At 52.6% G+C, this 68,496-nt stretch overlaps 3 protein-coding genes, 1 non-coding gene and 1 pseudogene across 11 annotated transcripts; 4 read left to right on the top strand and 1 right to left on the bottom strand.

Moving 5' to 3' along the window:
* Window positions 1-9,382: 9,382 nt before the first annotated feature.
* On the top strand, window positions 9,383-9,489 carry LOC118659557. The gene has a single exon (XR_004968642.1). It is a non-coding gene; the product is annotated as a U6 spliceosomal RNA (small nuclear RNA).
* A 2,036-nt stretch (window positions 9,490-11,525) lies between these two features.
* On the top strand, window positions 11,526-27,168 carry ATP13A1 (ATPase 13A1). The gene is made up of 26 exons (XM_036312748.1): window positions 11,526-12,183; window positions 14,571-14,660; window positions 14,763-14,953; window positions 16,878-16,950; window positions 17,133-17,288; window positions 17,371-17,440; window positions 17,517-17,623; window positions 18,059-18,188; window positions 18,312-18,367; window positions 18,856-18,982; window positions 19,058-19,195; window positions 19,273-19,393; window positions 19,756-19,913; window positions 20,216-20,391; window positions 20,471-20,581; window positions 21,913-22,038; window positions 22,691-22,799; window positions 24,165-24,364; window positions 24,438-24,534; window positions 25,011-25,171; window positions 25,242-25,356; window positions 25,459-25,655; window positions 26,076-26,218; window positions 26,411-26,522; window positions 26,609-26,752; window positions 26,838-27,168. The coding sequence occupies exons 1-26, from the start codon at window positions 11,794-11,796 to the stop codon at window positions 26,946-26,948; spliced, it is 3,609 nt and encodes a 1,202-aa protein (XP_036168641.1). The 5' UTR covers window positions 11,526-11,793; the 3' UTR covers window positions 26,949-27,168.
* A 1,534-nt stretch (window positions 27,169-28,702) lies between these two features.
* On the top strand, window positions 28,703-38,529 carry LOC118657970 (GEM interacting protein). 6 transcript variants are annotated; one of them, XR_004968152.1, is made up of 21 exons: window positions 28,703-28,871; window positions 29,803-29,887; window positions 30,269-30,344; window positions 30,453-30,510; window positions 31,127-31,252; window positions 31,333-31,397; window positions 31,502-31,609; window positions 32,161-32,241; window positions 32,318-32,488; window positions 32,579-32,716; window positions 33,083-33,279; window positions 33,600-33,865; window positions 34,156-34,233; window positions 34,307-34,461; window positions 34,754-34,942; window positions 35,045-35,182; window positions 35,285-35,481; window positions 35,776-36,163; window positions 36,404-36,513; window positions 37,488-37,554; window positions 37,683-37,754. XR_004968152.1 is itself a non-coding variant. In XM_036312750.1 (21 exons), the coding sequence occupies exons 1-21, from the start codon at window positions 28,853-28,855 to the stop codon at window positions 38,057-38,059; spliced, it is 2,910 nt and encodes a 969-aa protein (XP_036168643.1). In that variant the 5' UTR covers window positions 28,708-28,852; the 3' UTR covers window positions 38,060-38,529. The 6 variants fall into 6 exon arrangements, 5 of the variants coding, with proteins under 5 accessions (XP_036168645.1, XP_036168642.1, XP_036168643.1 ...); XM_036312750.1 differs by lacking the exon at window positions 36,404-36,513 and having other exon boundaries at window positions 28,708-28,871; window positions 33,600-33,706; window positions 33,776-33,865; window positions 37,683-38,529; XM_036312749.1 differs by lacking the exon at window positions 36,404-36,513 and having other exon boundaries at window positions 28,707-28,871; window positions 37,683-38,529.
* A 94-nt stretch (window positions 38,530-38,623) lies between these two features.
* On the top strand, window positions 38,624-42,772 carry LPAR2 (lysophosphatidic acid receptor 2). Of its 3 annotated transcripts, none has more exons than XM_036312754.1 (3): window positions 38,624-38,865; window positions 40,492-41,233; window positions 41,928-42,772. In XM_036312754.1, the coding sequence occupies exons 1-3, from the start codon at window positions 38,659-38,661 to the stop codon at window positions 42,239-42,241; spliced, it is 1,263 nt and encodes a 420-aa protein (XP_036168647.1). In that variant the 5' UTR covers window positions 38,624-38,658; the 3' UTR covers window positions 42,242-42,772. The 3 variants fall into 3 exon arrangements, with proteins under 3 accessions (XP_036168647.1, XP_036168650.1, XP_036168648.1); XM_036312757.1 differs by having other exon boundaries at window positions 41,693-42,067; XM_036312755.1 differs by lacking the exon at window positions 38,624-38,865 and adding an exon at window positions 39,309-39,458.
* A 16,024-nt stretch (window positions 42,773-58,796) lies between these two features.
* LOC118658149 lies at window positions 58,797-59,218 on the bottom strand (annotated as a pseudogene).
* Window positions 59,219-68,496: the final 9,278 nt, after the last annotated feature.

Genomic DNA, 68,496 nt, shown 5'->3' with positions numbered 1-68,496 from the left:
AAGTGGTTAACATGATTCTCTTTTCATGCTCTTCTTCTGTAGCAATGCCTGCTCAGGGTGTTGGTAACAAGGGTTTCCCTCCAGAGGCCCTCAGACTGGGAACAGCAACTGGCTTCTGTCTCCTCAAGAAGCAAGCCTGCACTCATCCTCTAGTGTGAGACCTCCACGGGCCCCATTATGTGGTTGGGCTTTGCAGATGGTAGATGGCCACTGACTGCCTGTTACATGCATAGCCCCAGTGTTTAATGGTGTGGCCATTGTCTGGCTAAATGTAAACTGTGGGATGTTGAGCTGCTGCCTGCCTAGGGTTGCTGGCCATGTGCATGGCCTATGGATTTTGGATCTCTTGGCTGAATCTTCAGTTTTCCCAGGTCTTCCATGTATACATTGATCTCCCTCTGCCCGCCGTCCTCCCCTCACTCCCCACCTCCCCACCGCTCCCCCACCCACACCCCTCCACTCCCCCACCCCCCCACCCCCGGCTCCCCCGAGCGTGAAGTTCCCATATCAAGCCAGAGGTCTGAACCTGAGCGTGGCCCCAGCCTTGGACAAGACACCTTCTGCCAGGGCAAACCTGACAGGCTCTACCCCAACCCTCAGGACAGGTCCAGCTACTACAGCTCTGCACAGTGGCTGTTCCAGCAAAGCTGCCCAAGGAGCCTGTTGTTCAGCTCCTCCTGTAAATACTGCATCTGGAGTTGAATCCCCAAGGCCCCTTCAACCCTAGCCCCCATGCCAGAGCCTGGGAGCCCTCCACAGCCTGTCTCCCAGCCCTCCTTAGGGCCTGCAGTCTGGATCCTACAGGCCTCTCTGTGGTCTGTGCATATCCAAGCTCTCTGCTCTCAGACCTGAGTTCCTTTCTGTCTGTTGCGCCTGGGTTGCCTCTTCCACGCAAAATGAATCTTTGGTTTGCACTCAACTGCTCCCAGATGTGATGATTTACAGAGGCTTCCTAAGAACATTGTTAGTTCAAGAACTGTCCTTGCCCTAGCCTTAACCCTAATTCTAAACCTAATCCTAAGCCCCTAATCCTAACCCTAAAACCCTAGCCCAAACCATAGCCCAAACCCCTAACCCTAACCCTCTCACCCTTACCCTTATCCATTAACCCTTACCCTAAACCAGAACCCAGACCCAGGACCCAAACCCTAACTTCCAACCTTAACCCTAACACCCTATCCCCAAACCCTAAACCTCAAACCATTAAGCCCCTAAGCTTCTAACATCCTAAACATAAAACAATGTTACCATTTATAACATCATGATATTAAATGAAGTACAAGAGAAACTGATGCAATCAAGAGACAGTAAACACAGGATATATGAGGTGTAACACAGCATACTGGGGTATTTTTGTTGTTTTCTGTTTTGAATTTCCTCTTTATTACAACACTACTTAAAAAAATCAGCATATTACAAATTTAAATGCACTTATGTGTATTTCCCTTTACCCTAAATTACAGCTGAGGTAAAAAAAAAAAAAAAAATTACTCTAGAAATATCTTTATTTCCTTTTTTTAAAAATATATTTCATTGATTTTTTATAGAGCAGAAGGGACAGGGATAGAGAGTTAGAAACATCAATGAGAGAGAAACATCGATCAGCTGCCTCCTGCACACCCCCCACTGGGGATGTGCCCACAACCAAGGTACATGCCCTTGACCAGAATCGAACCTGAGACCCTTGAGTCTGCAGGCCGACGCTCTATCCACTGAGCCAAACTGGTTAGGGCTCTTTATTTCCTTTTTAAATTTATCTTTATTGTTGAGAGTATTACAGATGTCCCCTATTTTCCCCCATTGCCCCCTCCATCCCAGGCCTTCACCATACTATTGTCTGTGTCCATGGGGTGTATATATGCATATGTTATTTGGTTAATCTCTTCCCATCCCTCCACCCCTCTTCCCTCTGAGATATGTCAGCCTGTGCCCTGCTTCCATGCCTCTGGATCTATTTTGTTCATTAGATTCCACATATAAGTGAGAACCTGTGATACTTGTATTTCTCTGACTTGCTTATTTCGCTTAGCATAATAGTCTCCAGGTTTACAGGATGTAAAACACAGCATACTGTTTCACAGCAAACATTTTTCTTCATAAGTAGAAAGAGCACGATCTATGATAAAATGATAGTATAGTAAATACATGAACCAGTAACATGATCATTTATTATTATCAAGAATTTTGTATTGTACATAATGTATCTGCTATGCTTTTATACAATATGTTTACACCAATATTACCACGAAAACGTAATGCATTGTGCTACAACCAAGATGTTACTAGGTTTTCACTAGACAGCCATAATGTCACTAGGCAACAGAAATTGTTCAGTTCCATTATAATCTTATGGGACCACCATATACGTGGTCTGTCATTGATCAAAATATCATTATGTACTACATGACTATACATATAGGTGAATGGAACTGAACTGAGAGCCCAGAAGTAAACACCCATTTATAGTCATTTAATGTTGGACAAAGGCAGAAAACATTAAATTGGGTAAAGAAGGGTCTTTTCAATAAATGGTGCTAGGCAACTGTCTTTTCACATACAAAGGAGTGAAATTGGACCCTTACCTCACACCACATATAAAAATTAACTCAAAATAGATAAAAGGCTTAAATGTAGGAGGTTAAATTATAAACTATCAAAGAAAACATGGGGATGAATCTTCATGATCTTGGATTTAGCTATGGTTTCTTAGAACTGACACTGAAGCACAAGCAATGAAAGAAAAAATACATACATGCGATTTCCTCTAGATTAAAAACTTTCATGCATCAAAAGACTATACAGAAAATGAAAAGACAGCCCACAGAATGGAAAAAAACTATTTGTACATTATTTATCTGATAAGTCTATTCTCTAGAATACAGAAAGAACTTTTACAACTCATCAACAAAAAGACAACTAAACTTTTTTAATGGACTTTAAGAGACCCTTCTCCAAAGACATACAAATAGTCAATAGCACACAAAAAATATTAAACAGCATTTTTCATGATGCAAATACAAATTAAAACCACACTCACTAGCCCTAACCAGTGTTTCTCAATGGTTAGAGTGTAGGCCCTTGCACCAAAGGATTGTAGGTTCGATCCCTGGCCCCTGTTGGGGCATGTGCAGAAGGCAACCAGTCAGTGTATCTCTCTCATATCAATGTTTCTCTTTCTCTCTCTCCCTCCCCCCCTTCCACTCTCTCTAAAAATCAATGGAAAGGGGAGGATTAACCAAACAAACAAAAAAAACGCACACACACTGGAATGGTTATAATGGAGAAAACCCAGACTTCTGCTGAGATCTTCTGCCCATCCCCTTCATCAAGTCTCTCAGTGTTTCAATGACATTTCCAAGGTCTTAAGAGCAGAATACTACCCAAAGATTCATATCACAAAGCAGCAGCAATGTGATTTGCAAATATCTCTAATACATTACATTTAAGGTCAAAAGATATTTTACAAATAAAGATGTTTATAGATGGATGGATGGAGGGGGAAGGGATGGAGGTGGACACAGATGGGTGTCGGACACAATTTTACGTCTGTGTCACAAGGAACATCTTCCTGTCAGTGGATCATCTTATATTTGGTACTTGCACTGAATTTTCATTATCTTCCAAATGTAATCAAAGTAGAAAAGCAAATAAATATCCTCTAAAGAAATTCTCTAAGGTTATAAAACATATTCCGAAAGTTAGTACTAAAAGAAACTAGTGTCATTGTCATGAGCAGCCACACACTGCCCTCCTATGGCCAAATGAGAAATGGTACCAGCGCTACAGTTCTCATGTTCTATCCCTAATAAAAGTCAACACCAAACTGAGACATCTCCCCCAGACTTGCTGTTAGACCAAAATAAATTTCGTTAAGATTTAATCTCTGGGTGGGGAGGGGGGGGGTGATGTGTGTGTGTGAATTCCAGTAGAAGTCATTATCTTGGCATTTCTCACTGTGAGAAAAAGTAGTCTAGCTCCCAAGTACAATATTTTTAGGGAGTATTTATGGAGCACCTGAGTCAGGCCCTGTGTTCCAGGACAGAAAATAGGAAAAGTATGGAAATAACTTGTCTACATCACAGCTCTGTGTGTCTTATTTTTTTAAAAAAATAATTATATAGCCCTAGCTAGTTTGGTTCAGTGGATAGAGTGTCAGTCTGTGGACTGAAGGGTCCCGAGTTCGATCCTGGTCAAGGGCACATGCCCAGGTTGCGGGCTCATCCTCCAGTAGGGCACGTGCAGGAGACAGCCAATCAATGATTCTCCCTCATCATTGATGTTTCTATTTCTCTCTCACTCTCCCTTCCTCTCTGAAATCATAAAAATATTTTTTAAAATCATAATTATAATTACTGCTTCAATTTCATTAGTTGTTGTTGGTTTATTCAGATTTTCTGATTCTTCCTGATTCCGTTTTGGAAGATTGTATGTTTCTAGGAATTTGTCCATTTTACCCAGGTTGTCCTATTTGTTGGCATATAGTTGTCTGTAATGTTTTCTTACAATTCTTTGTATTGCCGTGGTGTCAGTTGTTACTTTACCTCTTTTGTTTCCTATTTTATTTATTTGGTCCTCTCTCTTTGTTTCTTGATGAGGCTGGCTAGCAGTTCATCAATCTTATTTATCTTTTCAAAGAACCAGTTCTTGGTTTCATTGATCTTTTGTATTTTTTTAGTCTCTATGTCATTTATTTCCACTCTGATCTTTATTATTTCCTTCCTTCTACTTACTCTGGGCTTTTCCTGTTGTTCTCTTTCTAATTCTTTTAGATGTAGGGTTAGTTTATTAGAGATTTTTCTTGTTTCTTGGGGTAGGCCTATAGTGCTATGGACTTCCCTCTCAGGACTGCTCTTCAGTAGATGAGTAGATCCCGGGAGCCGGTCCATCCTTGCTGTTTGAAGGGACCTGGCATATATGGCATACTGTTCTTAATATGTTTGCTCACCTTCTTGGCATTATGTGTTTTAACCAAGGTCACCTCTCTGAGAAAGGTTGTTTCCCCAGATAGGGATTTTCCCCTGAAGTTAGGGAGGGAATAAAACCCCTTAACTAAGTGCCAGGCGGGTAATTAATCACTTTAACTACGGAGACAGAACTTAGAACACAGAACCTAGACACAGAACCTAGACACAGAACCTAGAGACAGAAGAACTTCGCTGGAGAGAACATGGCAGAAACTGGCCACAGAACCTAGAGACAGAACCTAGTGAGAGAACTGAACCATAACTTGGCTACACATCCTAACCAGAACTTGGCTAGAGATCCTGGCTAGGCTGCTGATCAACTGAACGCTGTCTCCATGTCATTCCTTCTTCGCCGACTCCGTCCACACCTTTGGGGACCCCTGGACCTGCTGGGGTTGGACCCCAGCAAGTAGATAAAAAAGATGCTATGCAGTTGTAAAAAAAGAAGAATCTCTTACTCCTTGAAACAGCATAGAGGGACCTGAAGAGTATTATGCTAAGCGAAAAAAGCCAGTCAGAGAAAGACAAGTATCACATGATCTCACTTATATGTGGAATCTAATGAACAAAATAAACTGACAAACAAAATAGATGCAGAGATATGGAAGCATACACCAAACTGACAAATCTTGGGGGCAGGGGGAGATAAGAAGAGGTTAACCAGAGAACTTATATGCATATCTGCATAACCCATGGACACAATAGTTCAGTGAAGGTCTGGGGAGGAAGCGGGAATGGGGTGGAGGGGGTCAATGAGGGGGAAAAGGGGACATCTGTAATACTTTCAACAATAAAGATAAATTTTTAAAAAATTATTATATAAAACCAAAGGATATTTGTGATCTCTTTCTGGTTATATGAATAAAACATTCTAGAAAATTAAAAAATAATAACATATCTGTATAATTTCATCTAAGTTAATATAGATTTTTTAAAATATGTTTTTATTGATTTTAGAGAGAGGAAGGGAGAGAGAAAGATACATCAATGATGAGAGCGAAACATCAGCTGGCTGCCCCCTGCACACCCTACTAGGGATCAAGCCCACAACCCAGGTATGTTCCCTGATTGTGAATCGAACTGTGACCTCCTGGTTTATAGGTCGATGCTCAACCACTGAGCCACACAGGCTGGGCTTATATAGATTTTTTGTTGTTGTAGTTCGGTCTAGTTTTACCCATGTCACTGCTTTTAGCCTGGAGTATGTGCCAGAGCTGAGTGTATCTCAGGAGATAGTGTCAGAGCTGGTTCTGGAAATGGCTCTAGCTCTATCTTGGCTCTCAATCGGGGACAGGAGCTAAAGTCAGAGCTGGTGCTGGAGCTTGCTCTAGCTCAGGAGGTGGTGCTAAGGCTCATTCTGGTGTTGGCTCTAGCTCTGGAGATTGTTGCAGTTTCATAACCAATCTCTATCCTACCTCTATTGCCAGCTCCAAGGCTAGAACCTTATCCAAATCAACTCCAGGTTAAAGACAGCAGCAGGTTTAGAGGAATAGCCAGCGCTGGCAACAGATTCACCTTTTAAAATATTTTGTACAATTTAGGACATTAACTACATTCGCTATGCTGTGCACCATCACCACTATATAGTTTCGAAATATTTTTATTACCTCAAATGGGACCTCATACCCATTAAGCACTTCCTCCCCAATCCCTACTCATCTTAGATTCTGGCAACCACTAATTTATTCTAAGACAGAGAAAAACAAATATGATCTCATTTATATGTGGAATCGAAAAACATGGAACTCAAAAAAAAGTAGAATGGTGGTTGCCAGGGACTGAGGGGTAAAGAAAATAGAGAGAAATTGGTTAAAGTATATGAACTTCCATTTATAAGAGGAGTAAGTTCTGTGGATTTAATGTTCATCATGGTTACTATAGTTAACAATATTGGATTGTATACTTGAAAGTTGCTGAGAGTGAAACTTTAATGTTCTCATCATAATGACAATAACAAAATTGTAATTAGGTGAGGTGATGGATGTGTTAACTAACCTTATTGTGGTAAACATTTCACAATATAGGTACATATGTATCATATATCACATTATACACATTAAACTTACACAATAGATATGTCAGTTGTATCAGTAAAGCTAGGAATAAGTAAATAAATATCATGAATTGCCATTAAAATAAGTGAACATGGATGTTTATAGCAGCCTTATTCATAATTGTCAAAACTTGGAAGTAACTCCATTAGGTAAGTGGATAAACGGTGGTTCATCCAGATAATGGAATATTATTCAGTGGCAAAAATAAAGGAGCTATTTGGACATGAAAAGACATGGAGGAACCTTAAATACATATTATTAAATGAATAAGACACTTTGAAAAGGTTCTATATTGTATGATTCCAGCTATATAATATTCTGGAAAAGGCAATACTATAGAGACAGTAAAAAGATTGATGGTTATCAGGGGTTGGTGGGAGGAGGGATGAATAGGGAGAACAGAGGATTTTTTAGGGCAGTAACACTACTCTGTATGACACTAGACTAGAGAATGATGGACGCATTTCATCATATATTTGTTTAAGTCCACAGAATGTACACCATCAAGAGTGAACCCCAGTAAAAATCTAAGCCATCTCACATAGCAATATGTTTACGGATACATCTCCTAGCAGTGGTTCTCAACCTTCCTATACCGCGACCCTTTAATACAGCTCCTCATGTTGTGGTGACCCCCAACCATAACATTATTTTCGTTGCTACTTCATAACTGTAATTTTGCTACTGTTATGAATCGTAATGTAAATATCTGATATGCAGGATGTATTTTCATTGTTTGTGACCCACAGGTTGAGAACCGCTGTAGGGCAAAGGAAACTAAGGAGAAAATAAACAAATGGGACTACATCAAAATAAAAAGCTTCTGCACAGCAAAAGAAACCACAATCAGATTGAAAAGGGAACCCACTGGATGGGAGAACATATTTGCCAATGTTATATCTGATAAGGAGTGAATATCCAAAATATATAAAGTACTCATACAACTCAACAAAAAGAAGACAAACAATCCAATTTAAAAATGGGCAGAAGGCCCTGACCAGTTTGGCTCAGTGGCTAGAGTGTCAGCCTGTGGACTGAAGAGTCCCAGGGCTCAGTGGCTAGAGTGTCGGCCTTTGGGCTGAAGAGTCCCAGGTTCGATTCCCGTCAAAGGCATGTACTTTGGTTGCGGGCACATCCCCAGTAGGGGGTGTGCAGGAGGCGGCTGATGGATGTTTCTCTCTCATGGATGTTTCTAACTCTCTATCCCTCTCCCTTCCTCTCTGTAAAAAATCAATAAAATATATTCAATAAATAAATAAATAAATAAATAAATAAATAAATAAATAAAATATAAATGGGCAGAAGACCTGAATAGACATTTCTCCAAAAGGACAAACAAATAAATGGCCAAGAGATAGATGAAAAAAAATGCTCAAAGTCACTAATCATTAGAGAAATGCAAATTAAAACCACAATGGATATCACTTCACACCTGTCAGAATGGCTATCATCAAAAAATCAACTGACAAGTGCTGGCAAGGATGTGGAGAAAAGGGAACACTATTTCACTGCTGGTGGGATGCAGACTAGTACAGCCACTATGGAAAACAGTATAGAGTTTCCTCAAAAAATTAAAAATGGAAATTCTATTTGACCCAGCAATCCCACTTCTGGGAATATATCCTAAAAACCCCAAAACTCCAATCAGAAAGAATATATGCACCCTATGTTCATAACAGTGTTATTTACAATAGCTAAGATTTGTAAACAACCCAAGTGCCCATCAGGAGATGAATGGATAAAAAAAATCTATGGGACTTTTATACTATGGAATACTATGTAACTGTAAAAAAAAAAAATGGATCTCTTACCCTTTGGGACAGCATGAATGGACCTGGAAAATATTATGCTAAGTGAAATAATCCAAACTGAGAAAAACCAGTATTACATGATCTCACTTATTTGTGGAATCTAATGAACAAAAGGAACAGACAAACAAAATAAGACCCAAAGCAGGGTGGCATGGCACAGATCAAGATACCTCAATGTGGGGTTCAAGAAGAGATAAACCAAATAACTATGTACTTACATGCATAGCCCATGGATACACGCAGTAGGGTGGTGAAGACTGGGGGGGGGTGTAGGGTCTTGGAGGAGGGGGGGAAGAGGAAGAAAATGGGAGATATCTGTAATACTATCAACAATAAAAAATATTTTTTTAAAAAAGAGTGAACCCTAAATCGGTGGGGGGTGTAGAAAAAAGTCAAGGAGTGTAAGAGGTGATAGAAGGAGACTTGACTTTGGGTGGTGAACACACAATACAGATTATGTATTATAGAATTGTACATTTGAAACCTATATAAATTCTATTAACCAATGTCACCCCAATAAATTCAAAAAAAAACTTTTAAAGTGTGACATTGAGTGCTCGCTTTGGCAGCACATACACTAAAATTGGAATGATACAGAGAAGATTAGCATGGCCCCTGGGCAAGGATGACACACAAATTCGTGAAGCATTCCATATTTTTAAAAAAAATAAATTAAAATAAAATAAAGTGTGACGTTGGGTGATTATGATGCATTGATCAATTGTAACAATGTACCACTCCAGTAGGGAATGTGATAATATGGAAGGCTATAAATGTGATATTATAGGAAACTAGAGGCCAGGTGCACAAAACTCAATTCATACGCTTGGGGGGAGGGGGGGTCCCTCAGCCGGGCCTGTGCCCTCTCGCAGTCCAGGAGCCCTCAGGTGATGTCGGGCTGACGGCTTAGGCCCCCTAAGCTGTCAGTTGGACATCCATAGCACTGCTATGGAGGCAGGAGAGGCTCCTGCCACCGCCATTGTGCTCACCAGCGGTGAGCCCAGCTTCTGGCTGAACAGAGCTCCCCCTGTGGGAGTGGACTGATCACCAGGAGACAGCTCCTAGGTTAGCATCTGCCCCCTGGTGGTCAGTGCATGTCATAGCAACTGGTCGTTCTGTTTGGTCGATTTGCATATTAGCCTTTTATTATATAAAATAATTGTACCTTTCTCTCAATCTTCTTTGGAACTAAAATTGCTCTAATAAAATGAAGGGTTTTTAATTTTTTTCCAGTTTTATTGAGATAAATTGACATACATCACTATATAAGTTTAAGGCATATAGCATAATGGTTTAACTTACATAGACTACAAAATGATTACTACATGTTTTTAGCCTCCATCATCTCATATAGATACAACAAAAAAGTGAAAGCAAAAAAGAAAATGTCCTTGTGATGAGAACTCAGAATTTACTGTCTTAATAAGTGTCATATATATCATACAGCAATGTTAACTATAATCATGCTATTAGATGCCTAGTACTTATTAACCTTGTAACTGGTTTTTGTACCTCTTGACCACCTTTCTCCAATCCCCCTACCCCCATCATCGCCAAAGATTTTATGACAGCTCAACTTTGTTAAGTTGAGCTGCCATAAAATCATATTTTCAAAGTCTGAGAGAAGAAAAATGTGCTTCTGTAATTTGGAATTGCATTGAAGATTAGAATAGAGAAAACAATTACAGTCATGCAGAAATTTACAAGTCGTTTCTCCAAAATTCTTTGATGATCTCTGAAGAGGCCATAAGGAGCCCAGACAAGGAAGAACTGACTGAGGCTAAGTTGTTCAATGTTTGACAAAAATTCAAACAGAAAAAGAAGAAAAGAAAGGACTCATTTTTAAAATAAGACTGCTTCAGAATTCAAAATGTCATCAGAAAAGGACAGTCGAATTAAATAGGACATTCTCAATTTCTCTCTTAACTATTTGGATGCCAACTTTGATTACACAACTTCAAATTACCTCTATGCTTTAAAACGGTTCTCCCCGAGGTTTCCTTTATACTGTGTAATGGGACAGAAATAACGTCATCTTTATTTTATTAAATATATAATAGTAACTGTCTTGCTGCATTTAAGTTCTCCTTTTACACAATCTTACATTTATGTAACTTAAGAATATGCCACCAGATTTAAATATCCAACAAAAAGTTTAAAAAGTAGGTCAAATAAATTGCTGTATCAGAGGACACAAAGAAACACTATAAAAATAATTCCACTTTTTTCTCCCATGTATTGTTTAATCAATCGTACTATAACTACTACTACTTGTCACTGTTAAGTAGTTCTATTGCGGTTTTGTTCAAATGATAGCGAGAAAGTAAATAAACACCAATTTTTCATATTTGGACATTAAAGCAGTAACTTGGTGTATTATCTTTTACATGACGGCTCCTGCCCAGCGTGGCGGTGTCCTGAGCTAGCTCCCCAACCCGCCCCACAGCCCTGCCCAGCACCCCACTAGAGAAACCCCGGGCCCCAGGCGACCTCCCTGGGCCCCGCCCCGCCAGCCCCGCCCCCATAACAAACCCCGCCTCCCCAGCGCGTCCAGGGCCGGGAGTTCCGGGCTGGCCCCGCCCCCGCGGTGTCAGGCTCCTCCCCGGCTGGCTACCCGGCGGCCCGCTCTCCGCGCAGCTCCGAGGCGCGCCGGCCGCTTCCGCTCCAGGGGGCCCCGCCGGAGCCAGCCCTCAGGGGCTCGTCTTTTCCGGTCGCAGGCAGGCGTGGCGGGCCGGCCGGCGCCCCAGCCCCTCCATATCCTCTCTGTCATGGCGGCGCCCTGCCTCTCCTTCCGGCCAAACCTGTCATGGCGGCACCCCGAATCGCCCCTTCTGGACCTAGCCCCTGACGACGGTCTGGCTCTTAGTACTTCCGGCTGCCATGGCGGCGCCCAGGGTTCACCGGAAGTGAAACTTCGAAAGTGAGGCGGGCCTCTGCCCGGAAGCGAGCGCGGCGCTAGGAAAGATGGCGGCGGCGGCGGGCAACGCGCTGCCTAGTGGGGCCCGGTCTGGTGCGGCTCGGCCCGGCGGACAGCCCAGGCCCATGCCGCAGCCGCGCACGCTCCTTGCCGCCGGGCCGGCGCTCATCGCGAGCGGGGACGAGCTGGTCGCCGCCGTGTGGCCGTACCGGCGCCTGGCGCTCCCGCGGCGCCTCACGGTGCTGCCCTTCGCCGGGCTGCTGTACCCGGCCTGGCTGGGCGCCGCGGCCGCCGGCTGCTGGGGCTGGGGCAGCAGCTGGGCGCAGGTCCCCGAGGCCGCGCTGCTCGTCCTCGCGACCATCTGCCTCGCGCACGCGCTCACCGTGCTCTCGGGGCACTGGTCCGTGCACGCTCACTGCGCGCTCACCTGCACCCCGGTAAGTGCGCGGCCGGAGCCCGACCTCCACCGCGTCGGGTCTCGGGGCGGGTCGCAGCCGGCGATCACGTCCATCCCCATCCGGCCCGGGCCTCCCAGCGGCTGGGCCCGGGTCCCCAGCGGCGCCCTGGACTCTGTAGCACCGGCATAATTTGGGGGGGCCGCTGCTGACTTGCTGTGCGACCCCAGCACAGGTACTTCCTTCCTTTGGGGTTCCTCCCCGGTGTTGTCATTTAGATCCCGTTCCGTAATACCCGTGAGAAGCATAGCGCAGGGCCCACCATATGTCGCTGTTGGATCGTTCCCATCCTAGCGGACACTCGGCTGTTTCTCCCGGAAACAGTCCTGCCTTCCTCCCACCGTGGTTTTCAGTGAGGCGAGACCTGCGGGGGGCGTTTTCCTGTGTGTGAAGCCTGGTTTGGAAACTGCACATCAGTCCTGCCGTCCAGTGCCCGGAGGCCGCCGGTGCGGCCACCAGAACGAGCTTGAAATACAGTTCATAGCCGCGCTTAAAAGAGCTATTGGTGACCAAGTGACTTCCCTGTTTGGGGTCCCGTTCCGCCTGTCTGCAAGGTGGGGGTGATGATGGTGTGGACGTCCGTCAGGATGCGACCCGTAGCCCCAACATGGGGATGAGGGAGAGCTGCCCTGGGTCAGCAGTCCATGTCCCCGGACCTGCGGCAGATGACCCCGCGGGTTTGGAGCAGTGGGTGGAGAGGTCAGCCTCCGGCCAGCCTCCACCTGACCCCAGGTGTGTGTCTGCTGAAAGAAGGGGAAAGGCAGCAGCACCGAGGGCTGCAGAAAGAGGCAGGAGCCCCACCTTTGGCCGGACTGTGGGCTGAATCCTCTTTCTCCTCTGAGCATGTCATCTCCCTCATCCCACAAGCCTTATACCAGGAAGGGGCTCAAGCTTCGGGGCCTGGTAGAGCCGAGTCAGTACCGTGGAAGACCCCAGCGAGGGACAGAAGAATGGAGGGGGGTTACGGGGAGTGGGACACACACATCCGAACTTCCAGCTGCCTTTGGGCCTGTAGCTTCAAAGCGCGACAGCCTCCTTTGGAGAACAGGGAGGAGCTAAGCAGCCATGGGATGAGGGCGGTCAGATCTGGGTTCGCATCAGAGATCGCAGACACCAGTGCTTCTGCTCTCTGGGTTTCAGTTTCCCCTTCTGTAAAGTGAGAGCTGTGACACCTGCCTCGGGAGCCACGGTGAGAAGCATGGTGTCTGCAGAGCCCCTGGTATGGGGCCTGCGCGGGCGGCCTCACCAGGGTTCAGAGATAATGTGTTGTTTTCTGCCTGCTTCCACTGCCCAGGAGCTCTCTGAGGGGCAGGGCCTTGTTTGTCATAGTCACTGCGGTGACACCCCTCCCTCCCTCACACACGGCAGAGCGGCAGTGGGGTGGATGCAGCTTGTGCTGAAGGAGTGCTGCTAATTGAGCTCCATTGGCTGCTTCTGTGTCCTAAGTGCTGAGGAAACAGCAGTGAACAAAACCCATTGCCTTCATAGGGTTCGTGGGGGAGACGTGTACTCAGCAGTCAGTGCCAAAGAGGGAAAATAGAAATGAGATAGGAGCATAGTGATGGAACTCCACGTGGGCATCCAGGTGTGGCCTTCTGAGAAGGTAACGTGTGAGCAAAGGCCTGGAAGCTGTGTGACACGTGTCCTGGACAGAGAACAGCACATGCCAGCAAGCTCCTTGGCTGAATCAAGGACGAGCCTCCAACCTCATTGCTCCTCCTTGCTGGAGGACACAGCAAGGATCGTAATGGGGCCCTAGCCGGTTTGGCTCAGTGAATAGAGCGTCAGCCTGTGGACCGGGTTGGATTCCAATCAAGGGCACATACATAGGTTGCAGGCTCCTCTCCAGCCCGGTCCCTGGTTGGGGTGTGTGTAGGAGGCAACCAATCAATGTGTTTCTCTCACATCGACATTTCTCTCTGTCTTTCCCTTTCTCTTCCACTCTCTAAAAATTAATGGGAAAATACCCTCCGGTGAGGATTTTAAAAAAGAATAGTAATGGAGCCTGGCCAGTGTTGCTCAGCGGTTGAGCGTCAACCTATGAACCAGGAGTTCATGGTTCGATTCGTGGTCAGGACACATGCCCAGGTTGCGGGCTCGATCCCCAGTGGGGTGCGTGCAGGAGGCAGCCACATCAATGATTCTCTCTCATCACTGATGTTTCTGTCTCTCCCTCTCCATTCCTTTCTGAAATCAATTTAAAGTTGTTTTTAAAGAATATTAATGGGGTTGGGACGGAAGCCAAGCAACATTAGAACGGTGAGCTGTGACGGCTTGGTTCACATGGATCGAGAGTGCACCCCTTGCCAGACAGTAGTCTTCCTACGGTGGCCGAAAAGGACTCAGCAGCATCCCTTTGCCTCTCACAGGAGTACGATCCCAGCAAAGCAACCTTCGTGAAGGTGGTCCCGACCCCCAACAATGGCTCCACTGAGCTCGTGGCCCTGCACCGAGATGAGGTAGGGACCACCTGCCAACCTGCTCAGTGCAGGTCTTGGGTGAGATGCCCAGGCACTGGCATCCCAGTGAGTGGCTCTGCCACAGACAGCCTTCTCCCACAGGGTGAAGACGGGCAGGAGGTGCTGTCCTTCGAATTCCAGAAGATCAAGTATTCCTATGACGCCCAGGAGAAGAAGCGCTTCCTGCCCGTGGCCTTTCCTGTGGGAAACCCCTTCTCTTACTACCAGAGCAGCAGAGGGTTTCAGGAGGACTCGGAGATCCGCGCAGCAGAGAAGAAGTTTGGGAGTAACAAGTGAGTCCTGACATCCCACGTGCCCCTCCTGCTGACAGGACTGGGCCCTGCCTGGGTCATGGGCCTTTCTCTGCTCCGGCTGGTGGCCTGTTTCTGCCCCTTTGAACTCCTAGGTTGGGGTGCAAGTCTCCCCTGAACTTGTTTGCTGACAGGAACCTCCTGGGGGTTCTTGGGGAGGACCCCTCCTGGGGAGCCTGGTCACGGGATACAAGAGTTGGTTCTTCATCCTTGTCTTGTTTTTTGTTTTGTTTGTTTTTAATATATTTTATTGATTTTTTACAGAGAAGAAGGGAGAGAGATAGAGAGTTAGAAACATCGATGAGAGAGAAGCATTGATCAGCTGCCTCCTGCACATCTACTGGGGATGTACCCGCAACCCAGGTACATGCCCTTGACCGGAATCGAACCCTCTATCCACTGAGCCAAACTGGTTTTGGCCTTGTCTTGTTTTTATAATTCCCCAATTCATTTTAAATTCTTTCTTTTAAAAAAAAAATATATATATATATATATATATATATATATATATATATATTTTTTTTTTTTTTTTTTTTTTATTGATTTCCGAGAGGATGGGAGGAAGAAATATAAACATCGATGGCCGAAACCGGTTTGGCTCAGTGGCTAGAGCGTCGGCCTGCGGACTGAAAGGTCCCAGATTCGATTCCGGTCAAGGGCATGTACCTGGGTTGCGGGCACATCCCCAGTAGGAGATGTGCAGGAGGCAGCTGATCGATGTTTCTCTCTCATCGATGTTTCTAACTCTCTATCTCTCTCCCTTCCTCTCTGTAAAAAATCAATAAAATATATTTAATAAACATCGATGATGAGAGAGAATCCTTGATTGGCTGCCTCCTATACACCACCTACTGGGGATCAAGCCTGCTATCTGGGCATGTGCCCTGACCAGGAATTGAACCATGACTTCCTGGTTCATAGGTTGATGCGCAATCACTGAGCCACACCTACTGGGCTTAAATTCTTTCCTTAAATATAGTTTCTTGCCTGTCTCCTCATATCCTGGCACTTAAAGAATGGTGGTAAAAAAGAAGTCAGTGATCAGGATAGCTCTTACTTGTACCAGGTAGAATAGCAGGTGCTCTGTACACACTTCAATCTTCACCAAAACTGCCAGGGCTCACCCGTGCCTGGGAGGGGGCAAAGCTGAACTTCAGAGCCCCTCAGAACCTGGGGAATTCTTTCTGGGCTTAACTGTGTACCACAACTACCAGTCTCACAGGAAGGTTCATCATAAATGTTTACTGGTCCTCACTCCCCACCCCCACCCCCCCAGGCCCAGGCTCCCTTAAAGGCAGCAGACACAATACAGAGTGGTTTTTAGTTTATTTTTATCACTGTGGGGCCACTGTGGTCTCTTTATCATATTCCACCTCCAGGAGCCCACTACATACCGTGCTGCACACCCTTAGAGCCCGCTTTTGTCACATTTCTGAGGCTTTTATTCAGGGAGTTTTGGAGAAATCCTGGCCCCAGACCTCTCTCCACAGTGGGATGAGCTCAGGCCCCAGGGGCTCAAAGGCATCTGGCTGCCAGGCCTCCTCTGTGCACCTTTAGCTTCAGGGCTCCTGTTCCAATCAGAGGTTCCTTCTCCACTTGCTTTGTCTGCTGCCCAGATGATGGGTTTTCATCTCACCGGCCCCCACTCGGATGGGGGTGCTGCATGAAGAGCTTGTTGCCAATTCAGAAGCTTCCTCGGGGTTCTGCAGAGCAGAGGGCGGGGGGTTGTCAGCATGCTGCCCCAGTGAGGGTGGAGAGCCACCCTTGAATGGAGAGTCCTATCGTCTAGAAGTTTGCCAGGGCTTCTCATTTCCTGAGGAGGCTGCAGTGCCTCCAGGTAGAGGTGTCAGGGAGGGGCCTCCGAGGCCTGCCACTGTGAACAGGGTCTGGGTCTGGTTTCTTGCAGGGCTGAGATGGTGGTGCCTGACTTCTCAGAGCTGTTCAAGGAGAGAGCCACAGCACCTTTCTTTGTGTTCCAGGTAAAACAGCAGCTCCAGCACATCGTACCACCCCATCCTTTAGGGCTTACACAGCCAGCATGACCTGTGTCCAGTTCCAAACCCGAAAACTTCCCTGTCCTAATGGGTCAGAGTCCAGGGGTGGAATGCCCTCGGTGTAGGTCCAGTGCTCAGCAGGCATCCTCATTACGTTTCCGGGGCAGGTGTTCTGCGTGGGGCTCTGGTGCCTGGATGAGTACTGGTACTACAGCGTCTTCACACTCTCCATGCTGGTGGCCTTCGAGGCCTCCCTGGTACAGCAGCAGATGCGCAACATGTCGGAGATCCGGAAGATGGGCAACAAGCCCCACACTATCCAGGTGAGGCCAGCAGGGTCCCAGAGGTCTTGGCAGGCCTAGTGCAGGTGTGTTCCCAGAGCTGACCATGCCCCACCCCACTCAGGTCTACCGAAGCCGCAAGTGGAGGCCCATCGCCAGCGACGACATTGTTCCCGGGGACATTGTCTCCATTGGTGAGGCCCAGTTCTGCTCTTTCCCGGTGGCATCTTAGCCTTGGCTTCTGCCTGACCCTCTGTTGCTACCCCACAGGTCGCTCGCCACAGGATAACCTGGTGCCGTGCGATGTGCTGCTGCTTCGGGGCCGCTGCATCGTGGACGAGGCCATGCTCACGGGAGAGTCAGTGCCACAGATGAAGGTGTGGGGAGGGGGAGACCTCAGTCCACTCAGGTGTATTGTGGACCATTCTTGAAGGAGCCACCATCCAGGAAAGTGCCAGGATCCTGGCCAGGAGGCTGGAGGAGGCAGAGCTGCTGATCTCAGTGCCCTGGACAAAGGGAAATTGGGTGGTGGAGAGAGGAGAGGAGAGTCCCGGAGTGTTGGGACATCTGGGTGCCCTGAGATAGCAGATCGAGGTGGACTGAGAAATGGGGAGGGTGTGATTTCTGGGAGAGGCCAGGTGCAGGGTCACAGGGAGTCGACAAACGTGCAACTGGAGAAAAGATGAGATTTGCTGGGCCAGACAAAGAGCAGGTGGGCTCCACCAGCCCCAGGGTCAGCTCCCCAGAGACGGGGTGGGGAAGGAGGCTGAGGTGGGACTGACCATTGGCTTCATGTCGTCCCTTCTCCCCAGGAGCCCATTGAAGACCTCAGCCCCGACCGGGTGCTGGACCTGCAGGCCGACTCCCGGCTCCACGTCATCTTCGGGGGCACCAAGGTGGTGCAGCACATCCCTCCACAGAAGGCCACAACAGGCCTGAAGCGTAGGTGCCTTGGGAGTTTTGGGGTGTCCTGGCCCCACCTCCTTACCCCCTCCATGTCTGCTTGGCTATGAGGGAGTCCAGACAAAGAGAGACAAATGGCACTGCCTCTGCTTGTTTCCACAGCGGTTGACAGTGGGTGTGTGGCCTACGTCCTAAGGACTGGATTCAACACATCTCAGGTGGGGATCTTGCCTGACTGGGGAGGGTGGGCTCCATGGCAGATGAACAGTCAAGATGGCAGTCCTTTTAGACCCCAGGACATCCACCCACAGGCTCGCTCTGACAGCGGGTACTAGGCCAGAGGCCGTGCGGAGGAGCCCAAGATCAGACTCACTCTCCCCTGCTGAGGGCCTGGTGGGAAATCAGAAGACTGCCTGATAGAGACAATGGCCAGACCTCCTTCCAGTAACGCCTGCGCTATCTTGACCACTTTCTTCCCCCACCTCCAGGCCTTGGCCACTGGTCTCCTTAGCTTAGTCAAGTTGCAGCTGCCGAGGTAGCCATATGGTCCCTGGACCATCTGTGTGGTGGGTTGCAGGACTCACTGATGGGCCTGGGGCTGCTGCTCTCTGTCAGCTAAGGGAGGATCTGACCCTGATGCCCTCAAGCAGGGAGGCCACCACCCCATCCCCACACACCCTCCAGAAAGGCCTCTGACTCCTTCCAGGGCAAGCTGCTGCGCACGATCCTCTTTGGGGTCAAGAGAGTGACTGCAAACAACCTGGAGACCTTCGTCTTCATCCTCTTTCTCCTTGTCTTTGCCATCGCGGCAGCCGCCTACGTATGGATTGAAGGTAAGCACCACGTTCCCCACCTGTCTGCTGGGTCCCATGCCCACCACCACAGGCTGACAGGCCCTGTCTCCATAGGCACCAAGGATCCCAGCCGGAACCGCTACAAGCTGTTTCTGGAATGCACATTGATCCTCACATCAGTAGTGCCCCCTGAGTTGCCCATTGAGCTGTCTCTGGCTGTCAACACCTCCCTCATCGCCCTGGCCAAGCTCTGTGAGTACCTGAAGCAGGGCTGGGGTGCCAAGGGGCTGGGGCCTGGCAGGACCCCTGACCCTGGCTCCACCTTTCAGACATGTACTGTACGGAGCCCTTCCGCATTCCCTTTGCTGGCAAGGTGGAGGTGTGCTGCTTCGACAAGACAGGAACCTTGACCAGCGACAGCCTGGTAGTGCGCGGTGTGGCTGGGCTCAGGTGAGCGTGGAGACCTGGGCCAAGAGGTACCCAGCCAGCAGCAGAGGGCTTTCTGAGGGCTCATGGCCTGAGTGCTGCCCACCCAAGCCCCCAAAGTAGGGCCTGTCAGAGGTCTGTTCCAGGGGGCTTCCTGTGCAGTCTCAGTATGAGTGACAGCGGCACAGGAATCATCTTAGGCTCCAAGCAGCCATGTGACCTGTGGCAGCATCCGTGATACAAGTACAGATGTCACAAGGACCAAACAGACACCCCTGCTGCCCCTGAAGTGACTGGCACAGATATGGGGGCCCATCCCTCTTCCTGGCTGGCAATTCCTAGAGGGGTCCCTTCACCCTGTAACCAACTATTTTCCTTCCTTGCAGAGATGGAAAAGAGGTGACCCCCGTGTCCAACATCCCTGTAGAAACACACCGAGCCCTGGCCTCATGCCACTCCCTAATGCAGCTGGATGATGGAACCTTGGTGGGTGACCCCCTGGAGAAGGCCATGCTGACAGCCGTGGACTGGACACTGACCAAAGGTGAGGGGCTGGAGTCTCAGGCCCAATGCAGACTCACCACCCGCTCTCACGCTCCCGGGAAGGCAAGCCAGACCCCTCAGGCTGGCGGGTGGGCATGCACACACTTGGTTGTCCTCCTGGGTTGGAACCCACCCCACCCAAAGCTGCGGGGCAGGGTCCTCCACGCCCAGGTCTCCCAGCTCTTATCCCCAGGAGCCCGAAGGCCCTGGATCTGGGGATGGGGGGAGGGAGGAGGGGCAGGCGGGGGCCTGGCTGCCTCTTTGGAGCTAAGGCCCTCAGGACTCGCACTTATTTGTTTCCAGATGAGAAAGTATTCCCCCGAAGTATTAAAACTCAGGGGCTGAAAATTCACCAGCGCTTTCATTTTGCCAGTGCCCTAAAGCGAATGTCCGTGCTCGCCTCCTACGAGAAGCTGGGCTCCACCGACCTCTGCTACATCGCGGCTGTGAAGGGAGCCCCTGAAACCCTGCATTCCATGGTGAGTGGAGCACAGCCCTGGGGTTCAGCGGGTAGGTCAGTGTGAGGTAGTTGGTGACATTCCTCTGCATTTCCTACAGTTCTCCCAGTGCCCACCCAACTATCACCACATCCACACGGAGATTTCCCGGGAAGGAGCCCGCGTCCTGGCTCTGGGGTACAAGGAGCTGGGGCACCTCACCCACCAGCAGGTAATGGCCCAGGCCTCTCACCCATGTTCCCACACCTTGTGTCCTCACGGTGCCCCTGTGAGCAGGCACGATCTCATCTTCCTCCTCCCCAGACTCTACCTTTGGAGACTCCAGGTGGCACTCAGTCCTCAGTCCCTTCTCCATAGTGCCCTGCCTCCATGGGACCCAGGCCCATCCTGGAACCTAGGGCTACCTCCACCCAGCTTCCTACCCCCACACCCATGGGTCCTCATGCACCCTCAGTAAGCATCAGAAGACATCTTTTTATTCAGAGAGGAAGGGAAGGGGAGAGAGAGAGAGAGACATCAGTGATAAGGTAGAGTCATTGATAGCTGCCTCCTGCACGCCCCCTATTGGGGATCCAGCCTGCAACCCGGGCATGCTCCCTAACCAGGAATTGAACCATGACCTCCTGGTTCATAGGTCAGTACTCAACCACTGAGCATACTGACTGGCCCAGGAGACAATTTAGATTACCATCTCTAGTCTAGTTCTGACCCAGCCCAGTTCAGTCACCTGGTTACTGCATGGTTTGGGGACATCCCCAGCTCTCAGTCATACCCCCATGTCCCATCAGCTCTTCTCCCACTTCCACTGCCAACACTCCTTAACCTCCTTCCACCTTGGCCTTCATCCAGACTGTTTGCACCCAGTGGCCAAGAGATCCTTCCAGAATGCATGCCTGATCACACCCCTCCAGAGCCACTCCTGCTTAATGCCACCCCTCTCACAATCCGGGACCCCTCAGGGGATGTCGGAGGCCCAGTGCACAGATTCAGCCCAATTCCCACAGGTCAGGCCGAGGGATCCCACCAGTGCACGAATCCATGCACCAGGTCTTTAGTGTGCATATAAGATCTTTGATTAATCTCTTTCCTTCCCTCCCCTTCCCTCCAAGATTCATCAGTCCGTTCCATGTTTCCATGCCTATACATTGAACACCTGCCCCTGGTGGTCAGTGTGCATCTTAGCTACTGGTCAAACAGTCGCCTGGGCTTTTATAGATATAGATGCCTTCCCCAGTAGAAGACACGCTTAATGGGGGTGGGCATTTTTGGTGTCTGGGATGAGGTAGAGGGTGAGCACATGCTGGGTTGTTAACAAGGAACAGTTGACAGAAGCCAAGACACAAGGTCTCTGTGAGGACATGGCATGCCCACACCAGGGAGTAGAAGCACTGGGGCGGGGACCACCCAGCCATTGCCAAGCTGCTGTGCCACAGGGAGGACAAGCCCTTCTCTGACCTCTCCACTCAGCACATCGTTGGGGCTTGGGGAATTGCAGGGCTGGGGGACGTTATGATCGTAAGAGCGCCCCATGTTTGTCCACAGGCCCGGGAGGTCAAGCGGGAGGCGTTGGAGTGTAACCTCAAATTCGTCGGCTTCATTGTGGTCTCCTGCCCGCTCAAGGCTGATTCCAAGGCTGTCATCCGGGAGATCCAGAATGCCTCCCACCGGGTATGGCTCCTGGACCCTCCACACCAGGCCCCTCAGACAGGTGGGCGGGTGGTCCTTGGCTCCTTACCGAGAGGAGGATGTGACAGCAGAGGACACTTCCACCCCCAGTGGGGCAAGTGGGTGCTTCCTGGGGTCCACAGCATCCCTGAGAGGCTGAGGCTGGGTAGAGGGTGTGGGAGCAATACCCAGATGGGTCATGCCTGTCTCAGTGGCTTTAGTCTGTTCATCCTGGTGTTTGTGTTGTTTAATTTGGGACTCGGGATGCAGTTTAACGTGGGAGCTAAGTGAGCAGTCTCAGAGGATGGTGGCAGGATCAGTCCCCGCCTGGCGCTCAGCAGGCCTCCCAGCTCTAAGCTGGGAGGCTGGAACATGTTCCCACCCACCCCACACACAGCTTCCTGGGAAGCTACCAAGCCAAAAAGGTCCACGAAAAAACTGCTTCATAATTTAACATGAAAGGTATGGGTGTTCTCAGAAAGACATACATGTATTATTTTTAAAAACATCACCGGGGTGGACAGATTGTGGCCTTGGAAGCCCAGTCCTCAGGAGGGGGCCCAGACTTCTCTCTGTAGCCTTCCTTAGCGGGGACTCAGGCACTAGGTCTCCAGGCTGGAGTTCTGCCCCTCTGAGCCTTCGCCCCTCTCCCCAGGTGGTCATGATCACTGGTGACAACCCACTCACTGCCTGCCACGTGGCCCAGGAACTACACTTCATTGAAAAGGCACACACGCTGATCCTGCAGCCTCCCACCGAGAAAGGTGAGACCCTGAATGAGCACGCCCAGTGTTAGTGAGTGCCTGTGATGGTGGCAGCAGTGCGACATGGGCCTGTGGGTCACAGCCCTGCTCCTCCGGCCATCTGGCTAGAGTTCCACCCGTGTTTAGCAGCATGAGGGCAGTCACTGGCTCCAGGATCAGTGATGACATAGTCTCAGGCAATCGATTATAGTCACACCATCTCATGTTTCGTATCATCACACCCACCTTGGGCCTGACGGCTGCCTGTGCACTGCATGTATACCCCGTTCCCAAGTTCAGGGACTGCTGGTGCTGGTGCTCGGCCTGGCCAGACCCTGGGCAGCGGGCTTGGTATGTGTTATCACATTGTCCCTTCACCCTACACAGGAGGGCTTGCCGTCCCCATGCCACGTGGGAGGAAGCCATCTGGGTCAGCTGTTGTCACCCAGCTTTATAGGCAATGAAATAGAAGTGAACCCACCCACCCAGGTTTCTTGGTGTCATTGTGACTAACCATTTGAACCTGGATGGCCTGGCTTCAGCAGCTGGCCACTCGGTTGGCTGCAAGTGGTCCCCCAGAGTCAGACCATTCGAGGAGCCGTTCCAGCCCCAGCACTTTCTGCCTGGTAGGGCGGGGCCCGTCAGATGCTGAAGGACGGCGCCCAGTGCAGCACCCAGCCCGGGGGTGCTCGCCAGGCTACAGGCCAGGGGAGGGTGTTGGCAAGGCCCGGCCAGGTCAGCTCCTGGCGCTTCCTGGCCTGTCTCCCAGTCTGCACTGCTGGTCCCAGAGCTCCGTCCGGCTCCAGACACTGGGCTCCTGAGAGGCCCGGGATTATGGGCAGGCAGCCTAGAGAGGTGGCTGTCAGGGCTGTTGATTGGCAAGTGAAGCTGCTGTAATAAAAGGGCAACAACAAAAACCAGGTGGAGGTTAGTTTCCTGCCCAGCCGAGTCTGTCCAGCTGAGCCATCAGTGCCAGGAGGGCTAGTAGGCCAGCCAGCTGGAAAGAGGAAGTGGATAGCAAGTGTCTGGCCAGCGGAAGTGACTCCAGTGCCCCAGCCCCGGGAAAATGGGGTTTCAGGCAGGCCACAAGGGTGGGGCTAATTAAGTAATAAGTTTAGGGTATGCCTGGGTTGGAATTTGGCCACTTCACGTGGTCTCAGGCGCTGGGTTCTGGGACTCCTCATTTGTATTGGAGGGTTCTGAACAATCTCTATTGGACGGTCACTAGTCCAAGGCACAAATAGGTGTGGATGCGGCTTGAAGGAAGGGTGAGGGTCAGAATGGTGCTCCAGAGAGGAGAGACTAGGACCAGGCATGTTGAGTCCAAGTCAGGGGTCTTCCTGGGTGACTAAGCCCTGTCCCTGACTCTGGGCACTGGTCCTGCAGGTCGATCCTGCGAGTGGTGCTCCATCGATGGCAGTGTCGTGCTACCCCTGGCCCAAGGCTCCCCAAAGGCGCTGGCCCGGGAGCATGCCCTGTGCCTCACGGGCGATGGCTTGGCTCACCTGCAGGCCGAGGACCCCCAGCTGCTGCTGCGCCTCATCCCCCATGTGCAAGTGTTTGCCCGTGTGGCCCCCAAACAGAAGGTGAGTGTAGAGGTGGTAGGCGGGCGAGGCCCTAAAGTGGCACACAGCCTTCACTTGTTCTTTGCCCATGTAGGAGTTTGTTATCACCAGCCTGAAGGAGCTGGGCTACGTGACCCTCATGTGTGGCGACGGCACCAATGACGTGGGTGCCCTGAAGCACGCCGACGTGGGTGAGCTCCCCCACCCCCCGGCTTACTGTTCTGCCAGCCAGGGCTCAGCATAAAGGACACCTCCCCGAGCGTGGGGAGGCAGTGAGGGGTAGGGCGGGGCCAATAGGGTCAGGGATCCACGGGCAGAAGGACACAGTGTCTAAGGAACAATGTGGCTGAAGCCACCAGAGCCACGGAGAAAGTTTGGGGAGCCAGGGAAGCTCTGTGAGAGAACCCGGGGACCCTTTGGTCCGCAGGCTGACACTCTGTCCATTGAGCCAAACTGGCTAGGGCTTGTTTTTATTTTTTAAGTCGTTATAGAAAGTAAGATAAAATGCTCTCTGAGGGTACTCCTTGGGGGGGTCCAGTGAAATGGGAGGTTTGGCTCTGCGGCCCATGGCTCCATCTAGGCACTGAGCTGACACTCACTCTGGCTTGGGGCCAGTGGGCTCCCCTGGATCTGACACACACATATCCTTCCCTTTCCCCCACCCCAGGTGTGGCACTCCTGGCCAATGCCCCAGAGCGGGTTGTCGAGCGGAAGCGGCGGCCCCGTGACAGCCCTGTCCTGAGCAACAGCGGTGTCAGGGTCACCTCCAGGGCATCCAAGCAGAGGTTGGGGCTCCCACCCCCAGAGGAGCAGTCCACCTCCCAGAGGGTGAGTCTTGGGAGGGGGGCGCCGGCACCCCCTTGTGTCCAGGTCTCACCCACCGCCACCCACCCCACAGGACCGCCTGAGCCAGGTGCTGCGGGACCTCGAGGATGAGAGCACGCCCATCGTGAAGCTGGGGGATGCCAGCATCGCGGCGCCCTTCACCTCCAAGCTCTCATCCATTCAGTGCAGTGAGTCCTGCCACCTGCCCCGTCCCCTACCAGCCCTGCCTGGCGCCCATGCCCATGCCTGCATGCACCCATGCTCACACCTACCTCCCCCAATCCATGCAGTCTGCCACGTGATCAAGCAGGGCCGATGCACACTCGTGACCACGCTGCAGATGTTCAAGATCCTGGCACTCAATGCCCTCATCCTGGCCTACAGTCAGAGTGTCCTCTACCTGGAGGGCGTCAAGTTCAGCGACTTCCAGGCCACACTACAGGGGCTGCTGCTGGCTGGCTGCTTCCTCTTCATCTCCCGCTCCAAGGTGGGCTGAGACCCCAGGCAAAGCAATGGCTCCCGCCGTACCCACAGGCACCTCCGCCCTGGAGGTGCTGAGAGGCTTCCGTGATGCACGGCAAGGAACACTTGGGCCTGTCAGAGGTGCTTCCGGACGGATGTCATCTTTTCTTCCTCACAGCAGCCCTCAAGGGGAAGCTGTCATCCCCGTGTTACAGATGGGGAGTGGGAGAAGGGGGCGAGCCCACTGAGCTCTTCCCAGTAGCACAGCTCGGGCCCCAGCACTGTCCACAGGCAAGCAGGGCTCTGGAGGCGAGTGCCAACCCATGGCCCCAGGATGCGGTGACTGCTCTCTGCACCAGGCCTGCAGGAGGCATGGTGGTTGGGTGGGTGGCCCAGGGCACTCTGGGCTTGACACTCACCATGTATTCAACCCCCAATACTGCAGCCCCTCAAGACCCTATCCCGGGAGCGGCCCCTGCCCAACATCTTCAACCTGTACACCATCCTCACGGTCCTGCTCCAGTTCTGCGTGCACTTCCTAAGTCTTATCTACCTATACAGCGAGGCCCAGGCCCGAAGCCCTGAAAAGTGAGTGCCGCCCTAGTAGTGGGAGTACAGGGCACCCACAGGAGGCAGTGTCCCTGTGGTGGGAGGTGGAAGGAGGATGCAGATGCAGGTGCAGACGTTGGCCTGGGGCAACCAGGACCAGGCAGAGAGCCCTGGTTATGTGCAGGGGCAGTGGGAGCCACAGAACGGCCCTCACCCCCGTGCATCCTGCAGGCAGGAACAGTTTGTGGACCTGTATAAGGAGTTTGAGCCAACCCTGGTCAACAGCACTGTGTACATCATGGCCATGGCCATGCAAATGGCCACCTTTGCCATCAACTACAAGGTGAGCTCCAGCCCTAACCCAAGCATGCCCTCCCCACCCCACCCCCACCCCCACAACACACACTGTTCCTCTCTCTGTCCGCACAGGGCCCGCCCTTCATGGAGAGCCTGCCTGAGAACAAGCCTCTGGTGTGGAGCCTGGCTGTGTCACTCCTGGCTATTGTGGGCTTGCTCCTCGGTTCCTCGCCTGACTTCAACAGCCAGTTTGGGCTTGTGGACATCCCCATGGAGGTGAGTATCCCTGTGGGTGTGGCCCCAGGACTTGACCTGGGCCCATCGGCAGGCATCCAGCTCATCATCGCTCCCTCCCCTGCAGTTCAAGCTGGTCATCGCCCAGGTCCTGATCCTTGACTTCTGCCTGGCACTCCTGGCCGACCGCGTCCTGCAGTTCTTCCTGGGGACCCCGAAGCTGAAAGTGCCTTCCTGAGACAGCAGCTACCACCCTGCTACCACGGGGCAGGGACCCCATGTGGGCCCCAGGAGGGAACACTGCCCCCCACGGCAAGGCCAGAGCAGCCTTGCCCATTAAGACTGAGTTGGGGCCGCCCCTCTCACCCCCCCCACATGGCCGTCCTTGGGCCTGGCTGGCAGAACCAGCCCCCAGCCAGCACCTTTGGTAAATAAAGCAGCATCCACAATTTTAAGAACCCCTGCCTTCACCTCTGCCTGTACCACACAAGGGGTCGCTGGGAGGCTGGGTGTTCTCCGAGGAAGGTCCTGGCACCCGCCCAGAGGGCTGTGTGAGGTTAAGGACACCCTCTGCAGCAGTCGGGGCTTGGGTAGGCCGAGCTTCCAGCTCAGAGCTCTGCATATTCCCTGGTTTAATAAGCACCCCCGTATGTCAGCTTCATATTTTCACACCTCAGGCACTGGGGGAGGCTTAGGATCTATGGCTTTTTCCCCTTTTCAGTTATATGCAAAATGGCAGCATGCCTTCTCTGCATGGTGTCTTATATGTGAGGAAGTTCAATCCACACCATTAGAATGCTGACTCAGGCTGGGGTCCTGAGGCATCTGGGTGCTGTTGCCATTTCAGTCACAGCCAGACTGACCCAGCAGCCTGGCTCTGACCTTACAATGACTGTCCTTCCTTTCAAAGGGCGCTCAATGCAATCGGCAATGTCAGGGCAGGCAGCACGAGAGCAACCGGTTGGAGATAACAGCGAAAAACTTTAGGAAGCAAAGTTATAAACATGAAGTCTAATTACAGCCAGAAATTCCACTGAGTGAAGAGTGGGTGCATTTTTATAACAGAAGCTGCTTGTGACCACCGCAGGCGAGGGGACCCAGACTCACACTTCTGGGCCGCCTGCCCACCGATGCTAATTGGGGAACTCAGTCCTTTCCTGCCCTCGGTCATCCTCGGTAGCCCACCCCCGTCTGCTTCCCCAGTGAGTGGAGTGTAGCCTGCAGGCCTTGGGAGGCCTTGGGAAGCAGCAGGGACCAGCCATGGATACCTGTGAGCATCATGAGCACTGGCTGGCCAAGGTCCGGGGGTGGGGTTGGCCCCAGACCGCAGCCTGCAGAGGGTTGCTGTGGTCATGTGGAATGTAGAGGGAGGCCAGATCCCTGCGACAACTTGAGGCGACTCAGGAGAGCAGTCTGGAATTGGGTTTGCCAGGGATGATTGGGGGCTCGGGAGGGTTTCTGTGCCATCCTCATCACTACCCCATCCCACCCCGGGCCTGAAAAGAACTGAGGGCTACGCTGTAATTGGCCCTCAAGAGCCTGATCTAGCTTTGAGGGTCACTGGGAGTCCCCCAGGCCAGGAGTTTCTGGGCACAAAGTGTTAGGTGACTTCTGATTCGCCTGTAATTGGGCAGGACTGCGGGCCTCCACAAGGGGCTCCATGTCTCTAGTCCGGCTGGACGGGTTCGGGGGTCCACGGAGCCCTGAGCAGGATGTCACTGGGTGTGTGCAAGGGTCGAAGACCGGTGGACTCGGGTCACTCCTGGGGGAGTGTGCTGGCGCTTTGGGACCTCGCAAAGATCTGAGAAGGAGAACCCTGGCCAGGATGGAGTCCTGGAGTGCCCAGGTGTGGGGTGGCCGCCCAGGAGGCACTGGCCTTACAGCATCTCTGCCCTTGAGCAGGGAGCTCCTTCAGCGCTTCCGAGCCTGGGGGCGTGGCCTCGGGCAAGGGCGTGTTTAGCTTAATAAAGTGGGGGCGTGGCCTCGGGCAAGGGCGTGTTTAGCTTGATAAAGTGGGGGCGTGGCCTGCCATGGGGCGGGGAGACGCGGAAGCTGGTGGTAGCCCGAGCAGAAAATCTGGGCTAGGCCCAGCCGGCGGTTCCATCATCTCAGTCCCTGTCCCCACCGAGCAACCCGTAGGCCATGGACGCAGCAGAGCCGGGTAGGCGGTCCGGGATACGGGATCAAGAGGGGCATCAGCCATACTCGCTTCCTAAACTGAGGGCCTATGGTTGTCCCTCTCTGTCCTAGAGCAGGGGAAGGAGTTCCTGAATGGGGAGGACGCCGGGGATCCTCCATTGTGGGCACCGTCCCCCCCCAAGCCGAGAGGAGCCCGGGACACCAGTCCCTGACCCCCTCCCCCTTGGAGTCTTCACCCCGGATGCCTGGTTGAAGGGGCCCAGGAAGGGGAAGTGGCTGCTTCTGCTTTTGATATTTGTGATGGGGGCAGGGTGCAACAACCGTGGATGGAGAGGGGAGAGGGCGACAGCGCAGCAGGATCCACACCTGCTGCTCCGCAGCCCAGGGAGGAGCAACGCTGATGGGGCCCCCAGAAGAAGGGCGGGAGAAGCTGTTGCAGAAATGTAGCAAGTTTCCACTTGTTTGGGGGGCTGTCGTTTGTGTCTCTCTGTGCATGTTGAGTGTCAGTCATCAGTCTTCATGGCCCGATGGTTCGGTCTGCCAGTGTTTCTGCCACAGCTCTCTGCCTGTCTGTCCCATGTGTATTTCCATCTGTCTGGCCTGAGTTCCATGTGGCTCCATTGCCAGGCTGGCTCTCGCCCCTGGGGACAGTGTGACTGCATCTGGGGCATCTGTTTTGTCTCTTTGCCTCTGAGCCCGTGTGTTTGTGGCTGTCTCTGCTCTCTGTGTTGGGCTGTGCCTGAGTCCATCTGCCTGGCAAAGTCAGCCCCACCCACCCAAGCCCACCCTCCCTCCATTCCAACTCAGACACCCACCCCATCCCACACTCCCTACAGAACCAGAACTTTCTGTCTTGCTCCTCTTTCTTTCTCTCTCCCCACCTCCAAACAGCCAGCCGAGGTGCTGTGGACTGAAGGAGGCTTCGTGTACCCATACATGACCCCCGCTTTCAGGGCTTCCCCCGGCTCCTGAGAGCAGGAAGAGGTACAGTGACATCTTTCGGAGCCTGGACAACCTTGAAATTTCGCTGGGGAACGCGTGAGTCTCAGACTGGGTCGCCCCCAAATCCTGCCAAAATCTCCAAAACACCCAAAATTCACCCCCCCAAAATCCACTGGAAATCCCTATAGTGGTCCTAGAACCCCCACATATCCTCTGGTGACCCCTTAAAACATTTGAGACCCCTATAATCCCACTCTCTGAATCCCAAAGTTACCTGTAACCTGTCAAACTCTGTCTCCTGTCTCATAAAAAAGCTCACCTGGTTGTCCCCCAAAACCCCATCCCTTAGACCTCCCAGATACAAGAGATGTCACTGAGGTGGTATCAGGACCATCTGCCAAAATTCCCTGGGACCCTCAGCACCCTGAGCAGGACAGCCTGGGTGGAGGGTGGTATCCTGATACCCTTACCTCCCAGGACCCTTGAGATGCTGGCTGGAGACCCTATACTTTCAGGAGACCCAGAGCCTGACAAGACCCTCACGGCCACTGTGGTGAGAGGTGGAGCCAAGGGGGCAGGAAGGAGGGCCTCCAGGAGGAGGGGCTTTAAGGAGGGGTCCCCTGCCCTGCATGTTCCTGAATGCTGTCTTCCTCCCCCTCAGACCAGTGAAACCAGCCATTGGAGTGGCCCCTCCCCAGAGGGTCCTGCACCCCTTACAGGTAAGGGGGTTTGAAGCCAGGAGGTGGGGGCAGAAAGTTCTTCCCTTAAGTCAGCGGTTCTCAACCTGTGGGTCGCGACCCCTTTGGAAGTTGAACGACCCTTTCACAGGGGTCGCCTAAGACCATCGGAAAACACATATATAATTACATATTGTTTTTGTGATGAATCACTATGCTTTAATTATGTTCAATGTGTAACAATGAAAATACATCCTGCAGATCAGATATTTACATGACGATTCATAACAGTAGCAAGATTACAGTTATGAAGTAGCAACGAAAATAATTTATGGTTGGGGGTCACCTCAACATGAGGAACTGTTTTAAAGGGTCGCAGCATTAGGAAGGTTGAGAACCACTCTCTTAAGTCATCACCGACTGCCTGTCCTGTGCACCCGGGACACTGCAGTGCACAGAGCGGATGTGAGCCCCTGCCCTCAGGGAGCCCCAGTCTGGGTGGAGAATCCGCATAAAATTGCAAGTCACTGTAAAGGGCATTTTGGGGAGTCATAGGGTGTAGAATAAAGGTCACTGGTCAGGTCTAGAGGCTCCAATGAGGTTAGGGTTTCAAGGGATTTTAGGATTCAGAGGTCAGAGGTCCACCTGTCTGCCCCAGGGGAGGAACTGGACTTGCGGCTCATTCGGACCAAGGGTGGTGTGGACGCAGCCCTGGAGTATGCCAAGACCTGGAGCCGCTATGCGAAGGAGCTGCTAGCCTGGACCGAGAAGAGAGCCAGCCTTGGTGAGGGTCCTTCCACCGGCCCCAGGCTCCAGGCAGCTCCCCCTCCCTGCCCAGCTCAGACCCTTGCTGTCTCCCCCCAGAGCTAGATTTTACCAAAAGCATTATGAAGATCGCGGAGGCTGGCAAGGTGTCAATCCACCAGCAGGTAACCATGACCAGCCCCCCTCCCCCCCAGAGCCCAAACCCTTTGGAAAGAACCACAGCCCAACCCCACCCCTAGATCCTCAGCATCTTCCACCCCCACCCCAGAGCCACATGCCCCTGCAGTACATCTACACCCTGTTTCTGGAGCACGACCTCAGCCTGGGAGCCCTGGCCATGGAGACAGTGGCCCAGCAGAAAAGAGACTACTACCAGGTGAGGGAGCCATGCTGCCCACGACCATTCCGTTCACTCCACCCAGCGTCAGAGCTCTTTTGCTGATGAGGATGCTAAGGCCCATGCATGCTGAGGAACTTGACCAAGGTTACCCAGCAGAGATTCAAACCAGGCTTCCTGTGCAATTGCAAAACTGCATTTGTTTGTTGGTGGGGCGCAAGGTGAGGTGCTGAGTGTTCCCAGGAAGAGTCTCTTGGCATCTCTGGATCAAGGCAGAAAGGATGAAGTGACCACTAAGACTTCTTATTGGGACACGGAGTGGGGGTGACGGTGTCACCGGGGGGTGGCTGGTCAGGGTCACCCTGGGGGCAGGACCCCGCAGGAGTGGGACCTAGGCAGAGGTACATTCAGGGTCTGAGGCAGGGACTGGCTCTCCGTGGAGATGGAGTGAGTCCTGGTACCCTGGGTGAGAAGACCCTCTGGGAGACTGCAGACCCTGAAAAGGATCCAGAGGGTGACAGGCACCTGGCCTCAGGGAACGGAAGGACCAGTGGCCCTGAGGCAGCATCCCCGTCCCCCATCATTGCCAGCCCCTGGCCGCCAAACGGACTGAGATTGAGAAGTGGCGGAAGGAGTTCAAGGAGCAGTGGATGAAAGAGCAGAAGCGGATGGTGAGGCCCGGGTGGGTGAGGATGAGCTAGGGGAGGGGAGGACGGGGCACTGACTGTGCTCCTGCCCTTCCCCCAGAACGAAGCGGTGCAGGCACTGCGGAGAGCCCAGCTCCATTACCTGCATCGCAGCGAGGACCTGCAGGTGCGCGCCCAGGCATCCTCGGAGGACCCAGCCCCCCAGGCCTCACCGGGACACAGCAAACAGCAAGAGCGGCGGCGGCGCTCCCGAGAGGAGGCCCAGGCCAAGGTGGTGACCCTGCCCCTCGGCCCCCTAGTGCTTCGGTGCTCCCCACCCCATGCTGTCTCCCACCTGTACCCCCGGCCTTGCTTTCTCCAGGTGCAGGAGGCAGAGGCGTTGTACCAGGCCTGCGTCCGTGAGGCCAATGCGAGGCAGCAGGACTTAGAGGCCACCAAACAGCGAATCGTGTCACACATACGCAAGCTGGTGCTGCAGGGGGACGAAGTGATGAGGCGGGTGAGACCCTACCCCAAGCCGAGCGCCCCTCCCTCCTGGCATCTCTGGATCCAGGCAGAAAGGATGAAGTGACCACTAAGTCTTCTTGTTGGGACACGGAGTGGGAGTGACGGTGTCACCAGGGGGTGGCTGGTCAGATCCTAAACTGTCTCCAGGGTACCAGGACTCACTCATCTCCATGATGGCCAGTCCCTGCCTCACACCCTTGATGTACCTCTGCCTAGGTCCCACTCCTATGGGGTCCTGCTCCCAGGATGACCCTGACCGGCCACCACCCCCCGGTGACACCCTCATCCCTAGGCTGCTTCCCACTGTCTGACTCCACGCCCCCTCTCATGTGTGGTCTCCGTGGTCTCCACCTGGCAGGTGACTCTGGGACTGTTCCGGCTTCGAGGGGCGCAAGCAGAGCGTGGTCCCCGCGCCTTTACCGCCCTGGCCGAGTGCTGCGCGCCCTTCGAGCCTGGCCAGCGCTACCAGGAGTTCGTGCGGACACTGCAGCCAGAGGCCCCGCCACCCCCACCACCTGCCTTCTCTTTCCAGGAGTTTGTTCCTACCCCGCACAGGTGGGCCCCTAGGAGCAGAGTCAGGAAGGAGCCCCAGACATGGGGCGGGCTGTTGGCGTCTTGGGCTGAGAACTTGGGGTCAAAGAACTCAAAGCCTCAGCACTTGGATTTAGTACCCAAGGCTCTCTCTCATCCGGGAAGCGGGGGTTGTCCCAGTCCTGGGAGGGTCGGGACTTTAAGATCGCTGCACTGGCCACATGCTCATACACCTCAGGGCTTGCAGACCCAAGTACTTGGAGTTGGATGCACGATGCGGAGCCTGGGTGCTATCGCCTTGGCCAGTGTCCTGGTTCTCAGAGCCCTCAAACCTGTCCTCTCAGCTCCCCTCTAGACACAAAGAAAAAGCTCTCCGGCCCCCCACCTCCTCGGTTGGATGAGAGTGCAGCTGAGCCAGGCCCTGGGGAGGACACAGGCGCCGGCTGGCAGGGTGAGTGCAGTGAGGGTTGGGAGGAGTGGTGCTGGGGAGGGTCGTCCTCATTGACCTCTTCCCTCCTAGGGACTCCGGGCCCCACTCCAGGCAGCGACGTGGACAGCGTGGGCGGTAGCAGCGAGTCTCGATCCCTGGACTCTCCCACTTCCAGCCCAGGTGGGGCCAGGACCTGGCCCTGACCCACTCCTAACTCTGACCCTCCTCCAGCCCTGGCCAGGCTCTGACCTTTAATCTTTAACCTACCCTTTGACCTTTAACCTACCCACACTCCTGACCTATTTCTTCAGCCTCTGACCTATCTGACCCCCCACGTACACACCTTCAACCCTTTCCCCAAGGATATCTGTGGGTGGTTCTGAAAGGCCTGAAAACTAGGAAAGTCTGCTTAGCTTTGGAACTTCCCCATGACCCCTATGACCCCAACCTCTGGGACCCTCTGACTCCAGGCCCTGGTACGAGGCGGCTGGTGAAGGTCTCATCCACAGGCACTGAGTCTTCAGATGACTTTGAGGAGCGAGACCCTGGTAAGGCTGGAAGCAGGTGGGGCAGGACGGGGGCAGGGATAGACCAGGCCCCCCTCACCCTACTTTCCCACAGACCTGGGAGATGGGCTTGAGAACGGGTCCGGCAGCCCCTTCAGGAAGTGGACGCTCTCCAACGCAGCCCAGACTCACCGGCTGCGGCGACTGAGGGGCCCAGCCAAGTGCCGCGAGTGTGAGGCCTTCATGGTCAGCGGGACCGAATGTGAGGAGGTGTGGCCCGGGCCGATGACCCAGTGCTCTCTGCTGACCCCACTGACCTCCCGGAGCCCCAGGCACCTCCATGACCTGATATTCCTGTGACCTTCCTGCCCCTGGACCAGCCCTGATCGAATGATTGCCATGAGCTTCCCGTTCCCTAAGGATCCTCCCAACCTTCACTTCTGCTTACCCCCTATGACCTCCCTGACCTTTTTTTTAGGAAACTGTTCTTTATTTATGCAAAACATTTTCTAAATTAATTTTTATTTGCTACCAATGAATTTGCTCCCACCCCCACCCCCAGTGCTTTCTGACCTGCCACAAGCGCTGCCTTGAGACTCTGCTGATCCTCTGTGGACACAGGCGGCTCCCAGCCCGGACACCCCTCTTCGGGGTCAACTTCCTGCAGCTGCCCAGGGACTTCCCGGAGGAGGTGCCCTTTGTCGTCACCAAGTGCACGGCTGAGATAGAACAGCGCGCTCTGGGTGTGCAGGTGCTACGTTGACCCTTGACCTTTGACCATCCCCAGCAATGGCCTGGCCCTCTCCATGGCTGGATTACTACCCAGGTGTTTATTTCCCACCCTACCCTACAGGGCATTTATCGGGTCAGCGGGTCCCGAATCCGTGTAGAACGGCTGTGTCAGGCTTTCGAGAATGGCCGAGCGTTGGTGGACCTGTCTGGGAACTCACCTCATGATGTCTCAACTGTGCTCAAGCGATTCCTCCAGGAGGTGGGTGCTCAGGGGACAGGGCAGGGCCAGCTGGGCAGGCTGAGGCTAAGGACCCTCTGCAGCCTACCCACACCCATGTTCCCTCTGCCATTCCACCCCCAGCTCACTGACCCCGTGGTCCCCTCCCACTTCTACGATGCCTTCATCTCTCTGGCTAAAACCCTGCATGCAAACCCCGGGCACGACTCTGAGACCCCAAGTCCCAGTCCTGAGGTTATTCGCTTGCTGAAGACCCTCTTGGTGCAGCTGCCTGACTCTAACTACAACACCCTGCGGCATCTGGTGGCTCATCTGTTCAGGTGTGCACTGTCCCTGACCTTGAAGTGGATCTGTGACTACTGGACATGTGACTACTGACCCCTGACACTGACCTCTGACCTTTGCATGTATTTTCTAAGCTCTGAGCCTTAATACATGACTTCTGACTTTCGGTGCCTACTCCTGCACCCCTTAGCTGGGCATAGAGCTGCTGGTCTCCAACTATGACCAGGGCACTGACCGTGACTTGGGCAAGTCACCACTAGTCCGGCCTCCAGGTCCCACCTGATAAGTGACGACTGTGCACTCTGTGCCTTTCCTTCTCCTCACCCCAGGGTGGCTGCACAGTTTGAGGAAAACAAGATGTCTGCCAACAACTTGGGCATTGTGTTTGGACCCACGCTGCTGCGGCCACCGGACGATCCTGGGGCAGCTGCCACCGGCTCTGTTACCTGCCTCCTGGACTTCGGGCACCAGGCCCAGCTTGTCGAGTTCCTCATAGTGCACTATGAGCAGATCTTTGGGATGGACGAGCTCCCCCTGGCCACTGAGCTCCCACCTCAAGACCCCAGCTCAGGCCCTGGGACCCTCACAACCTGCCCCCAGCCAGCACCCCCATACCTTGCCCCAGATCCCCTGCCCCCAACCTTACCCTCAGATTCAGACCCAGACCCTGAGCCCCACAGTGCCCTGGAGAAGCAGCCCGAGGTCATGCCCTCTGAGGTAGGAACCAGCTGGGCCCACAGACATGGGGAGGGTCCTTTCTCCATTTCATCTTCTCATTCGCTCTCTCTCCTCCTTTCCTTTCCCTTTAAAATGTTCTCTTTCACTCCTTCCTTATGTACCCTGTGCTCATTCTAGAAGGAGAAGTGAGGAGTGGAATTGGGGAGGGGAGGGAGCGTTAATAATGGAGTGACAACAGGATACAGCCCTGCAGAGGGTGATCATTCATCCCTTCAACAGAATACTTATTTAACACCTACTGTGTGCCAAGCAGTGCTTTTGGCATTACATATACATCAGTGAGCAGAATATTCAAAGACCCTATTCTCTTGGTGCCTGCATTCTCATGGGTAAGCAACCAGCAATAAACAAGAAATATGATACAGAGTTAGTTATATAGGATGTTACATGGTGACAAGTACTATAGAGGAAAGAAAGAGTAGCATAAGGTAAGGGATATCAGGGACAGGAGGTGAGAGGTGATGGACAGTTTGTAGCAGTAAGTAGGATGGTGTGGGCAGGTCTCTTGGAGAAGGTGGATTTGAACAAAGACTGGGAGGTTGTGAAGGAGAAATAAGCCAGGGAAGGGCAGGGTAAGTGCGTTCCAGGCAAAGGGAATGGCCAATGCAAAGGCCCTGAGGTGGGAGCATGCCTGGTGTGTTCAAGGCACAGCTCCATGGTGTAATGAATGAAGGGAAGGCGAGGCCAAAGAGGTCACCTACTATGCGTGAGCACTTTACAGGCTTCCTGTCATTCTCGCCACAGCCCCGAGCGGTAGATACTGTTAGTGAAAACCATTTACAGAGGAGACCCCTTGGGAGGTTTCCTGGTCCCTCGGGTTCTGCTACACCTGCCACTCCTGAGCGTGCAGACCTCCTCCACTGCAGTCCCTAGGGTTGCTGGTAAGCGGTAGGACTCTGAGAGCTGGAATGACTCAAAGTGTTCAGGACGGTTCTGACTCATAGAAAGAACTCCGGCTGCTATTAGCATTCAGCTAAAGGCAGAACAGAGAGACTATACAGCTAACTGGGCATAAGATTGCAGAGAACAGAACAGGAAGGAGCGTCACCTCATCCTAGTGTGGAGATGAGTAAGTCACAGCCTGGTTGGCTTCTGCTGAACCCGGGCGGCCCAGCCCTCAGAGCCCACAGTGGAGACCAGTAACATTGCTCTGCACAGCAGGACAGTTAAGGGCACCACATCTTCCCAGACACCAAAACTACAAAGGAACTTGCATGTCCAGGAACAAACTCTCGGTTCTCCAAGAGTCGCAGAGAACTGGGATTTTATTGTGGGGGTCTTGGTCTTGGGTTTCTCCCTACAGATTCTAACTCCACAGAGTGACCAGAGAGAGGAAGTGGCCCAAGACACCAAAGAGGAGAGAGGGGAAGGTGAGTGTGTTGGGAGTAAACCGGGAGTTCTGGGGGTACCCTGCCCGGGTAGCTCGGCAGAGAGATGACTCCCGGGAGGGATGTCCAGAGGCCGAGTGATGCTCAGCAGTGACCACCCCATTCCACAGTGTCCAGCCAAGGCCCCGAGGACTCACTCCTGGGGACACAGTCCCGTGGCTACTTCAGCCGCCAGCCAGTGAAGTATCACCGGGGAGGCGTGCGGCCTGTCACCCACCAGCTGTCCAGCCTGGCCCTGGTGGCTTTCAAAATTGACGAGGAGACTCCTGTCACATCAGGGCCTCAAGGGAGCTTGCGGGGGAGGGGACCGGGCCCTGCTGCAGCCTCCCCTGAGGGCAATCCACCACGCCGCACCCCACTGCCCAAGCACTTTGAGATCACCCAGGAGACAGCTCGGCTGCTCTCCAAGCTGCACAGAGAGGAGGTGCCCACGGCCACCTGCTGCCCGGACCTTCCGCCTGAGGATGAGGAAGTCGAGCGTCTCTGACCAGCTCAGCCCTCTGACCAAGTGGCCCAGGACTGAGGACATAGACTCACTTCTCCCCAGGAGTTCAATGTTGGGGGATCAGGAGAGTTCCTATAAGGAAAAACTACAGGCCTGGGGGAAGACTAAAACCCTTTTGGGGACAGTGTACCAGGATCCCCCCACGAGACACGGGTTACTGCCAAGCATCAGGGCCACTCAGGTTCAGAGGTCACTCAGGGTCAATACTCAGGTCCAATACAGGTCACAGGATCCTTGGGGTCCGCCCTAGTCTCTGACCCCTTGGACAGGGGTACCGTTGGCTACTTTGGTCGTGGCCACTTCCCCACCTCAGCCCACCTCCTTCGCTGACCCCAAGTGACCTGCTTCTGGAGTGGGGGGAGTGACAGCCAGATACATCCCGGCCGGCCGGTCGGTCGGTCGGTCGGTCGTGCCTGGGGTCTGACGGCCCCTGAATAAACTGTGTCCTTATGCCCGTCAGTGTCTTTCTTTGCCAGGTGAGGGCAGCAGCCTTTGGCCCCGTTTTACCACCAGGGAAACCAAGGCCGCCTTTCTTTGGGCACCGATAGGCGGTCAGGCTGGACGGGGCACCGAGCTGACTCATGCCACCCGGCCCTGCGGGAGCTCCCGGCCCGTCCTGCATAACCAAATATAACAAAGTGAAGATAACCCGGACAATGGAGCTGTGTGCTCTGGGCCGGGCTGCGGGAGCCCAGGGCCCGGGCAGGGGGCAGCGCCGCCGGGGCGGGGAGGCGCGGGGGCGGCACTTCGAGAACCAGCGCGGCGGGACCGGACCGCCAGCCGAGGAGGTCGGCAGAGTGCGGGGGCCGCGGCGCGGGCATCTCCAGCCGGGAGCCCGCGGTGGGGCGGGGGTCCGGGCGGTGGGCCCGGGCGGATCAGGGCGGGGCCTGGAGCTCGGCGGCGGATTGGACGCGAGGGAGCGGGGCTGGGCCGGGCCGGGGTGCGGACCCTGGGACCCCCGGAGCCGAGCCCGGGCGGCGCGAGGTCACGGCGGGAGTTCTCCAGCCGCGAGTGACTCAGCCGCCCCGAGGCCCGAAACTGCGGGCGCGCGAGGTGTGCGGGGACGGGCGGGGGTCCCGCGCCGGAAGTGGAGAGGGGCCGCGAGGCGGGAGGAAATGGGGGACCGCGGTTCCGGACGACCCTGTGCTCCGCGCGCGGCGGGGGCGGGGCGGGGCGCCCCCAGGGGCGGGGGCGGGGCGCCGGGCTGGGCCGGGACCGGCTGGGACAGGACCGGGAGGGCGGCACCGCCTCCCGCGCCGTGTGCCGCCCGCGCTGAGCGCACTCACACTTGCGCTCCCTGCGCGCTCGCTGGGCCATGGGTGCCCGGCCCGGCCCTCCGTGCTGCGCGGCCGCCCGGTCTGCGGCGTGAAGGACCGCCCAGGTGAGGCCGGCACGGACGGGGCGGGTGGGCCGGGCCCCCGGGAGGGTGTGGCGCCTGCCCGCGGGGCCCAGGTGCCGCCCTCCTCCCCTCGCCCTCCTCCCAGCCTGGGCGCTCGAAAGCCCCGCCGGCTGCGCCCTTCGCGGAGGCCACCGGAGCCCGCGTCCCCCGAGCGGCCTGACCCCGCCCGCACCGGCAGCGCGCTCGTCCGAAGCCCGTCGCCCAACTCCCGGGCTGTCCGCTCGGCCCCCGTCACCTCCAGGCCCAGCACCACCGCCTGCGGGGCCCCAGCAGAGGCCCCACCGCGCGCACATGCCCCTGAGCTCTGCTCTCTGCAGCGACCCCGACACTGAGCTTCCCTCCCTCCCTCCCTCCCCGCTCACACCCCTTTGTCCTGCCCTAACCCAGCCTCCCGACCAGAGCAGACTGGACCCAGACTGCTGGAACTAAGCTGATGGATTTTGTTTGTTCCTTTAGGTTACAAAACAGAACCAACTGGGGGGCGGGCGGGAGACAAACAAACAAACAAACCCAGCCAGTTGTTTGATTTGGGAGGTAACTTCTGTAAGAGCCTTTTTCTTTCTTTTTCTTTTTTCTGTTAACTCTCACCCGAGGATATTTTTTCAAGAGTGTAAGGGAGGGAGAGAGAGAGAGAGAGAAACATTGATGAGACAGTCAGTTGGCTGCCTCTGGCTCACACTCTGACCAGGGATCGAGCCTGCACCCTCGGTGCGGACCCTTGACCAGAATCAAACCCGGGACCCTTCAGTCCACAGGCCGACGCTCTATCCAGTGGGCTAAGCCAGCTAAGGCTGTGAGAGTCTTATTTGTAAATGAGCAACAGCTGTCCCACCAGCACCCCATAACCCACGGAGCTTGCTTTTCTAGGTCACTCTGGTCCCCCAAACACCACTTTGCCCTGAGGCCTTTGAGTTTGAGAGCTTTGGCCTTCTTGTCCTGATCCTGCCCTCTGTACTGCTCCTTTCTGCATCCTTCCACCACTTGCCGTAGCATTGACCTTTTCCTCTGCCCCCAGGTGGTCACCATGGCCCAGTGCTACTACAACGAGACCATCGGCTTCTTCTACAACAACAGTGGCAAGGAGCTGAGCTCCCACTGGCGGCCGAAGGACGTGGTGGTGGTGGCCCTGGGCCTGACGGTCAGCGTGCTGGTGCTGCTGACCAACCTGCTGATCATCGCGGCCATCGCCTCGAACCGTCGTTTCCACCAGCCCATTTACTACCTGCTTGGCAACCTGGCCGCCGCTGACCTCTTTGCCGGCGTGGCCTACCTCTTCCTCATGTTTCACACTGGCCCGCGCACAGCCCGGCTCTCGCTCCAGGGCTGGTTCGTGCGGCAGGGTCTGCTGGACACCAGCCTGACGGCCTCGGTGGCCACGCTGCTGGCCATCGCCGTGGAGCGGCACCGCAGCGTGATGGCCGTGCAGCTGCACAGCCGCCTGCCGCGTGGCCGCGTCGTCATGCTCATTGTGGGCGTGTGGGCGGCTGCGCTGGGCCTGGGGCTGCTGCCCGCCCACTCCTGGCACTGCCTCTGTGCCCTGGACAGATGCTCACGCATGGCCCCCCTGCTCAGCCGCTCCTACCTGGCGGTCTGGGCCCTGTCCAGCCTGCTCGTCTTCCTGCTCATGGTGGCTGTCTACACCCGCATATTCTTCTACGTTCGTCGGCGGGTGCAGCGCATGGCGGAGCATGTCAGCTGCCACCCCCGTTACCGCGAGACCACGCTCAGCCTGGTCAAGACTGTTGTCATCATCCTGGGTGAGTGGGACCCCACTTTCCCCCAACTCCTCCAAGACCTGATGGAGGAGTGTGATGGGAGGAGATGATTTGGGTGGGGAAGGTTCTCCAAGGAGGTGATATCTGAGCAGAGACCTACTTGCTAGAGAAGGGGAAAGAGTTCCTGGCAGAAGGACAGAGAGCCCCAGGCAGCAATCCCAGAGAGGAGAGCAGGTCAGCACAGCCTCAGAGGGCAGAGATAGAAGTCAGATTTTGTTCTGAATTCCTTAAGGGGGTAACATGGTCACTGGCTGTTGCAATGTAGGATGGTCTGGGTCAGGGAGGCAGCAAGAGGCCTTCCCATTAGGATATGCCCGCCCCCCCCCCCCCCCACACACACACACACACACACAAGAACAAGGAGTGACTCTTCCAATGGTCTCCTTCCCCCCACGGGGTAGCTGGCCTGTCCCACAGTGACGTCTTTTCCCCACAGAACAGATCTCCATGTAGAAATGCCCAGGGCTCTGGCCACAGTGCACCAATTCAGAAAGGTGTCCCTTCTGGCAGATAAGTCAGTGTAAAGAGACCCTTCTTAGCAATTCTGCCCCATCACCCTGCCAAGCCAGCAAGACAAGCCTTCCTCGCACTGCAAACCACAGCTGTTGTCCAAGCTCTGGACACCCCTCCAGGCCTGAGCTTGGAGCTGTGGGTCACCTTGGGCTCCATCCCGCAGGGGCGTTCGTGGTTTGTTGGACGCCGGGCCAGGTGGTGCTACTCCTAGACGGCCTGGACTGCAAGTCCTGCAACGTCCTGGCTGTGGAGAAGTATTTCCTACTCTTGGCCGAGGCCAACTCCCTGGTCAACGCTGTGGTGTACTCCTGCCGCGATGCTGAGATGCGCCGCACCTTCCGCCGCCTCCTCTGCTGTCAGTGCCTCCGCCGGTCCACCCAGGAGTCTGCCCACTACACATCCTCCACCCGCGCAGGCGCCAGCACTCGCATCATGCTTCCTGAGAATGGCCACCCCCTGATGGATTCCACCCTTTAGCCAACCTTGGACTTCAGCAGGAGGCAGCAAGTGCCCGCTTGCACCCCTGACCACTTGTGGATGTGCCCGGTTCAACCCAATTTGAAGGACAGAATTAAAGGCAGACCCTCGGTCTGGATGCCAGACCTCCGCAGACACACACAACTCTGCCTGCTCCGGGGCCTGGGCGTACGTGGTCATCTCCAGGTGCCCAGGACAGTGTCAGATGGGGTACCGGAACTGGCTCTTCAATCATCTCAGGTTTGGGGGTTTTAACAGACATGTTCCTGTTTCACTGCACATCCCTGGTAAACCCTGTGGACTGCTTCCTTGTCCGTGGTGGTGTGTGTTAAAGGTCGGAGAGATGAGGACTCTCAGGCCATGATGCCCAAAGTCACAAGGACAGATCATGGATGCACCATGTGCTTGAGGCTGATTCTTCAGGGGCAGAGTTTGTGGCCCCGTGAAGTCTCCGGGCTTGCCTGTCCCCGTTAGACTTGAGGGTACCCACAAGGAGGACATATTAAGGAGTAAACTTTTATTTTTCCTCTGTGGTCTGCAAAGCACTTTCCGTCGTCAGCTCAGTCTGTCACTAGGTCCCAGAATTGTCCATCTCCGCAGCCCTGTTCTCGTTCCCCTTCAGTCTCTGGCTGGCTGTTCCTCCATCGCGCTTGGAGACTTAGATCTGTTCCCTCTTGTCTGTCGTCTCCACTTGTTCCCTTGCCTCCATCTTGCCAACTGCCTGTCTTCATCCTCTGAAGCTGAGTAGTTCATGGACCGTGTGAGTCCTCTCTTTCCCGCCTGCCCTTTGTCCCAGTCCAGGTTAACAGTCTTGCGTGTCCATCCCACTGCACACCGCACACCCACAGTCAGGGTAGGGGGGTCCATGGAGCAGGGTGCCAGATTTGAGTGTTGCCACTTCTCAAGCTCGCCTGATGTCTGGCACACTGATAAGCACTTCGGGTGCATTAGTTAACTATCGCCTGCAGGGATTACACTTATTTTCAGGTGAGGACAGTGGCTTTGAGAGCTTGAGATCTGGCCCATGGTTCCACAGCTTTGAAAGGACACAGAGATGCATGCAGGGACTAGAGAGGCCCCTGGGGAAGGAGCTTCTGGTTCCCACAAAGTGTGAAATTGGTCACAAGCTCAGCCTAGCTTTTCCCACCTCACCCCACAGCCCCCCAAAGGCTTCAGACACACCAGACTCCTGATGAGGAGCCCCATCTCAGGTGTTCATAGAAGCACCTGCTAGGCATAGTGTAGACCAGGGTCTGGATGCTCTGCTTCCACCTAAGGAGGAGCTGGGGTTATGTCCCTACTTCAGGTTCACACACAGAATAACAGCCGATTCTGAAAGCAGGCCTCCCATCAGAGGCCCAGTTCTTTTTTTTTTTTTTTTAAGTTTTTTTAAAAATACGTATTTATTGATTTCAGAGAGGAAGGGAGAAGGAGAGAGAGAGAGAAACATCCATGATGAGAGAGAATCATTGATCAGCTGCCTTCTGCACGCCCCCCCACTGGGGGTCAAGCCTGCAACCCAGGCCCATGCCCTTGGCTGGAATCAAACCTGGGACCCTTCAGTCTGCAGGCCGACGCTCTGTCCACTAAGCCAAGCCGGCTAGGGCTGAGGCCCAGTTCTTAAGCTACTAATGTACGCATTGCCAAGGAACCAAAAACATCTAAGTCCGCGGTTCTCAACCTGTGGGTCGCGACCCCTTTGGCGGTCGAACGACCCTTTCACAGGGGTCGCCTAAGACCATCCTGCATATCGGATATTTACATTACAATTCATAACAGTAGTAACATTACAGTTATGAAGTAGCAACGAAAATAATTTTATGGTTGGGTCACAACATGAAGAACTGTATTTAAAGGGCCAGAAGGCTGAGAACCACTGATCTAGGTCCTTCTACATTACATGGGGCTGGGCTTCCCTTTGGGGAAACTCCCAGCCCTAAGGCAGCTTTGTGAGGAGGCAAGAATGAACTGGGGTGCTGGGTACTTCTCCAGGGTCCAAAGTGGGCAGCATGGCTCCTGGGGCCTGCAACTCCAGAGGTGATGACCCAGGAATGCAGCTTCCAGCAGGTGCCTGAGCACCTGCCCATGAAAGATGCCGTTTTCGCCTCCACCGAGCTCTGGGCCTGTTGGGTAGACGTGTCATTTTGGGGGCCGAGGCAGCCGACCAATTCCTAGGACCTCGAAAGACAGCTCTGTGCTTCACCGGCTGAGCATCCTCCAGGTTCTAACTCACAGTCCCTGACTCTCCTTTGGGATTTCGTCCCACCAGTTTGCCCTCTCTTATAGGTGTCTGTTCTCTACCGGGTGACTTCAAGTTTTTGTCCCTGCTGGTCTCTGAAGCTTTCAAACACCCATCCCCTCACCCCACTCTCTAACGGACACCAAAGTTGCCCACTATTTTCAGGCCGCCTGTGCAAGAACTGTGCTAGCCGCTGACCTTCCTCAGCGGGGCTTTCGCTCTCCGTGGCGCCCACGGCCTAGTACTTCCTGTTATTGGGGCCAAATGTCAACTCATCAGGAAGCTTTTGAGGTTGTTCTTACGCTGGCCCACATCACTCATTTCCATTCCCTGCTGTCTCTTATGGGGGGGGGGGGGGGGTCCCTAATCCAATCACGCCAGGTGGTTACTGCATCTCCTCTCCAGCAGCGATGGGAGCCCTGCCCCGAGGGCTGGCAGCCGGGCTGAGCCTGCATCTGGGGTCGGCCCTCAGCGAACAGGCTCCAGGCAGTCCACGAAGTTGCGTAAGTAATCCTTGTCCAGTCTGTTCCTCTTCTCTCGCATGGGGAGCTGCTGTCCTGGGTGCACCGCAGGTTGGTCTCCTGGAAGTACCCTTCGTTACCCATGTGGTAGCGTTTTCTGGGCCTGGAATGCTGCAGAGAAGAGGATGAATGAACAAGAGAGTGGTCACGCTCGAGGCAGACCTTGTAAGGTGAACAGAACTAACTTGTACAGCTGAGACACCCCCTCAGTTCTCACCTCCCAGCACCGTCCCGGTGCCCCTCGGGGAAGGCTGGTGGAGCCTTGAGGGCCGCGGGAGATTCTGAGCAGGAAGGGGTGGCTGGGGGGACCCTGAGGACCACTGGAGCGGGCGGAGCGGGGCTAGAGGAGGATGGGGGGGTGGGGGGGACGCGCCTTTACAACCCCGCGCCCTTCCGGCCGTGGAGCGGGCTGTTGGGGTGCCCGTGGGCGGCGCGCGGCGGCTGGGAGGGTCGGGGCGCGGCGCACGTGCAGCAGCTCTTGGCCGCCGGCCCACGCGAGTGCCCCAGGCTCGGCGCCTCCTCCCCGCGCCCTCCGGGCCGCCGCCAGGCCCCGCCGGCCCCGCGGAGACCCCTGCGGCCGATCACGGCCTCGCCGGGCGAGCCGGGCCCGGAGGAGGCGCGGGGGTGCTGCGCGGCTCGGCTGGGGCCGGAGCCCCCGAAGTCCGGCCCAGGAAGGGGCGGGCCCCGCGGCGGGGTGTCTGGGCGACAGCACGGGGTGCGTGTCTAAGCGGGGAAGCAGGTGTGGGGGGCTTGAGGAGGACGAAAAGGGGTTTATGGGGTTAAAATGTAACGGATTGAAAAGCTTATGGGGCTAACGGGGGCGGGGGGTGGGGGGTTAGGAGATCGTCCCGGGGCGAGAGGGATGGGCTTAAGGGGCGGCCTACGGTGAAAGGGGGGTTAGGGAATTGTGAGGGGGAAGAGGCATGTTGGGGTGCGAGTAGATGGTTAGTGGGATTCATGAAGTGGGGGATTTTGAGTGCAGGTAATGGGGAGTTGTGGAGAATGGACTTGGGAATAAAGGGATGGGTCCCTGAGCAGGTGTGGGAACCATCAGGAAAAAGGGCCACTCGGGGAGCTGGGTGGGAACAAAGGACCCCCCGCTTTTTTATTAATTTTTCAAATATTTATTAGATACTGTGTACAGAGATACTGGCTTCTAGCACAGTCCCAGTTCTCAAGCTCATGGTTTGAGAAAATAAGTGCAAAAAACTTAGTATAGCCCAGCCAGTGTGGCTCAGTGGTTGAGCGTGGATGCATTCACCAAGAGGTCACCTGTTCAAGTCCCAGCTGGGGCACATGCCCAGGTTGTGGGCTCCATTCCCAGTGGGGGGCGTGCAAGAGGCAGCCAATGACCAATGTTTCTCTCCCTCTCCCTTCCTCTCCCTCTAAAATCAATAAAAACATTTAAGAAAAAAACAGTATAAATTGTGAGAAAAGCTGTAAGGAAAGGGGTGGCACGCTGTGGGAGGCCGGGTGGAGCGGGCACGGCACCTTCAGGGGCCCTGAGGTGGGAAACGGGGGCAGAAAGCGGAATCAGGGACTGAAAGCCCCCAGTTGAGTTTGGAGAGAGGCTGGAACTGATCGCACTAGGCCTGCACGTCTCAGAGTTGGGGTTCTGTTTCAGTTGTGAGGGGGAAATCACAGCAATTACAAGACCACTGTCCCACTACCCCACCTGCCAGCCAGCCAGCGTTGGTAAAGCCTCCTTCACAAGGCAGTTCATTGTGTTTGGGTTCTGCCCGAATTATTAGAAATGGGAAAGGACCGAAGTCCTTCGGGAGGATGAGGTCTTAAATGAGAACCTGTTTGGGGGAGAAGGATGGGCCCCCGGGGAGAGAACCAAGGTCTGGTGGTGTGGACCCAGTCAGTCACTGGAGCCTTCTATGGAAGAGGGTTTACAAAGCCAGCTGACAGCAGCCCTGGGCAGTTTCATATCCTCTATCTGGAAAGTTAGGGGTGTTACCCACCACCACTACCACCGCCACCGTGCTTATTCCACTTGTTGACGCATTGTGCGAGGTGCTAGAGAAACCAAGACAGCTAAGATATTCTCTGCCCTCTTGGAGTTCACTGAAAAGCAGAGTATGTGGGAGACTAATTTATAAATAGTTTTCATATCCACGATAATGCTGAGTAGACGTAATTCCTGGCGCAAAAGACTGGGCTGGGAGAGGGTGCCTTTGTGTGATGCCGTATTTGCTAGACTAGTCTGAGAGCAGGGACCTGGTTGTACTTTCCTTTGTATTCCCAGGGCCTGGCACCCAGTATGCATAGCGTTTTGTGGCTCTTAGATTCTGGAAGGATGAGCAGGAGCTGGGGGGCTGGGGGGGGGGGCTCTTCACGGGCAGGAACCACTGAGGCAGTGCTCGGCGTGTTTGTGGCGCTACCCGTGCTCCTTTGCTTCTAGGTGGAGAGTGGTGTGAGGCGTGAGCTCTGCCCGCGAACTGTCACCCACGACAGCCCCGGGCTGCTGGCTTCTCTCTTGTAGCAGTCTTTCCAGGCTCCCCTAGTTAGGCTCCGGAAGAAAATAAAATGTACTGTCACCTCTTCCTGCTCTTCTTGAAGACAGCTCTTTCTCTCTTCAGGCTCAGGAAATGAATAGTGGGATGTGACACATGCTTGACAACATGACTCTTAGATAACTGGCTCCTGGCTTCTTTCTGTGGCAGAAAGACACCTGGGGCTTCACCTGTGGTTCTCAACCTTCCTAACGCCGCGACCCTTTCATACAGTTCCTCATGTTGTGGTGACCCCCAGCCATAAAATCATTTTCATTGCTACTTCATAACTGTAATTTTGCTACTGTGATGAATCGTAATGTAAATTTCTGATATGCAGGATGTATTTTCAGGGGTCGCGACCCACAGGTTGAGAACCGCTGGTAGGCGACCTCAAGGCCCTAAAAGTCACCCAAGTCCAGACAATAGTCTGTAATCCTCAGGTGAGCCACGCACTCTGCTCTCGAGACAACAGCTTGAGTGGGTCTTCCCCTCTAAGTCAGCTCCGCAGCCCGGCGGGTCGTGTCTCTCCTGGTCGGCTGACTGGGTATGTGGCCCTTTGCAAGCCTTCCTGACCCTGCCCTCTCACAGGGTGCCCGCCGACCCCTTCATGGTCCCTGAAGTCAGTTTAGCTCAACTGGTTAGCAAGAAGGAATGTCTCATCTCAGCTGTGAGGCCCTCTCAACCTGTTTTGTCACCACCAACGTGTTTAAAAAAGGAAAGCAGAAAAACTGTACTATTCCTGTCTTCTGGTCAAGATGGCGGCGTAGGTAAATGCAGCATTGGCGTCCTCCCACAACCACATCAAAATTACATCTAACCCACAAACAACCATCGTTCAGATCTGCCTGGAATCTGGCTGAGTGAACGTCCTACAACTAGAGAATTAAAGAAGAAGCCAAACTGAGACTAGTAGGAAGGGCAAAGGTGAGGAACAGGCTGGTTCAATACCCACATGTGGCATTTTTTTTAAATATATTTTATTGATTTTTTACAGAGAGGAAGGGAGAGGGTTAGAGAGTTAGAAACATCGATCAGCTGCCTCCTGCACACTCCCCACTGGGGATGTGCCTGCAACCAAGGTACATGCCCTTGACCAGAATCGAACCTGGGACCCTTGAGTCTGCAAGCCGACACTCTATCCACTGAGCCAAACCGGTTAGGGCAACATGTGGCATTTTTTTAATCGGGAGGGATATCTTGGCTACAGAGGTCTATGTGAGGAGCAAGGGTCCCAGCCCCACACCAGACCCCTCTGTCCAGGGTTCCTGTGGCAGGAAGAGAAGTCCCCATAACTTCAGGCTGTAAAAACCAGTGGGGATTATGGTTGAGTGACATGTAGGCTTCTGGAGTCCCAGGTGTTCCTCTTAAAGGGCTAGCACACAGAATTACTCAGATTCACTCCCGCTGAGCTCCAGTGCTGGGGCAGTAGCTTGAAAGGATCCGGGGACATACAGGGGGAACTAAATTGTCTGGCATCAAGGCAAGAACTGGGGGGCAGGTTTCTCCCAGACAAAAGTGCTCGCAAAGGTCCTTGTTCCTAGGCTGAGACCTCCTCTGCCAAAGAGCCAACTGGCAGGCGCCATATCTGAGTTTCCATCAACCTGACTCACACTGTTCACCTGACCCTGGTGATTCCCCAAGACCTTGCCCCACCCAATTTGCAGCCCCACCCAAGCTGTTTGCAGTGGTCTTTCCATATGAATAGCCTGTCCTGGCTTAGGCTTCAGTCTTTTCTAAAATCTTTCAAACAAGCAGCAGCTGACCTCAGCATGCCCTATAATAAGAGGCCTCAGGCTCGGTACTAGCAGCAGCTGCCTTGGTTCACAGCTTGGCCTCTCTGGGGCACCCCCAAGCAGCCATCTGCAGATCACCCTGTAGCTCATTCTAGCTAAATAGTCTTGGGACAGTGAACTGTGTGTTGTTCTTGCTTCTGACTACACAGATAATGGAAGGACATTGGGAACTTTGGGATGCACCATCTTAGTTTAGATTCAGCCCAAGTCAGCTGGAGACTTCCTGTGTGAGGGGTGATCAGTCTCCTTGAATGATCTTCTGACCTTCTTAGGCCATCCCCTGAGCTCTTCCTGGAAAAGGGATAGTTCCACATCTTCTGATTTGAACCTTTTACTGATCATGTTCTTATTCATTTCTTGTATGGGACCAGTAAAGCAGAAATTTTAATCTCATTTGCCAAGGATTGTCTGAATATTTTGCTCTTCTATGCATAGACTTTTAAAAATTATTGATTGATTGATTTGAGAGAGAGCGCTGTTGTTCCACTTGTTTATGCACTCACTGGTTGGTTCTTATATGTGTCCTGATGGGAGATTGAACCTGCAACCTTGGCATATCAGGACAATGCTCCAACCAGCCGAGCTACCCAGCCTGGGCACCTTAGTTTTTTATAATAATAAATTTTACAACCTTTTACAGTTTACGTAGTTATTTCATTTGCTTCTCTCAACTACCTTTATGAGGGGTATATGAGGGTTATCAGACTAGGATTGAGAGCTCCTCTGTTAGGATTGTCAACCTCCAAAGTCCTTCCCTCCTCTCAGGGTCCTTGGCCAATGTTTGAGTCATGGGCCCTTTTTTGTTTGTTTGTCAGTCGTCATCTGAAATTATTTTTCCATTGATTTTTAGAGAGAGTAGAAGGAAGGGGGAGAGACAGAAAAAGAGAGAGAAACATCGATGTGAGAGGAGACACATCCATTGGTTGCCTCCCCCATGCACCCCGACGAGGGCCAGGGCCTGCAACCGAGGTATGTGCCCTTGCCTGGAATCGAACCCACAACCTTTCTGTCAACGGGCTGACACTCTATCCACTGAGCCAAACCAGCTAGGACAAATCATGGACCCTTTGAAAATGTGTAGCAAGCTCTGGGCCCTTGCCCATTCCCTCAGCAACCTGCCAGTTTACAACACTCTCGGGGGGCCTCGAGCCTCAGGTGCCCTGGAGCCTGGACTGCTTTTTGTCTAGTAGTGAGATTCCTAAGGAGTCAGTATGAAAACTCTAAAGTTAGGAATGGCTGAGGGTGAGTTTTGGAAACCAGATCAAAAAGGAAGCAGAGCCTAGCTGGTTTAGCTCAGTGTTTAGAGTGTCGGCCTGCGTACTAAAGGATCCCAGGTTCGATTCCGGTCACAGGCATGTACCTTGGTTACAGGCTCCATCCCCGGCCCCAGTCAGGGCAGGTGTGGGAGGCAACCAATCGATGTCTCTCTCACATCGATGTTTCTGTCTCTCCCCTCCCTTCCACTCTCTCTCTCTAAAAAATAAAAATAATTAAAAAAATAATTAAAAAAGGAAGCAGAATGGTCAGCAGCATCATTTTGAAGACCCAAGCTCCATACGATGCCCTGGCAGAAGCAGCTGAAGAGGACTGACCCTCCTGCAAGTCGTTCTGCATGTTAGAAGGACAGGGGTGGGGGGTAGGGGGTGGGAGGGGTGGTGTTGCTGGGTTGGTAGATTTGGCTGGAGTGGTTACTTCTTTTTTTTTTTTAATATATTTTATTGATTTTTTACAGAGAGGAAGGGAGAGGGATAGAGAGTTAGAAACATCAATCAGCTGCCTCCTGCACATCTCCTACTGGGGACGTGCCCGCAACCCAGGTACATGCCCTTGACCGGAATCGAACCTGGGACCTTTCAGTCCACAGGCCGACGTTCTATCCACTGAGCCAAGCCGGTTAGGGCTGGAGTGGTTACTTCTTGACCCTTTGCTTGCAGGTGCACACAGATACACTAGAGCAGCGGTTCTCAACCTTCTGGCCCTTTAAATGCAGTTCCTCATGTGGTGACCCAACCATAAAATTATTTTCGTTGTTACTTCATAACTGTCATGTTGCTACTGTTATGAATCGTAATGTAAATATCTGCTATGCAGGATGGTCTTAGGCGACGCCTGTGAAAGGGTCGTTCGACCGCCAAAGGGGTCGCGACCCACAGGTTGAGAACTGCTGCCCTAGAGAGTTACACTGTTTAAGGTGGTAGCCACTCACCATGTGTCTTTTTAAATGAAAATGAATCAAAATGAAATATATTAAACATTCAGTTCCCCAGTTGCATAGTTGCATTTCAGGTGCTCAATAACCTTGTGTGGCTAGTGGCTGCCACATTACCTCAGATGGAGAACGTTTCCGTCAGCGCAGAAAAGGCGCCTGGACAGTGGCATTCGAGAACAGCGCTGCTCCACATGCAGCACATCTGTGGGAATCTCCCTGCAGCACAAGTTGTGCTATGGTAGGTCTTTGGGCGCAAGAGTCCACATTTCGAACAAGCTCCCAAGGGTACCACCGTTGCTGATCCCAGACCACACTTGGAGGTCAGGATGAGCCCTGACCGGTTTGGCTCAGTGGATAGAGCGTCGGCCTGCGGACTCAAGGGTCCCAGGTTCGATTCCAGTCAAGGGCATGTACCTTGGTGCAGGCGCATACCCAGTGGGGAGTGTGCAGGAGGCAGCTGGTCGATGTTTCTAACTCTCTATCCCTCTCCCTTCCTGTCTGTAAACATCAATAAAATATATTTAGAAAAAAAAGAGTGGAGATAATAAAGTCCCATTTATTCCAGTTTTCATAAATCGGTTTACCTGGTAGTTGGTTAATCTGACAAATGGGAAATTATTCTTGAGCCTGAGTTTGATTTGTAGACACCGTGGATTTTAAATTGATCGCCAGGGTTACGTAGTGGTGTTGTTTTGCCTGCTTTTTCAGAAAGTAGTTTTGTGGGGTTTTTCTCTAAAGGAAACACTTGGCCTGGGGCCTGGGGCCCCATTGTTTACATTTTTCAGTCTAAGAAAATCAGGTTTGAAAGGTTCCAGGTTGTGCCAACTCGAATTTGTGTTCATTTGTGGAACTTGAGTATAATAGAAAATGACCATTGGGGGAGGGTATTAAGGATTTGGGGGCAAAAATATCTTTACATATAGTGAATAAAAGCATGATAGAGATAGTCCCTGCCTTACATGTTTTAGGAGTAATATGGCATATGAGGTGGTGTGCCTGAAACTAAAAATATTCTATTTAGAAATTGGCTTTTAGACAATGTAATAGGTATTACAATTATGGCCTTCAGAGCATTTCTTAGGAAGAAAACTCACGGAAGTGTTTTGGGTTTTTACACATACTTCTTAAGTGTCTTCTACCAGTAGAAATTTGCAGGACTTTTTTTTTTTTTTTTCCAAATTATAAGAGAAAGTTTATTTAGAAAGTTACAGGGGTAGAAGAAGTGAGCCAGCTGAGCTGGGCTGCGTAGGCTCAGGAAATAAGTTACAGAAGCTAAAGAGGGACCCTTGGAGCTTAGGAGAGAGAAGGGCGAAGGTAAGGGGCCTGGGAGGGAGAGGAGGGGGAGGGGAAGGCGCCAGTGTGCCCAGAGAGGGAGGTGCTGGGTTCTTCCTCGTAAAGGTTTTAAAGACGGGCGGGCGGGGCGTTTAGGTGAGGCCTAGGGGAGGATCGAAATAGAATATGAATCAGCTTTATGCTGATGTGCCAAAATGACATTTATTCTTCCTGCTTCATCCGCATGACTTTTTTTTTTTCTTTTTTTTAATTGATTTTTTTACAGAGAGGACGGGAGAGGGATAGAGAGTTAGAAACATCGATCAGCTGCCTCCTGCACACCTCTACTGGGGATGTGCCTGGAACCAAGGTACATGCCCTTGATCAGAATCGAACCTGGGACCCTCAGTCCGCAGGCCGATGCTCTATCCATTGAGCCAAACCGGTTAGGGCTGCATGACTTTCTTGATTTGTCCAGTGTTTCTGCAGATTGACTTTGCTTATAACATCAATTAAATTCTAACAATTATTAAAGGGAGATGATGTAATGTTTACTATCCTTACAACTTACCCCAAAGGCAAGGCATACACTGTCCACCTAGCGATGTGCCCCTGCTCTCGATACTTCTGGAATAGTACATTAGGGCCTATAGACCTCCAGAAGTATGCACATTAATGCATGTCAGCCTCTGCTTTCAGCACGTCCATTCAAAGAATTCACGGGGTCAGAGGAGGAATGTATGGTGTGGAATTCCCCAAAGCCAGATAGCATTAGCATGAGAGAAGTAGACTTTCAGTGTGGAAATTTTCTGTTTCATCATTCTCAAAGCGCTGCCTTAGATGCTATCAGCTTAGTGCCCGCAGTCTCTGTTCCTGGCCTGCTGACAGGTGTCAGCTGGACTCAGGTTCACATGCTTATCTTGGCTTGGCCAAGCGCCAAAGGAGTCTTGATGTCCTAGAGGACTTGGAGTTTACTTTTTGTGGTTTTAAAACAACTTCCCGAAACTATCTACAACCTAAGGTCACCGTAAAATCCTTTTTGACGTGATTTCATAGGATGCTTCAGAAAAGTTTCCCAGACGAGCCGGTACCACGCATTCATTTCAGTGGCAGTGACTGGGTGCCTCAGTCTGAACACAGACCTCCCCAATCCTAGGCAGTGAGCGGTTTCTCAGCGAGCCTCTTCCTGAGGAAGTGGTCCTGCGTGAGAATTTGCCTGAGGTCAGCAGTTGGAGGGTGGCTGGGTGGAGATTTGGCTTTCTTCTCTTGAACCCTGCTACTGCCCTGCAGCCTCCTTTCTTCTCGGGCAGCGCGCTAGAGTATGACATCACTTCCTGCTTCCAGGACTAGATCGTCCTGGTGGCCTGAGTCTCCAGAGGGGCAGAGAGAGGGTGATGAGGAATTAACTGGGGCAAGAAAGGCCGCCTGTCAGCAAGATGAGAGCCTGCGGAGCCTGATGCGACCCTAGAATCCAGCTGAAGCCAGGCTGGAGCTCGGGAGCCTGCCCCAGGGAGGTGACCGTGATCTGGGTGTGAGCCTGTTTGCCCAGCACAGAAAGGAGGCCCCGCGTTCCGGGCTGGGGACATGCACGCGTGCGGGAGGGCCAGGGCGAGAAAGCACGCAGTCCGGTTCCCTCCGGCCTGAGTGGAGGGCATGGCCTTCGAAGGGGGGCTCGCTCGGGTGGGGTGACTGCCTTCGCTGCTGCTCAGCCAAGCATGGCCTTGAACTCCTTGCCAAGCAAGGAGTGAGCATGCAGTGTGTTGTGTTCCTTGTTCCTTCTCAAAGTGCTCTGACCTTTCTAAAGTATTTGTCTTGGATCAGAAGAAAGAGTCGTCACATCGTTTCTCTAACCACCGCTGGGAGAGTCTGTGCACTTTTTAAGGCCGCGAGAATGATCAGATTCGGGGCCATTTGCAGAACTGGAGTTGATTTCCCCACCTCAACCTCCTTACCCTTCGTCACATCTGTTTTGCTTTCGCTTGTAAGATAACCTATTATATGTCTGAGGACAGCACCCAGACACCTTTGGAGGCGTTCTTCTGGCAACCACAGTTCCCACTACAGGCAAACAAGAGCCAGAGCCGGCCCCCCGTGTTTCTCTGACTTTACCACGTGGCTCTCTCACTCACCTCTGACCTCACAGCATCCTGGTTTCTTAAAATGCCAAGTGTGCTCTCACTCAGGGCCTTTGCACTGGCTGTTTCCTCTGCCTAAATTATGACTCTCTCCAGCCCTTTTCCTGCCGACTTCTCCTTGTCATTCCAATCTTGGCTTTGGCGTCACCTCAGAGATACAGAAATTCCAGTAAACTTCTAGTCGTCACTCTGGTTGAAGTTGTCACAAAGCACCAGCCATGGCTGTGTGTGTATTCGGTGCCTCTCACTCCCTCCATCTTAACTGCCACAGGGTCGGGAACTTGTCTGTGTCTGTGACGCTAGGATGGTGTGTGGCACATAGTAGGTGCTCAGTAAACATCTGCTAAGACGAGCAGCGGTTCTCAACCTGTGGGTCGCGACCCCTTTGGGGGTCGAACAGCCCTTTCACAGAGGTCGCCTAAATACATCCTGCATATCAGATATTTACATGACGATTCATAACAGTAGCAACATTACAGTTATGAAGTAGCAACAAAAATAATTTTATGGTTGGGGGTCACCACAACATGAGGAACTGTATTAAAGGGTCGCGGCATTAGGAAGGTTGAGAACCACGGTGCTAAGTTATCGCATGGCCCTGGGGTAGGATGGCTGGGGTTTCTGCTGCTGCATCAACGTGCTACTACAGGGCAATAGTGAGAGCACAGCTTCCAAATCACTGCACCTTGAAACGGATAGTTCGTGATGTGTCGTTGCATTGTTTAAAATTCTACGTGTAAAGGGAAATGTTTTGTATATTGCTGTATTCACTTTGTACAAACTGAATTCATATGAAATGCTATGGTATGTACCTTGCTAAGGGGTTTTCAAAGGAACTGGGCCACTCAGTATGAAGGATCTCAACTCCGGTGGACAGAATGACACCCTCTTCCTCACACACTTCTCTGTCCCTTCTCTTTCAGAAAGCGTGCCCTTAACTTACCAGGGACTCTCTGAGGGGTGGCTGTTCTCCTAGGCCTCCTAAGGGATCAGGGCTTTTGGGAACATGAAAGGCAGGGCAGCAGGTCATGAGCCCAACAATTGAAAACGAAAGCTGTAGGAAGAGTTTTCCGTCCCAGGCTACGGAGATCAGGCTGGCTAAGTCCGGAGGCAGACAAGCAGGGACCCTCTTGGGACTGGTTTCTAGAGTGGAGTCCGTCTGTCTGAGAGGAGTCAGTCCCTGGTTCCAGTGCCTATCCATCCCTACAGCCGTCGGTTAGTCTGCTCCCCGGATATGGGGTATAACGCCCTGGCCGGGTGGCACCTGGATGCCAGGAGATCCCTGTGGACTGGAGTACGCCTGACTGAGCAGAGGGAGTCCATCCTCCGGGTGACTGGCCGTCATGGTAGACCAGGTGGCTGGTAGTATCCAAGGTCAAACCCATGCCCCAGGTAGGTATTTCCCGGGTGGAAAGGGACCCGTGCTTCTGTGGCACTCCGACCACAGGATGATGGCCCAGCACAGCCCGGAGGCTAGCTGGGGTGCCTCTCACGTCCAGCTGGGAGTTCTTATCTGTCTCTCCCTAGATGGGGAACCAGCCCACCGCTCCTGGAGAGATCCCTTTGGGTGAAACTTGACCCTGAATCCCTCAAGCTTCTTTTGCAGCATAGCCTGGTCCCCACTATAAAGTGGACAGTGGAGAAGTTTGGTCAGTTAATGGCACCCTTACGTTTAATACTATCCTGCAGTTAAACCGGTTTTCCCATTCTCAGGGAAGTGAAAGGAGAGTGAGGCCTCCTTAGATCAATGTGCCTCTTCCATACATACAGCCTGACTCGCTGAAATGACCCTCAGCTATTTGCTACCTACAAACTCTATAATTGCTACAAAGTCTGAGAGGAAAATACACACAAGTGGAAAGAAACATCCCAAAAATGGATAAGTGAATTTGTCTTTTGCCAACATTTGCCAATCCTTGAGGTATTAAAAACAACCGTCCTTGCCCTAACCAGTTTGGCTCAGTGGATAGAGCGTCGGCCTGCGGACTCAAGGGTCCCAGGTTCGATTCCAGTCAGGGGCATGTACCTTGGTTGTGGGCACATCCCCAGTAGAGGGTGTGCAGGAGGCAGCTGATCGATTGTCTCTCTCTCATCGATGTTTCCAACTCTCTATTCCTCTCCCTTCCTCTCTGTAAAAAAATCAATAAAATATGTTTTTTTAAAAGAAAGAGAGAAAACGACTGTCCTTGTTTTACAAATAAAGTCTTTACAGAGAGAAAAAAAAGCATGCCCTTAATTGCCATCTGATGAAACCTAGTTCCTCATGTGCTGTGTGAGCTCCAGGAAAAGGCAAGTAGGCCACTGAGAAGACACTTCCTGTGGATCCGGGACCACAGCAACTGCATGTCTGTGGTCTTGGCCAAGTGTGTGCCGTGGGCCTTCTTGCCGTCGCATCTCTCTCTGGCCGTGGATGGTTCGTTTCTGCCCTGTCAGAGCCCTGCTTGCTGGTGTGTCACATCCATGGACTTTACCGTTTACAGCTGGAGCAAGACCGTTGCCAGTGAGTAACGAGCAGCTGCACGTCTTAAGCAAGACCCAAGAGGCACTGTGGCATGCAGTTGTTCTCAAAAAGGGAAGATGATAGAACTTAAAAAGTAGAGCAATAACAATTTCATTTTGTTTGTTTGTTTTTTCTTTTCTTTTAAATTTATTTTTTATTATTGACAATATTACAGATGTCTCCCATTTTTCCTCCCTTTGGCCTCCTCCACCCAGCCCCACCCTACCCCAGGCCTTCACCACACTATTGTCTGTGTTCATGGGCTCTGCATATAAGTTCTTTGGTTAACCTCTTCCCACCCACCCCTGCAATTAGTACTTTTTAAAAAATGTATATTTTTATTGATTTCAGAGAGGAAGGGAGAGGGACAGAGAGATAGAAACATCAATGATGAGAGAGAACCACTGATCAGCTGCCTCCTGCATGCCCCCCACTGGGGATCAAGCCCAAAACCCAGGCATGTGCCCTGGCCAGAATCGAACCTGGGACCTTTCAGCCCGCAGGCCGGTGCTCTATCCGCTGAGCCAAACTGACTAGGGCCACAATTTTTTTAAAAAAATATATTTTATTGATTTCTCACAGAGAGCAAGGGAGAAGGGATAGAGAGCTAGAAACATCGATGAGAGAGAAACATTGATCAGCTGCCTTCTGCACACGCCCCACTGGGGATGTGCCCGCAACCAAGGTACATGCCCTTGACCGGAATCAAACCTGGGACCCTTGAGTCCACAGGCTGACGCTCTATCCACTGAGCCAAACCGGTTAGGGCACAATTTGTACTTTTTAATCCCTTCACCTTTTTCACCATTCTCCCCAGTACCCCTCCCACCTGGCAACTTTCAAAATGTTCTCTGTATCTATGAATCTGTTTCTCTCCTGCTTTATTTGTTTTTAGATTCAATTGTTGATAGATATGTATTTATTGCCATTTTATTGTACATGCTTCATTTAAAATTTTATTGTACATACTTCATTTAAAATAATTTTATGATTATTAAAATTTTTTTACAAAAGTTTATTCTCTCTTTTTTTTAATATATTTTTGTATTGATTTCAGAGAAGAAGGGAGAGGGAGAGAGAGATAGAAACATCAATGATGAGAGAGAATCTTGGATCTGCTGCCTCCTGCATGGCCCCCACTGGGGATCAAGCCTGCAACCTGGGCATGTGCCCTGACTGGGAATCAAACCATTGCCTCTTGGTTCATATGTCGATGCTCAACCACTGAGCCACGCTGCCTGAGCCAAAAGTTTATTCTTAAATGTACAACAGTCTCCAAGACAACACTTCATTCTACCTATAGGTGGCAAGACATGTTATGACAGGGAATCCAGATGTTGAAACAGAAATGGAATGAAGGATCACCCAGGCACAGGAACTGCTGCTCACTTTTTGCCAAATTTCTTAATCCCACCTGTGGCCAGGGGGCCCCTCCCCACGGCATTTAACTCAAGTTTCTTCAGCTCCTCTTTTTGCTTCTGCTTGAATGCCTTTTCTTCCTTGGCCTGCTTCTTGGGCTACTTCAGGGACTTCTTCTTTTTTTTTTTTTTTTTTTTTTTAAATATATTTTATTGATTTTTCACAGAGAGGAAGAGAGAGAGATAGAGAGTTAGAAACATCGATGAGAGAGAAACATCGATCAGCTGCCTCCAGCACATCTCCCACTGGGGATGTGCCCGCAACCCAGGTACATGCCCTTGGCCAGAATCGAACCTGGGACCCTTCAGTCCGGAGGCCGATGCTCTATCCACTGAGCCAAACCGGTTTTGGCTAGGGACTTCTTCTTGCCACCTTTGTGGCCAGACATGACGCCTCGATTGTTCATATTTTTATCGTTTTTTTTCCCTTCTTTTTAAAGAAAACCCTTTAACATTTCATGTAATACTGATTTGGTGGTGATGAACTCCTTTAGCTTTTTCTTGTCTGGGAAGCTCTTTTTATCTGTCCTTCCATTCTAAATGACAGCTTTGCAGGAAGAGTAATCTTGGTTGTAAGTGATTGCTTTTCATCACTTTGGATATTTCTTGCCATTCCCCTCTGGCCTGCAAAGTTCCTGTTGAGAAATCATCTGATGGTCTTATGGGAGCTCCCTATACCAGTAGACAACTAACTGCTTTTCTCTTGCTGCTTTTAAGATTCTCTTTGCCCTGGCTGGTGTGGTCCAGTTGGTTATGCATCGTCCTGTGCACCAAAAGGTTACTGGTTTGAACCTCGGTCAAGGGTGCGTATGGGAGGCAACCGATCAATGTTTCTCTCGCATCAATGCTTCTTTCTCTCTTTCCCTCTCCCTTCTCCTCTCTCTCTTAAATCAATAAAAACATTTTTTAAATATATTTTTATTGATGTCAGAGAGGAAGGGAGAGGGAGAGATAGAAATATCAATGATGACAGAGAATTACTGATCAGCTGCCTCCTGCACACCCCACACTGGGGATCGAGCCCGCAACCCAGCCACATGCCCCAACCAGGAATCTGTGGGAAACTGTTTATTGCCTTCACTATCTGATAAGCATAGACAGAGAACTCCCCGAAACCCCCGGAAGGCTGGGTGCCTTTGAAGCCCTAGCAAAGGTCTGAGCTAGGAGCCACCTCTGTTTGTCCAGACAGTGGTAGCTGAAAGAACTCCCCCATTTATTATTATGTAAATCCTTGCTGATGGGCTAGTCTGCCTGTTAATGGCAGGTCGCCTGCCTAAGGGCTACTCCGGATCAATAAAAGATTGGAGCAGCCTGAGCATGGGTGGAAGTCCTTCGGGACTTGGCCGCCTGGTCCCCCAATATTGCAAAATTATCTCGTGTCTTTTTCTCTCATTTGTTGTGCGGCTCCTCTTTCAGATACCGAACCCTACTCCATGCAGAACGTGGAGGGAGTCTTACTCAACAGGAATCAAACCTTGACCTCTTGGTTCACAGGTTGACACTCAACCACTGAGCCACAACAGCTGGGCAAAACATTTTTTTTTTAAAGAGTCTCTTTTTTTCTTTAACCTTTTGCATTTTAATTATGATGTGTTGTGGTGAGGGCCTCTTTTGGTTCATCTTGTTTTGGACTTTCTGCGTTTCCTGGACTTGTATGTCTATTTCCTTCACTAGGTTAAGGAAGTTTTCTGTCATTATTTTTTCAAACAGGTTTTCGATTTCTCTTTTCTCTCATACCCCTATGATGTGAATGTTGGAATGCTTGAAGTTGACTCAGAGACTTCCTACGTTATCTTCATTTTAAAAAAAAATTTTTTTTATTGATTTCAGAGAGGAAGGGGGAGGGAGAGAGAGAGAAACATCAATGAGAGAGAAACACTGATCGGCTGCCTCCTGCTGCCCCCGATTGGGGATAAGTCCGCATGCGCCCTGGCTGGGAATCAAACCGGCAACCTCTTGGTACATGGGTCAATGCTGAACCACTGGCCACACTGGCCAGGCTATTCTAATTCTTTTCCCTTCTAGAGCACTTTGTAACCCAGAATGTTATATTCCTTTTGGCTTACAAAGTCATTGCAGCTTGAGTCCACATTTGCTCTCATAGGTTTGTGTATATTTAACTTTTTATTTTTTTAACTTTTTATTTTGAAGTAATCAAAGATTTACAGAAATGCTCATTAAATTGTCCATGTACACATCAGTATAGAGTATAGACTCATGGAGTCTTTACTCCATGAGGCCCAGTGCACAAAAATTTGTGCACTCGGGGGGCGGGGGGGTCCCTCAGCCCGGCATGTGCCCTCTCGCAGTCTGGGACCCCTTGGGAGATAACGACCTGCTGGCTTAGACCTGCTCCCGGGTGGCAGAGGGCAGGCCCAATCCCTAGGTGCAGCCCCTGGTTGGGCTCAGAGCAGGGCCAATTGGGGAGTTGGGGCGCTGCCCCCTGTCATGCACAGAGCAGGGCAGATTGGGAGGTTGCAATGCCACCCTCAGTCACACTCAGGGTAGGGCCGATTGGGGGGTTGGGGCACCGCCCCCTGTCACACTCAAGGCAGAGTCGATGGGGAGGTTGCGGCGCCACCCCCTGTCACGCACAGAGCAGGGTCGATCAGGGGGTTGGGGAGCTCCCCCCTGTCACGCACAGAGCAGGGCCAATCAGGGGGTTGGGGAGCTCCCCCCTGTCACTCATAGAGTAGGGCCGATAGGGGAGTTGGCACACCGCCCCCTGTCACACACAGAGCAGGGTGGATCAGGGGGTTGGGGTTCCGCCCTCTATCACCCACAGAGCAGGGCCTATCAGGGGGTTGGGGCGCCGCCACTGTCACACTCAGGGCAGGGCCGATGGGGAGGTTATGGCTCTACCCCATCACACACAGAGCAGGGCCCGTGGGGGGGGGGGGGAGGTTGGGGCGCCACCCTCTATCACCCACAGAGCAGGGCCGATCAGGGGGTTGGGGGCGCCTTCCCCTGTCAGGAACAGAGCAGGGCGGATAGGGAGGTTGTGGCCCCACCCCCTGTCACACAGAGCCACAGGGCGATCAGGGGGTTTGGGCGCTGCCCCCTGTCACGCTGATCCCGGTGCTGGGAGGCATATTACCCTTTTACTATATAGAATAGAGGCCTGGTGCACGGGTGGGGGCTGGCTGGTTTGCCCTGAAGGGTGTCCTGGATCAGGGTGGGGTCCCCACTGGGGTGCCTGGCCAGTCTGGGTGAGGGGCTGAGGGCTGTTTTCAGGCTGGGACTGAAGCTCCCAACTGCTCCTTTTTTTCTTTTTCTTTTTTTTATTCTGAGCCAGCTTTAGCTCTGAGGCTCCAGCTCTTAGGCCTCCACTCCTGAAAGCAGGTATCTGGTTTGTTTCGGTTCTATAATCGAAACTCTGTATCAACTCCAGCTCTGAGATCCCAGCTCGCTGAAAGCTGGTTTCTGGAGTTTTGTTTAGTGTCTGTATTTGTTACAATGTTTGAAACTGCAGGCTCAGAGGCCTGCAGCGGCAGGCGGGGAACGTTGGAGTCCTCCGTCACTGAAGCAAGCAAGCCTCATGTTAGTTTCAAGCTGCCTGGCTGCCCGCCGCCATCTTGGCTGACAGTTAATTTGCATATTGCCCTGATTAGCCAATGGGAAGGGTAGCGGTTGTACGCCAATTACCATGTTTCTCTTTTATTAGTGTAGATGGTCATTTACTATCATCATTCATTTTGATGCCCAAATTGTCCCAGCTTTGGATAGAAGGAGTCTCTTCAAAGTAGCCTTGAGTCTGGCGTGGCGCCATCATGTTTTGAGTACTTCCTTACTTGTTGCTAAAGGGTTCCATACCCGTTTCCAATGTGTTGGTCAGAGGTTCCCCCACACCGGCAAGTAATTCTTGGACACCAGCTGGGTATCCTACAAGTCAATTCTGAAACTACCTCTGTAGGTAATCATCAGATCCTACAGGTTAAGGGCTCCGTCTCCTAAGACTGCACACTCCCGCTTCCCATGTCAGATACCCAGGTTCTCTATCACCTATGCTTCTGACACTGGCTATAGATGGGAGGTTCCAGTGGCCCCTCTTTGGTTTGATTAATCTGCTAGGATGACTCACAGAACTCGGAAACGTTTCACTTGCTAGATTATTGGTTTATTATAAAAGGATGTAACTCAGGTACAACCAGATGAAAAATGCATAACGCAATGTATGGGGAAGCGGCACAGCTTCCCTGTCCTCTGAACCCACACTCTCCCCCGTCTCCAGTCGCCCAACAACCCAGAGCTCTCTGAACACTCCCCTTTTGGGATTTTTTGGCGGCCTCGTTACATAGGCACCATTGATTATGTCACTGGCCATTGTTGACCTGTTCCACCCCAGCTCCTCTCTGCTCCCTGGGGGTCTGGAGATTGGGGTGTGTCCCCTGGCAACCAGCTTCCACCCTCAGGTGCTGTTCCAAAGGCACCTCATTTACAAACAAAAGACACCTTCTCCAAGAGTTTTAGGAGTTCTAGGCCAGAAACGGGGACAAGACCAAGTACTGTATATATTTCTTATTGTAAATCACAATATCACAGCCACCAGAACATGTTCTGAGCTCATATTCTACACCCTTTGCTTCAGCCAGAATCAGCCATTTCTCCAAGAAACCCTGGCTCCATTTGGAGTCGATCTTGGCCCTGGGTGTGCTCTTTGCTATTGAGGTGTTACTGCTCTGGCCGCTCTCAGGAAACAGAGCTAAAGCATACTTGTGGGTGATACACATTCACATCTAGTTTTCCTGTATCTGTATATGTTGAAAACCATGAGTTCATCCCAATGTATTTAATTCTAGTCCAACACCGCAGGGTTCATTCTGTTTTTCCTCTTCACGGATTTGTAACTCCTTTTTCTGATAGTGAGAACCCTGCCCCGTTCGCCTCAGCACTTTCACTTATTTAATCAGTCGTTCCCTCCTACACGCCATCCACCTCCCCCACTCTCCTCTCCACTCCTTGGGCTCCTGACCCACTGCTGACGGCTCCCCCATGACGCCCTCCTCACCTTTCTTGGGGTCCCCCACCCAGGGCTGCGTCCCCTCCTCCAAAGACACGGCCTCCCTCTGCAGGGCTGTGAGGACCTGTGCTGAACCCTCTGCTCAGGTGCCTCACGGGTGTCTGACCATCTAATGGTCTGGTCTCATCTGTTCCTTGTTTAAATTATGGGGAGCAGATATTACGGCTTCCAGTGAATGGAAGCACAAAGCTCGGCTTTTGTGAGGGTTAAACAAGTTCACCCTCAACTTCTGGCAGCATTCCAGCATTTTGGGTGAACTGGGTAAGCAGCATTCCTGCACCCGGTACCTGTGGGCTGAGAGAAACCGACCCCAGACACAGCAGCCTCCATCCCCTGAGTCGCTGGCTCCTTAATGCCATTGAGTTGTGTGATGTTGATCACCCTGATAGGGACGCCCTTCGGCCTTGGAGTGGGTCAGTGTCCCATCCTCACCGTGCTGGCCTGTCCCTCCCAGGCACCCGCAGAGGCAGACAGGGTCTCCATGAGTCTGAGTGTGCAGTTTGGGGAGATGCCTGTTACCAGATCCGGTTAAGGAGGTTTCTCTCTATTCCTGGTTTGTAAGGGTTTTTTATCATGAATATTTTACTTGGTTCTATTTATTTTTGCATCTTTTAAATATATATATTTTTATTGATTTCAAAGAAGAAGGGAGAGGGAGAAATAGAAACATCAAGGATGAGAGAGAATCATGGATCGGCTGCCTCTCGCACCCCCGCCCCTCCCCATTGGGGTTCGAGCCCTCAACCCGGGCATATGCCCTGACCAGGACTCAAACTGTGACCTTCTGGTTCGTAGGCTGACGCTCAACCACAGAGCCGCACCATCGGGCTCTCTTTGCATCGTCTGGGTCAGGGTTTTTCCCCTTTAGGTGACTACGGTGATTTACACGGAAAGATTTTCATCTCCATTGATTCCCATTGACGTTGACTCACTCTGACAGGTTTGAAAGTACCTGTGTGCAGAGATAAGCCTCTTGCTGATGATTCATATGCGCCCACGTGGACGCTGCTGGCTTCGTGTGCTGGTCGTTCGTGTAGCCATTTCAGCTCTCTCCGTGGATGGGCCGTGCCTTCCTGATGGAGCACCATCCGTTTCTTTGTATGATGAGTGGGTGAGTTTTCTTTTTCTTGTCTTTTTTTTAATATATTTTTATTGATTTCAGAGAGGGAGAGAGAGAGAGAAACATCAACGATGAGAGAGTCATTGATCGGCTGCCTCCTGCATGCTGCACACCCCCTACTGGGGATCGAGCTCGCAACTCAGGCATGTGCCCTTGACCGGAATCGAACCTGGGACCCTTCAGTCTGCAGGCCGATGCTCTATCCACCGAGCCAAACCAGCTAGCACTGGGTAGCTTTTCTTGAGTGTCTTCTCTGAAGCAGTTGATTGGGGCTCTCTCTTCCTGGAGGGCCTGAGGGTGCTGGTCCACAGAATGTCCTCACGGCCTCTGGGAGAACTTAGCACAAACCCCGTTTCTGGAGCGTGATTCTGCAAGGCCAGGAGCTACCTGGGCCCAGCGAGCAGGCAGTGCCACACAGCAAGAATAGAGGGACGTGTGCCTCCGGGGCCTTGCGGGGGTGCTGGGCATTCCTGGGCCCCAACCATGATCTGAGGGGTTTTTCACAGCAGCAGAGCCCCCAGGCACCCAGGTGCGGGGTGCGGGCAGCAGTGCGCCCCGTGCTTCCCTGGGGATCTCGTTGAATCTTCACGTGTGAGATTCCCAAATGAAAGACACAGGAACTAGGGTCCAGAAACTGCCCAGGCCCAGAGACACCAGAACTGACTGAGTCTGAATCACACTCTTTCCCTGACAATAAGCCTCTGCCAGCTCCCCGAGCGCCCACCCCCCTCGGGGCAGGGGACGGGGGGGGGGGGGGGGAGGGGCGGGGGGGGTGCTGCAGCAGTTTCATGGCTCCCTGGTGAGTCTGGAATTGGTTTGGGAGACCTCTAACCTATTGGATGAAATGACCCTGAGAGCGCCCCCAACCCCCACAAGCTTCTGAGTCCTCCAGCCCTGGGCCTGTGTCATCCTGTCAATGAAAAGGAGTGAATCGCCCTGACCGGTTTGGCTCAGTGGATAGAGCGTCGGCCCGTGGACTGAAAGGCCCCAGGTTCGATTCCGGTCAAGGGCATGTACCTGGGTTGCGGGCACATCCCCAGTGGGGATATGTGCAGGAGGCAGCTGATCGATGTTTCTCTCTCATCAATGTTTCTAATTCTCTATCCCTCTCCCTTCCTCTCTGTAGAAAATCAATAAAATGCTATATATTTTTTAAAAAGAAAGAAAAAGGAAATGAGTGAATTTCTGAAAACATCAGACTGATTTTTATTTAGGGCCTTGCTGTCCGCCCGAGCGAAGAGCTTTGAGGAGCCTTGACAGTGCTCCAACTCTGGGAAAGTGGGGGCACTGGTGTGGAGTCAGTGCGTCCAGTGCAGTGGCCGGCAAACCGCGGCTCGCAAGCCACATGCGGCTCTTTGGCCCCTTGACTGTGGCTCTTCCACAAAATACCACGTGCGGGCACACACGTACAGTGCGAAGTTGACTTAGAACTTTAAGTGAAGTTTATTAAGTTAATTTTAGGGAACGTTGTAGAGTGAAAGAAAATGTAGTGTCGAGGACTGAGAAAGGAATGTTGAGATGGTTTGGACATATAGAGAGGATGAACGGAAGGAGATAGACGAAACAAGTATACAAGAAGAGTGTGGATGGGAGAGTTGGAAGGGGTCGACCTCAGCGAACGTACCTCAATCAGACGGAGGACGTTTTTAGCAAAGGCCAGCTTAGGAGTACCCTAATTAAGTTAATAACAACGTACCTACCTATATAGTTTAACTTTTAAAAATTTGGCTCTCAAAAGAAATGTAATCGTTGTACTGTTGATATTTGGCTCTGTTGGCTAATGAGTTTGCCGACCACTGGTCTAGTGCATCAGAAGTTGCAGTGATGGCACATGCCGTGTAATGATGCAGTTTTACCAAATGGAAGCGAGGTACAGAGAAATGAGGTTGAGTTGCCCTGCCCCCTGGTGTCAGGATTTTTAACTACAGTCTGGAAACAAACGACTTCACTCTGAGGTGATTTATTTATCCTCACTCAAGGATTTTTCCATTGATTTTTAGAGAGAGTGCAAGGGAGGGGGCGGGAGAGGGAGAGAAACATCAGTGTGAGAGAGACGCGTCGATTGGTTGCCTCCTGCACGCGCCCGGATTGAACCTGCAACACAGGTGCAAGCCCCTGACTGGGAATCGAATCCGAGACCCTTCAGGCCGCGGGCTGACGCTAACCACTGAGCACCAGCCAGGGCTTGGAGGTGACTTTGGTGAGGATGTAGAAACAACAGGCCCTGTTTCCTGCGATCATTGATCTTTAGCGTTGAAACTGTGTAGGTCACACACCGGATCCCTCCCCCGTGGTTTGTGCCTTGTGCCTTCGTAAGAGATTTTAGGAAAGTTCTTTCTGTGTTTTCTTAGTTACTAGTTATGGTCGGTAAGCACCCTCGCCCTTCCTCAGTCCCTTCCCAGCCAAGGGCTGCGGGTGACAGGGTGGGAAAGTGGCTGATTGGAGGGGCCAGCCCGGGCATCTGACGTCTCTGGCGCTCACTGGTGGTTTAGACTTCCTCCTGGGCCGTCGGGAGGTCCTGAGTGGCTCCCCCGGACACACAGCCTGGCACAGGGAGCGCTGGAGCACCCGGAGTGGGGCAGGTGGCAGTGTGGGGCGAGTCAGGGCCCAGGAGGCTTTCCCTCTGAGCCTTCTTCCCCCTCCTCCCCGCCCCCCCCCTCCCCCTCAAATCGCCACGCCTTCGTACCATGAGTAGAGAAAGGAAAAACGACTTGGGGTCATGCTCCTGTGTTGGTCTCCTGTGTTGGTCTGCTCAGGCTGCCATAGCAAAATGCCACCGATTGGGCGGCTCAGACACAGACATTTATTCCCTCACTTTGTGGAGGCTGCGAGTCCTCGATCAAGGAGGTGCGGGTGGGGGAGAGGGCTCCCTGGTCAGAAGGGCACCATCCTGCGGTTCAGAGCCCACCCTGACGACCTCGTTTGACCTTGATCACTTCCTCGCAGGCCCCGTCTCCACATACATTCATGCTGGGGGTTAGGGCTTCCACGTGTGACTGGGGGGGTGGGGGTGGGGGGCGCAGCACAATTCAGTCCATAGCAGCTCTATATTGTTTCTTACAAAAAAACATCATGTATCGATAGTCATACTTTTATCTTACTTCATTGTTGCTTTACTGGGCGTTTTATCACCCTCGGTAAGTTGGGAACAGAAGAAATCTGGCAGTTTGGGTGGGTGCCTTTATTTCAGTCCCCACCTCTTCTGAGTGCCTCCAGCAGATGGTGGCCCTGAGCTGAGCTCTTGTCCCCAAGGCCTTCTGCCTGCCAGTTGGCGGGGGGGGGGGGGGGGGGGGGGGGCGGGAGGTAGGGGGGCAGGGGGCTGAGGAGCAGGTCTGAGATGTCTGGAGCAGCACTGGATGTGAGCCAGCAATGGAAAGCAACGAAGGTCTAATGAGCGTAATTAGGCCAGTGACCGTGCACGGGGGACAGACCCGCCATGTGAGGGAGAGGCGGGCCTGCACGGGAGGGGCTCATGGAGGGAAAGACACTTTGCAAGCAGGTAAAGCCCAAACACATGTGCTTGGTGT

This window comes from Myotis myotis, unplaced genomic scaffold (assembly GCF_014108235.1).
Source record: "Myotis myotis isolate mMyoMyo1 unplaced genomic scaffold, mMyoMyo1.p scaffold_m19_p_6, whole genome shotgun sequence".
Lineage (NCBI taxonomy): Eukaryota > Metazoa > Chordata > Mammalia > Chiroptera > Vespertilionidae > Myotis > Myotis myotis.
Note: the sequence above shows the minus strand (reverse complement) of the source record. Positions and strands in the feature narration are given on the sequence as shown.

Excerpts from the sequence above, each read along its gene's own strand:
- ATP13A1 (XM_036312748.1), top strand. The coding sequence starts at position 11,794 with ATGGCGGCGGCGGCGGGCAACGCGCTGCCTAGTGGGGCCCGGTCTGGT. Across the intron at positions 20,392-20,470 it reads CTGAAACCCTGCATTCCATG|TTCTCCCAGTGCCCACCCAA; the intron begins GTGAGTGGAGCA and ends CATTTCCTACAG. Across the intron at positions 25,357-25,458 it reads GCTCTCATCCATTCAGTGCA|TCTGCCACGTGATCAAGCAG; the intron begins GTGAGTCCTGCC and ends CAATCCATGCAG.
- LOC118657970 (XM_036312749.1), top strand. Across the intron at positions 30,511-31,126 it reads GGGTCCTGCACCCCTTACAG|GGGAGGAACTGGACTTGCGG; the intron begins GTAAGGGGGTTT and ends TGTCTGCCCCAG. Across the intron at positions 35,482-35,775 it reads CTGGTGGCTCATCTGTTCAG|GGTGGCTGCACAGTTTGAGG; the intron begins GTGTGCACTGTC and ends TCCTCACCCCAG.
- LPAR2 (XM_036312754.1), top strand. The coding sequence starts at position 38,659 with ATGCCACCCGGCCCTGCGGGAGCTCCCGGCCCGTCCTGCATAACCAAA. Across the intron at positions 38,866-40,491 it reads CCGGACCGCCAGCCGAGGAG|GTGGTCACCATGGCCCAGTG; the intron begins GTCGGCAGAGTG and ends CTCTGCCCCCAG. Across the intron at positions 41,234-41,927 it reads GACTGTTGTCATCATCCTGG|GGGCGTTCGTGGTTTGTTGG; the intron begins GTGAGTGGGACC and ends TCCATCCCGCAG.